Below are 72,089 nucleotides of genomic sequence, written 5' to 3' on the forward strand. Positions count from 1 at the left end.
CGTATTTAATCGTAAATCTGAGGTTGCTGTCACACAGATTTAGCCAACTGTAAAATTCTAGTAGTTGGTCTTCACTGCCTTTCCAAATGAAGAAAACATCATCAATAAATCTACTCCAGGCCTGCACATTCTCATAGAAAGGGGCCATTTCGTTGTAGATTAACTTGTCCTCGAATGCTCCCACATATAGGTTCGCCACACTAGGTGCACAGGCAGCACCCATACTGACTCCTTTGATTTGATGATACATTTTGCCATTAAAATCAAAGTAGTTATTAAATAGTACAGTTTCCAAACATTTCAGAATGAAACTCAATGCTGGATCATCTCCCCGTCTGTTTAGATATAGTGCTACAACATCAATGGCTTCTTGCTGGGGTATATTCGTATATAAAGACTCAAGGTCCATGGTCACCAGATATTCCCCATCAGGTCTATATTGCAGGCCCTCGATCTTAGAAATGAAGTGGCCTGTGTCTCTGATGTAAGATGGTAAAAGGGCTACCATCGGTTTCAGAAAGGAATCAACGTACTTTGACAATGGCTCAATGGCCGAGCCTATGGTGGATACAATCGGACGCATAGGTGGATTACTGGCGTCCTTGAGAATCTTAGGTAGACCATAGATAATCGGGATTCTAGTATGGACTGGAGTCAAAAAATCTAATTCTTTCTTACAAATAACGCTCGCTTCTAATGCTTCTAGATTCGTAGTTTTGATTGATCTCTTCAATTTGATTTCAGGGTGGCCTGGTATAGATTTATAAAAGACCGGACACTGCAACATGTTTTCCATATTGTCCATATATAAATTGGTGTCTAGAATAGCTATACCACCCCCTTTATCACATGGTTTAACAGTGATAGTCCTGGTATTTTTAAGACTTTTTAGGGCCATGCTTTCATCTTTGCTAAGATTGTACCTGGATCTTGGGCAATGTAGAAGCATTTTCTTAATTTTACTAGTCACTGTCCTCTCAAATATAGCTATTTCGGGACCCAAAGCTTCTAACGGGGGAGTAAACGTAGATGGCAATTTGAGTCCTGATCTGCTAACAGTGGTAGTAGGGGGAGACGATGAAAAAAACTTTTTTAGTCTCACTCGTCTGAAGAATGCCTGAAGGTTTCTCATCAATTCAAATTTATTTATGTCTGAATTCGGTACAAAGGACAAGTCTTTCGATAACAAGCTGATGCAATGGTCATCCAAGGTAATTTTACTCAGATTAAACAACGGAATCTCCTTCAGTCCCTCCAATACTGATTGCGTCTTGTTTGTAATGTGTGGTGAGATTGTTCTGAGTTCGGGGGACGATTTCCCCGATTTTGTCTGAATCTTGATCTGTGATTGAATCTGCGGTGACCTAAAAAACGGGGATTCTGTTGGTACTGTTCCGAATGATTCAGTCTATTGCCATATTCATCAAATTGATATGAACTACCCTCCCCTTCAGATTCAGAAGTATCGGAAAACATCACCACTTTCTTAGGAACCCACTCCTGTCTTTCCTGTGGTATGGAGGATTGTTTGTAGTACTGGTCAGCAAGATAAGGATATGTCCTCTCCCGGGTGAAATACCTGATATATTTTTTCAATTTGTCTGATTTCCTCTTTATCAAATATATATTAAGTGATTCCAAATCCGTATTTATCTCCTCTAGCTTTCTTTTGGCTTCCTCCACAGATACTGCCTGCCTGAGCTTGCTTTCAAGTTCCTGAATCTCAGAAAACAGAGAAGAAGCTACTTCTCTGGCTGTTTCTATAATCAACAGCATGTGATCACGAGAGCATCTATTAGAAATAAGCGACCACTTTTCGAGGAATTGTTTGATCTCAACAAAGAGGCCTGGAATGTTTCTTATTCTTAGGCCGTTTGGGATAGTACCAGCCTTAAGATATTCTAAAAGAAATTCAGCGTGTGCTTCAGTCCTGCGGGCTTTCTTTCTTAAATTGAGTAAATTAAGCAAGTCATTGTTCAAGCTGTTGGAAAATAAGGACTCTGAACTCGAATTGGTACTGGTGCCCACTATTCTTGAAAAATCCTCCTCGGTGAACCCAAAGGTTTTAACACTCTCCATCGAAGGAAACAGATTAAACTAACTCTAAAGAACTTATTAAAAGAGAGAAAAGAATATAAAATAAAACAAAAAATTGGCCCAAAAACAATATAATCCCAAATGAAAAAAAGAAAGAAGGTCTGGTGCACAGAAAGACCCAAGATAAATAAAGTAATCAAACGAGCAAACCCTGACAGCAGAGCTGTAAGTAAGCAAATCCTCGTATCTAAACAGGGTCCCTGAGCTAGATACAGACAGTAACACACAGGGAAGCAATACTATGAGTATAACGTAGTTTACTCTCCATTAACATAGCAAACATATGAATGGAAATCTTAAATTCAAATATACAACATACAATATATTTCAATTTAGATATTTATTATAGCTAATTAAACATTCAGTTCGCACATAATATAATCAACATAGAATCAACCAAAAAAATATAATACAACCCCCTACCCTAAATGAAACATACATATATGAAAACATAAATAACATACCAGTAAATACGCAAAAATAAACAAATAACACAGAACCAACAAAATCACAAAATAGTATACATACAAATTTACAACCGCCTCATACATGAGAGGATATTTAAACCGCACAAAAAAGTTACTGTTTGATGCTACAATTATGCGTTGTAGTTTGGATTGTATAAAATTCAACATAATAACAGCCAATTCTAGGTTATAATTTCCTGATTCAAATTCTCGTGTTACAGGCCTGATGGTAGCCAATCCTGGTCAGGGCTTCAAATTTGCCAATTTCAAACACTTCATGCCAATGTTCAAGACATGCCAATTTACAAGCCGACGCGCGTTTCGGTGAGTGAAGAAAAATATAAATACACCTTTATCAGGACTTTATGATTCATTATAATTGGCATACGTACATCTTGTAATCTGCCTATCAAAGAAACATCAAAATTATTCATTACAATTCTTTGCATAGGGGGAAGGCTCGAATCATGTCAGATTTGCAACCAGACCAACTCAAGTGACTTAATTAAGAAAAAACACCGATAAAGTGCCCAAGATCAAAATCTATAAAACCAATGCTTAATAAAGGTAAATAAATCTAAGGATCCAAGGAAAGCACCATTAGTGTCCAGCAACATACTAGATAAAGTGCAGAAATAGAATCACCTATAGCCTAAAAGTGTTGGATTACCACCGAGAGAATCTAGTCAAGAATAGTAAAAGACTAGTTTGTTTATATTAAAATAAGAAAAAATACCTTAGATATGAAAGAACTTAGATATCCCTTACAGGCTGCATTAAACACTCTCCAGCTTCAAATTTGTAGTCCAAAATGAAGGACTAACACATGGATATAGCTAAATGAAGCTATGCTTTCTCACTCTAAAAGCAAACATAATGAAATCATTAGCTTGCACAGGGCAGGAAAGTCCACAGGATAGAAAAGAAAAAATCTGCTCAAATGTACAATCGCTAACTACAGACTTACCTACAAGTTCACATGGTTTAAAAAACGTAATCCACAGGGGAAACCCACAAGGATACCAAAGTGGTAGAGAACAACTTGCTAACTACAAGGGAACAGGGGGGAGTCATGAGCCAGATAGAAATGACACAATCCAGACGGTATAAAATAATTCAATCCACAAAGGTTCAGCAAAGCTAGCCTACCAGTATCAGCAGGATCCAGGACATATGACCAGCACTATGATCTCTCGAGGAGCAATAACCCGTACTTCCCCAGCTGCCTCCTATTTAAACCAAATCACCACAGGTGATGCGATGAACATAGAAACAGGCCCGTAGGGGATATCTAAGGAAATGGTCAAACATGCGCCATCTTGGAACCGTCAAAACAGCATGAAATATGCCAAAATCTACAGAGAATAAGAGGTACAATCAAACTGTAGAGTCATAGCCATATAGTAGTGGCAAAAGGAAATAACCCAAAAAAAATAATAATGGCCAATTCTAAATCAAACCAAAGAGTAGATATCACTTACCAGCACGCCCAAAACAGTGGGCGCCATCTTGGAACGTCAAAGTACAGGGTATTCAATGTCCCAAACGTAGGCACAAAATGGGTTAGTAAAATACAATACGTATCGTGTATATAATACAAATCGATAACATAAGGTTTTATAAGAAGGAACCGAAAACGGTTTTATCGTATAAAGTGAAGAATTCACTTCAAAGTAAGATAAAGGGCCACCACAGGAGAGCACAAAGCAACCCTGTGGTAGGCACCTGGAAAATTATTGACCCCTCAGGCAATCCTGTACATAAGAACTCAGATGGCATTGCTCCAAGGGAGATCTTCGTTCAGGCCATTCTCATATGTGTTTAAAGAAAAAATCCAAAACACTTCTTTCTTTTTCATTTGTTTTTCAGGGTCCACATCGTTTCTTGTCAGTACTTTCTCAAGAATAATCCACCTGATATCTACCTCCTTGTGGTTTAAAGATAACCAATGAGCAACTAGGGGGGCGTTGATCTTTTGTGTCCTAATCGCAGATTTATGTTCCGATAGCCTAGTTCTAAATTCCCTGGAGGTCTCACCTATATATCCCAGGTTGCAGGGGCAAATAATCAAGTAAATTACATTTTTAGATCTACAATTAGTAATGTCCATAAATGGGATAGTCTTGTCATTGAATGTAAACTCTTTGGCAACAATGGCTGAATCACAGGCGTGGCATTGGCCACATTTGTAATTGCTCGTAACTGGATTAGATCCTGTTAGTGACTTTTGGCCAAAAGTAGATACAAAATTGGTAGCTGATTTCACCAAATGGTTCCGTGGGTTTTTGTTCCTCCTGAAAGCGAACAATGGTTTTTCAAGTTTATCCGCTTCAGTATTGGAATTCAAAATGTGCCATTCTTTGTTAATAATACCCCTGATTTGATTATTCAGGGTAGAATGGTGAATCACACAGGCTAGCCGGTCACTGGTCTTGCATCGTTGTTTTGAAAACAGGGCCTCACGGTTGTAAAACTTGGCTCTTTTTAAGGAATCTTTGATGGTTCTAATCGGATAACCTCTCTGCTCAAATTTGCACGTAAGATCTGCGGCATGTTTCAAAAAGTCTGCCATGCTGGTGCAATTTCTCCTGAGTCTCAGGAATTGTGAAAAAGGAATAGACTGCTTCTGGTTACGGGGATGGAAACTATCAAAGTGAAGCAGCGTGTTCCTAGCCGTGGGTTTAGTGTATAGGGGCATAAGCAAGTGCCCTTGATAGTGTTTGATATACACATCCAGGAATTCAACCAAATGATGGTCGTATTTAATCGTAAATCTGAGGTTGCTGTCACACAGATTGAGCCAACTGTAAAATTCTAGTAGTTGGTCTTCACTGCCTTTCCAAATTAAGAAAACATCATCAATAAATCTACTCCAGGCCTGCACATTCTCATAGAAAGGGGCCATTTCGTTGTAGATGAACTTGTCCTCGAATGCTCCCACATATAGGTTCGCCACACTAGGTGCACAGGCAGCACCCATACTGACTCCTTTGATTTGATGATACATTTTGCCATTAAAATCAAAGTAGTTATTAAATAGTACAGTTTCCAAACATTTCAGAATGAAACTCAATGCTGGATCATCTCCCCGTCTGTTTAGATATAGTGCTACAACATCAATGGCTTCTTGCTGGGGTATATTCGTATATAAAGACTCAAGGTCCATGGTCACCAGATATTCCCCATCAGGTCTATATTGCAGGCCCTCGATATTAGAAATGAAGTGGCCTGTGTCTCTGATGTAAGATGGGAAAAGGGCTACCATCGGTTTCAGAAAGGAATCAACGTACTTTGACAATGGCTCAATGGCCGAGCCTATGGTGGATACAATCGGACGCATAGGTGGATTACTGGCGTCCTTGAGAATCTTAGGTAGACCATAGATAATCGGGATTCTAGTATGGACTGGAGTCAAAAAATCTAATTCTTTCTTACAAATAACGCTCGCTTCTAATGCTTCTAGATTCGTAGTTTTGATTGATCTCTTCAATTTGATTTCAGGGTGGCCTGGTATAGATTTATAAAAGACCGGACACTGCAACATGTTTTCCATATTGTCCATATACAAATTGGTGTCTAGAATAGCTTTACCACCCCCTTTATCACATGGTTTAACAGTGATAGTCCTGGTATTTTTAAGACTTTTTAGGGCCATGCTTTCATCTTTGCTAAGATTGTACCTGGATCTTGGGCAATGTAGAAGCATTTTCTTAATTTTACTAGTCACTGTCCTCTCAAATATAGCTATTTCGGGACCCAAAGCTTCTAACGGGGGAGTAAACGTAGATGGCAATTTGAGTCCTGATCTGCTAACAGTGGTAGTAGGGGGAGACGATGAAAAAAACCTTTTTAGTCTCACTCGTCTGAAGAATGCCTGAAGGTTTCTCATCAATTCAAATTTATTTATGTCTGAATTCGGTACAAAGGACAAGTCTTTCGATAACAAGCTGATGCAATGGTCATCCAAGGTAATTTTACTCAGATTAAACAACGGAATCTCCTTCAGTCCCTCCAATACTGATTGCGTCTTGTTTGTAATGTGTGGTGAGATTGTTCTGAGTTCGGGGGACGATTTCCCCGATTTTGTCTGAATCTTGATCTGTGATTGAATCTGCAGTGACCTAAAAAACGGGGACTCTGTTGGTACTGTTCCGAATGATTCAGTCTATTGCCATATTCATCAAATTGATATGAACTACCCTCCCCTTCAGATTCAGAAGTATCGGAAAACGTCACCACTTTCTTAGGAACCCACTCCTGTCTTTCCTGTGGTATGGAGGATTGTTTGTAGTACTGGTCAGCAAGATAAGGATATGTCCTCTCCCGGGTGAAATACCTGATATCTTTTTTCAATTTGTCTGATTTCCTCTTTATCAAATATATATTAAGTGATTCCAAATCCGTATTTATCTCCTCTAGCTTTCTTTTGGCTTCCTCCACAGATACTGCCTGCCTGAGCTTGCTTTCAAGTTCCTGAATCTCAGAAAACAGAGAAGAAGCTACTTCTCTGGCTGTTTCTATAATCAACAGCATGTGATCACAAGAGCATCTATTAGAAATAAGCGACCACTTTTCGAGGAATTGTTTGATCTCAACAAAGAGGCCTGGAATGTTTCTTATTCTTAGGCCGTTTGGGATAGTACCAGTCTTAAGATATTCTAAAAGAAATTCAGCGTGTGCTTCAGTCCTGCGGGCTTTCTTTTTTAAATTGAGTAAATTAAGCAAGTCATTGTTCAGGCTGTTGGAAAATAAGGACTCTGAACTCGAATTGGTACTGGTGCCCACTATTCTTGAAAAATCCTCCTTGGTGAACCCAAAGGTTTTAACACTCTCCATCGAAGGAAACAGATTAAACTAACTCTAAAGAACTTATTAAAAGAGAGAAAAGAATATAAAATAAAACAAAAAATTGGCCCAAAAACAATATAATCCCAAATGAAAAAAAGAAAGAAGGTCTGGTGCACAGAAAGACCCAAGATAAATAAAGTAATCAAACGAGCAAACCCTGACAGCAGAGCTGTAAGTAAGCAAATCCTCGTATCTAAACAGGGTCCCTGAGCTAGATACAGACAGTAACACACAGGGAAGCAATACTATGAGTATAACGTAGTTTACTCTCCATTAACATAGCAAACATATGAATGGAAATCTTAAATTCAAATATACAACATACAATATATTTCAATTTAGATATTTATTATAGCTAATTAAACATTCAGTTCGCACATAATATAATCAAAATAGAATCAACCAAAAAAATATAATACAACCCCCTACCCTAAATGAAACATTCATATATGAAAACATAAATAACATACCAGTAAATACGCAAAAATAAACAAATAACACAGAACCAACAAAATCACAAAATAGTATACATACAAATTTACAACCGCCTCATACATGAGAGGATATTTAAATCGCACAAAAAAGTTACTGCTTTGATGCTACAATTATGCGTTGTAGTTTGGATTGTATAAAATTCAACATAATAACACCCAATTCTAGGTTATAATTTCCTGATTCAAATTCTCGTGTTACAGGCCTGATGGTAGCCAATCCTGGTCAGGGCTTCAAATTTGCCAATTTCAAACACTTCATGCCAATGTTCAAGACATGCCAATTTACAAGCCGACGCGCGTTTCGGTGAGTGAAGAAAAATATAAATACACCTTTATCAGGACTTTATGATTCATTATAATTGGCATACGTACATCTTGTAATCTGCCTATCAAAGAAACATACAAATTATTCATTACAATTCTTTGCATAGGGGGAAGGCTCGAATCATATCAGATTTGCAACCAGACCAACTCAAGTGACTTAATTAAGAAAAAACACCGATAAAGTGCCCAAGATCAAAATCTATAAAACCAATGCTTAATAAAGGTAAATAAATCTAAGGATCCAAGGAAAGCACCATTAGTGTCCAGCAAAATACTAGATAAAGTGCAGAAATAGAATCACCTATAGCCTAAAAGTGTTGGATTACCACAGAGAGAATCTAGTCAAGAATAGTAAAAGACTAGTTTGTTTATATTAAAATAAGAAAAAATACCTTAGATATGAAAGAACTTAGATATCCCTTACAGGCTGGATTAAACACTCTCCAACTTCAAATTTGTAGTCCAAAATGAAGGACTAACACATGGATATAGCTAAATGAAGCTATGCTTTCTCACTCTAAAAGCAAACATAATGAAATCATTAGCTTGCACAGGGCAGGAAAGTCCACAGGATAGAAAAGAAAAAATCTGCTCATATGTACAATCGCTAACTACAGACTTACCTACAAGTTCACATGGTTTAAAAAACGTAATCCACAGGGGAAACCCACAAGGATACCAAAGTGGTAGAGAACAACTTGCTAACTACAAGGGAACAGGGGGGAGTCATGAGCCAGATAGAAATGACACAATCCAGACGGTATAAAATAATTCAATCCACAAAGGTTCAGCAAAGCTAGCCTACCAGTATCAGCAGGATCCAGGACATATGACCAGCACTATGGTCTCTCGAGGAGCAATAACCCGTACTTCCCCAGCTGCCTCCTATTTAAACCAAATCACCACAGGTGATGCGATGAACATAGAAACAGGCCCGTAGGGGATATCTAAGGAAATGGTCAAACATGCGCCATCTTGGAACCGTCAAAACAGCATGAAATATGCCAAAATCTACAGAGAATAAGAGGTACAATCAAACTGTAGAGTCATAGCCATATAGTAGTGGCAAAAGGAAATAACCAAAAATAAAAAATAATGGCCAATTCTAAATCAAACCACAGAGTAGATATTACTTACCAGCACGCCCAAACAGTGGGCGCCATCTTGGAACGTCAAAGTACAGGGTACTCAATGTCCCAAGGGTAGGCACAAAATGGGTTAGTAAAATACAATACGTATCGTGTATATAATACAAATCGATAACATAAGGTTTTATAAGAAGGAACCGAAAACGGTTTTATCGTATAAAGTGAAGAATTCACTTCAAAGTAAGATAAAGGGCCACCACAGGAGAGCACAAAGCAACCCTGTGGTAGGCACCTGGAAAATTATTGACCCCTCAGGCAATCCTGTACATAAGTACTCAGATGGCATTGCTCCAAGGGAGATCTTCGTTCAGGCCATTCTCATATGTGTTTAAAGAAAAAATCCAAAACACTTCTTTCTTTTTCCTTTGTTTTTCAGGGTCCACATCGTTTCTTGTCAGTACTTTCTCAAGAATAATCCACCTGATATCTACCTCCTTGTGGTTTAAAGATAACCAATGAGCAACTAGTGGGGGCGTTGATCTTTTGTGTCCTAATCGCAGATTTATGTTCCGATAGCCTAGTTCTAAATTCCCTGGAGGTCTCACCTACAGTATATATCCCAGGTTGCAGGGGCAAATAATCAAGTAAATTACATTTTTAGATCTACAATTAGTCATGTCCATAAATGGGATAGTCTTGTCATTGAATGTAAACTCTTTGGCAACAATGGCTGAGTCACAGGCGTGGCATTGGCCACATTTGTAATTGCCCATAACTGGATTAGATCCTGTTAGTGACTTTTGGCCAAAAGTAGATACAAAATTGGTAGCTGATTTCACCAAATGGTTCCGTAGGTTTTTGTTCCTCCTGAAAGCGAACAATGGTTTTTCAAGTTTATCCGCTTCAGTATTGGAATTCAAAATGTGCCATTCTTTGTTAATAATACCCCTGATTTGATTATTCAGGGTAGAATGGTGAATCACACAGGTTAGCCGGTCACTGGTCTTGCATCGTTGTTTTGAAAACAGGGCCTCACGGTTGTAAAACTTGGCTCTTTTGAAGGAATCTTTGATGCTTCTAATCGGATAACCTCTCTGCTCAAATTTGCACGTAAGATCTGCGGCATGTTTCAAAAAGTCTGCCATGCTGGTGCAATTTCTCCTGAGTCTCAGGAATTGTGAAAAAGGAATAGACTGCTTCTGGTTACGGGGATGGAAACTATCAAAGTGAAGCAGCGTGTTCCTAGCCGTGGGTTTAGTGTATAGGGGCATAAGCAAGTGCCCTTGATAGTGTTTGATATACACATCCAGGAATTCAACCAAATGATGGTCGTATTTAATCGTAATCTGAGGTTGCTGTCACACAGATTGAGCCAACTGTAAAATTCTAGTAGTTGGTCTTCACTGCCTTTCCAAATGAAGAAAACATCATCAATAAATCTACTCCAGGCCTGCACATTCTCATAGAAAGGGGCCATTTCGTTGTAGATGAACTTGTCCTCGAATGCTCCCACATATAGGTTCGCCACACTAGGTGCACAGGCAGCACCCATACTGACTCCTTTGATTTGATGATACATTTTGCCATTAAAATCAAAGTAGTTATTAAATAGTACAGTTTCCAAACATTTCAGAATGAACCTCAATGCTGGATCATCTCCCCGTCTGTTTAGATATAGTGCTACAACATCAATGGCTTCTTGCTGGGGTATATTCGTATATAAAGACTCAAGGTCCATGGTCACCAGATATTCCCCATCAGGTCTATATTGCAGGCCCTCGATCTTAGAAATGAAGTGGCCTGTGTCTCTGATGTAAGATGGTAAAAGGGCTACCATCGGTTTAAGAAAGGTATCAACGTACTTTGACAATGGCTCAATGGCCGAGCCTATGGTGGATACAATCGGACGCATAGGTGGATTACTGGCGTCCTTGTGAATCTTAGGTAGACCATAGATAATCGGGATTCTAGTATGGACTGAAGTCAAAAAATATAATTCTTTCTTACAAATAACGCCCGTTTCTAATGCTTCTAGATTCGTAGTTTTGATTGATCTCTTCAATTTGATTTCAGGGTGGCCTAGTATAGATTTATAAAAGACCAGACACTGCAACATGTTTTCCATATTGTCCATATACAAATTGGTGTCTAGAATAGCTATACCACCCCCTTTATCACATGGTTTAACAGTGATAGTCCTGGTATTTTTAAGACTTTTTAGGGCCATGCTTTCATCTTTGCTAAGATTGTACCTGGATCTTGGGGCATGTAGAATCATTTTCTTAATTTTACTAGTCACTGTCCTCTCAAATATAGCTATTTCGGGACCCAAAGCTTCTAACGGGGGAGTAAACGTAGATGGCAAATTGAGTCCTGATCTGCTAACAGTGGTAGTAGGGGGAGACGATGAAAAAAACCTTTTTAGTCTCACTCGTCTGAAGAATGCCTGAAGGTTTCTCATCAATTCAAATTTATTTATGTCTGAATTCGGTACAAAGGACAAGCCTTTCGATAACAAGCTGATGCAATGGTCATCCAAGGTAATTTGACTCAGATTAAACATCGGAATCTCCTTCAGTCCCTCCAATACTGATTGCTTCTTGTTTGTAATGTGTGGTGAGATTGTTCTGAGTTCGGGGGATGATTTCCCCGATTTTGTCTGAATCTTGATCTGTGATTGAATCTGCGGTGACCTAAAAAACGGGGATTCTGTTGGTACTGTTCCGAATGATTCAGTCTATTGCCATATTCATCGAATTGATATGAACTACCCTCCCCTTCAGATTCAGAAGTATCGGAAAACGTCACCACTTTCTTAGGAACCCACTCCTGTCTTTCCTGTGGTATGGAGGATTGTTTGTAGTACTGGTCAGCAAAATAAGGATATGTCCTCTCCCGGGTGAAATACCTGATATCTTTTTTCAATTTGTCTGATTTCCTCTTTATCAAATATATATTAAATGATTCCAAATCCGTATTTATCTCCTCTAGCTTTCTTTTGGCTTCCTCCACAGATACTGCCTGCCTGAGCTTGCTTTCAAGTTCCTGAATCTCAGAAAACAGAGAAGAAGCTACTTCTCTGGCTGTTTCTATAATCAACAGCATGTGATCACGAGAGCATCTATTAGAAATAAGCGACCACTTTTCGAGGAATTCTTTGATCTCAACAAAGAGGCCTGGAATGTTTCTTATTCTTAGGCCGTTTGGGATAGTACCAGCCTTAAGATATTCTAAAAGAAATTCAGCGTGTGCTTCAGTCCTGCAACCTTTCTTTTTTAAATTGAGTAAATTAAGCCAGTCATTGTTCAAGCTGTTGGAAAATAAGGACTCTGAACTCGAATTGGTACTGGTGCCCACTATTCTTGAAAAATCCTCCTTGGTGAACCCAAAGGTTTTAACACTCTCCATCGAAGGAAACAGATTAAACTAACTCTAAAGAACTTATTAAAAGAGAGAAAAGAATATAAAATAAAACAAAAAATTGGCCCAAAAACAATATAATCCCAAATGAAAAAAAGAAAGAAGGTCTGGTGCACAGAAAGACCCAAGATAAATAAAGTAATCAAACGAGCAAACCCTGACAGCAGAGCTGTAAGTAAGCAAATCCTCGTATCTAAACAGGGTCCCTGAGCTAGATACAGAGAGTAACACACAGGGAAGCAATACTATGAGTATAACGTAGTTTACTCTCCATTAACATAGCAAACATAGGAATGGAAATCTTAAATTCAAATATACAACATACAATATATTTCAATTTAGATATTTATTATAGCTAATTAAACATTCAGTTCGCACATAATATAATCAACATAGAATCAACCAAAAAAATATAATACAACCCCCTACCCTAAATGAAACATACATATATGAAAACATAAATAACATACCAGTAAATACGCAAAAATAAACAAATAACACAGAACCAACAAAATCACAAAATAGTATACATACAAATTTACAACCGCCTCATACATGAGAGGATATTTAAACCGCACAAAAAAGTGCTACAATTATGCGTTGTAGTTTGGATTGTATAAAATTCAACATAATAACAGCCAATTCTAGGTTATAATTTCCTGATTCAAATTCTCGTGTTACAGGCCTGATGGTAGCCAATCCTGGTCAGGGCTTCAAATTTGCCAATTTCAAACACTTCATGCCAGTGTTCAAGACATGCTAATTTACAAGCCGACGCGCGTTTCGGTGAGTGAAGAAAAATATAAATACACCTTCATCAGGACTTTATGATTCAGTATAATTGGCATATGTACATCTTGTAATCTGCCTATCAAAGAAACATCAAAATTATTCATTACAATTCTTTGCATAGGGGGAAGGCTCGAATCATGTCAAATTTGCAACCAGACCAACTCAAGTGACTTAATTAAGAAAAAACAACGATAAAGTGCCCAAGATCAAAATCTATAAAACCAATGCTTAATAAAGGTAAATAAATCTAAGGATCCAAGGAAAGCACCATTAGTGTCCAGCAAAATACTAGATAAAGTGCAGAAATAGAATCACCTATAGCCTAAAAGTGTTGGATTACCACCGAGAGAATCTAGTCAAGAATAGTAAAAGACTAGTTTGTTTATATTAAAATAAGATAAAATACCTTAGATATGAAAGAACTTAGATATCCCTCACAGGCTAGATTAAACACTCTCCAACTTCAAATTTGTAGCCAAAATGAAGGACTAACACATGGATATAGCTAAATGAAGCTATGCTTTCTCACTCTAAAAGCAAACATAATGAAATCATTAGCTTGCACAGGGCAGGAAAGTCCACAGGATAGAAAAGAAAAAAATCTGCTCATATGTACAATCGCTAACTACAGACTTACCTACAAGTTCACATGGTTTAAAAAACGTAATCCACAGGGGAAACCCACAAGGATACCAAACTGGTAGGGCCAACTTGCTAACTACAAGGGAACAGGGGGGAGTCATGAGCCAGATAGAAATGACACAATCCAGACGGTATAAAATAATTCAATCCACAAAGGTTCAGCAAAGCTAGCCTACCAGTATCAGCAGGATCCAGGACATATGACCAGCACGATGATCTCTCGAGGAGCAATAACCCGTACTTCCTCAGCTGCCTCCTATTTAAACCAAATCACCACAGGTGATGCGATGAACATAGAAACAGGCCCGTAGGGGCCATCTAAGGAAATGGTCAAACATGCGCCATCTTGGAACGGTCAAAACAGCATGAAATATGCCAAAATCTACAGAGAATAAGAGGTACAACCAAACTGTAGAGTCATAGCCATATAGTAGTGGCAAAAGGAAATAACCAAAAATAAAAAATATAAAAAATAATGGCCAATTCTAAATCAAACCAAAGAGTAGATATCACTTACCAGCACGCCCAAAACAGTGGGCGCCATCTTGGAACGTCAAAGTACAAGGTATTCAATGTCCCAAGGGTAGGCACAAAATGGGTTAGTAAAATACAATACGTATCGTGTATATAATACAAATCGATAACATAAGGTTTTATAAGAAGGAACCGAAAACGGTTTTATCGTATAAAGTGAAGAATTCACTTCAAAGTAAGATAAAGGGCCACCACAGGAGAGCACAAAGCAACCCTGTGGTAGGCACCTGGAAAATTATTGACCCCTCAGGCAATCCTGTACATGAGTACTCAGATGGCATTGCTCCAAGGGAGATCTTCGTTCAGGCCATTCTCATATGTGTTTAAAGAAAAAATCCAAAAAACTTCTTTCTTTTTCCTTTGTTTTTCAGGGTCCACATCGTTTCTTGTCAGTACTTTCTCAAGAATAATCCACCTGATATCTACCTCCTTGTGGTTTAAAGATAACCAATGAGCAACCAGGGGGGCGTTGATCTTTTGTGTCCTAATTGCAGATTTATGTTCCGATAGCCTAGTTCTATATTCCCTGAAGGTCTCACCTATATATCCCAGGTTGCAGGGGCAAATAATCAAGTAAATTACATTTTTAGATCTACAATTAGTCATGTCCATAAATGGGATAGTCTTGTCATTGAATGTAAACTCTTTTGCAACAATGGCTGAGTCACAGGCGTGGCATTGGCCACATTTGTAATTGCTCGTAACTGGATTAGATCCTGTTAGTGACTTTTGGCCAAAAGTAGATACAAAATTGGTAGCTGATTTCACCAAATGGTTCCGTAGGTTTTTGTTCCTCTTGAAAGCGAGCAATGTTTTTTCATGTTTATCCGCTTCAGTATTGGAATTCAAAATGTGCCATTCTTTGTTAATAATACCCCTGATTTGATTATTCAGGGTAGAATGGTGAATCACACAGGCTAGCCGGTCACTGGTCTTGCATAGTTGTTTTGAAAACAGGGCCTCACGGTTGTAAAACTTAGCTCTTTTCAAGGAATCTTTGATGGTTCTAATCGGATAACCTCTCTGCTCAAATTTGCATGTAAGATCTGCGGCATGTTTCAAAAAGTCTGCCATGCTGGTGCAATTTCTCCAGAGTCTCAGGAATTGTGAAAAAGGAATAGACTGCTTCTGGTTACGGGGAAGGAAACTATCAGAGTGAAGCAGCGTGTTCGTAGCCGTGGGTTTAGTGTATAGGGTCATAAGCAAGTGCCCTTGATAGTGTTTGATATACACATCCAGGAATTCAACCAAATGATGGTCGTATTTAATCGTAAATCTGAGGTTGCTGTCACACAGATTGAGCCAACTGTAAAATTCTAGTAGTTGGTCTTCACTGCCTTTCCAAATGAAGAAAACATCATCAATAAATCTACTCCAGGCCTGCACATTCTCATAGAAAGGGGCCATTTCGTTGTAGATGAACTTGTCCTCGAATGCTCCCACATATAGGTTCACCACACTAGGTGCACAGGCAGCACCCATACTGACTCCTTTGATTTGATGATACATTTTGCCATTAAAATCAAAGTAGTTATTAAATAGTACAGTTTCCAAACATTTCAGAATGAAACTCAATGCTGGATCATCTCCCCGTCTGTTTAGATATAGTGCTACAACATCAATGGCTTCTTGCTGGGGTATATTCGTATATAAAGACTCAAGGTCCATGGTCACCAGATATTCCCCATCAGGTCTATATTGCAGGCCCTCGATCTTAGAAATGAAGTGGCCTGTGTCTCTGATGTAAGATGGTAAAAGGGCTACCATCGGTTTCAGAAAGGAATCAACGTACTTTGACAATGGCTCAATGGCCGAGCCTATGGTGGATACAATCGGACGCATAGGTGGATTACTGGCGTCCTTGTGAATCTTAGGCAGATCATAGATAATCGGGATTCTAGTATGGACTGGAGTCAAAAAATCTAATTCTTTCTTACAAATAACGCCCGCTTCTAATGCTTCTAGATTCGTAGTTTTGATTGATCTCTTCAATTTGATTTCAGGGTGGCCTGGTATAGATTTATAAAAGACCGGACACTGCAACATGTTTTCCATATTGTCCATATACAAATTGGTGTCTAGAATAGCTATACCACCCCCTTTATCACATGGTTTAACAGTGATAGTCCTGGTATTTTTAAGACTTTTTAGGGCCAGGCTTTCATCTTTGCTAAGATTGTACCTGGATCTTGGGGCATGTAGAAGCATTTTCTTAATTTTACTAGTCACTGTCCTCTCAAATATAGCTATTTCGGGACCCAAAGCTTCTAATGGGGAGTAAACGTAGATGGCAATTTGAGTCCTGATCTACTAACAGTGGTAGTAGGGGGAGACGATGAAAAAAACCTTTTTAGTCTCACTCGTCTGAAGAATGCCTGAAGGTTTCTCATCAATTCAAATTTATTTATGTCTGAATTCGGTACAAAGGACAAGCCTTTCGATAACAAGCTGATGCAATGGTCATCCAAGGTAATTTGACTGAGATTAAAGATCGGAATCTCCTTCAGTCCCTCCAATACTGATTGCGTCTTGTTTGTAATGTGTGGTGAGATTGTTCTGAGTTCGGGGGATGATTTCCCCGATTTTGTCTGAATCTTGATCTGTGATTGAATCTGCGGTGACCTAAAAAACGGGGATTCTGTTGGTACTGTTCCGAATGATTCAGTCTATTGCCATATTCATCGAATTGATATGAACTACCCTCCCCTTCAGATTCAGAAGTATCGGAAAACGTCACCACTTTCTTAGGAACCCACTCCTGTCTTTCCTGTGGTATGGAGGATTGTTTGTAGTACTGGTCAGCAAAATAAGGATATGTCCTCTCCCGGGTGAAATACCTGATATCTTTTTTCAATTTGTCTGATTTCCTCTTTATCAAATATATATTAAATGATTCCAAATCCGTATTTATCTCCTCTAGCTTTCTTTTGGCTTCCTCCACAGATACTGCCTGCCTGAGCTTGCTTTCAAGTTCCTGAATCTCAGAAAACAGAGAAGAAGCTACTTCTCTGGCTGTTTCTATAATCAACAGCATGTGATCACGAGAGCATCTATTAGAAATAAGCGACCACTTTTCGAGGAATTCTTTGATCTCAACAAAGAGGCCTGGAATGTTTCTTATTCTTAGGCCGTTTGGGATAGTACCAGCCTTAAGATATTCTAAAAGAAATTCAGCGTGTGCTTCAGTCCTGCAACCTTTCTTTTTTAAATTGAGTAAATTAAGCCAGTCATTGTTCAGGCTGTTGGAAAATAAGGACTCTGAACTCGAATTGGTACTGGTGCCCACTATTCTTGAAAAATCCTCCTTGGTGAACCCAAAGGTTTTAACACTCTCCATCGAAGGAAACAGATTAAACTAACTCTAAAGAACTTATTAAAAGAGAGAAAAGAATATAAAATAAAACAAAAAATTGGCCCAAAAACAATATAATCCCAAATGAAAAAAAGAAAGAAGGTCTGGTGCACAGAAAGACCCAAGATAAATAAAGTAATCAAACGAGCAAACCCTGACAGCAGAGCTGTAAGTAAGCAAATCCTCGTATCTAAACAGGGTCCCTGAGCTAGATACAGAGAGTAACACACAGGGAAGCAATACTATGAGTATAACGTAGTTTACTCTCCATTAACATAGCAAACATAGGAATGGAAATCTTAAATTCAAATATACAACATACAATATATTTCAATTTAGATATTTATTATAGCTAATTAAACATTCAGTTCGCACATAATATAATCAACATAGAATCAACCAAAAAAATATAATACAACCCCCTACCCTAAATGAAACATACATATATGAAAACATAAATAACATACCAGTAAATACGCAAAAATAAACAAATAACACAGAACCAACAAAATCACAAAATAGTATACATACAAATTTACAACCGCCTCATACATGAGAGGATATTTAAACCGCACAAAAAAGTGCTACAATTATGCGTTGTAGTTTGGATTGTATAAAATTCAACATAATAACAGCCAATTCTAGGTTATAATTTCCTGATTCAAATTCTCGTGTTACAGGCCTGATGGTAGCCAATCCTGGTCAGGGCTTCAAATTTGCCAATTTCAAACACTTCATGCCAGTGTTCAAGACATGCCAATTTACAAGCCGACGCGCGTTTCGGTGAGTGAAGAAAAATATAAATACACCTTCATCAGGACTTTATGATTCAGTATAATTGGCATATGTACATCTTGTAATCTGCCTATCAAAGAAACATCAAAATTATTCATTACAATTCTTTGCATAGGGGGAAGGCTCGAATCATGTCAAATTTGCAACCAGACCAACTCAAGTGACTTAATTAAGAAAAAACAACGATAAAGTGCCCAAGATCAAAATCTATAAAACCAATGCTTAATAAAGGTAAATAAATCTAAGGATCCAAGGAAAGCACCATTAGTGTCCAGCAAAATACTAGATAAAGTGCAGAAATAGAATCACCTATAGCCTAAAAGTGTTGGATTACCACCGAGAGAATCTAGTCAAGAATAGTAAAAGACTAGTTTGTTTATATTAAAATAAGATAAAATACCTTAGATATGAAAGAACTTAGATATCCCTCACAGGCTAGATTAAACACTCTCCAACTTCAAATTTGTAGCCAAAATGAAGGACTAACACATGGATATAGCTAAATGAAGCTATGCTTTCTCACTCTAAAAGCAAACATAATGAAATCATTAGCTTGCACAGGGCAGGAAAGTCCACAGGATAGAAAAGAAAAAAATCTGCTCATATGTACAATCGCTAACTACAGACTTACCTACAAGTTCACATGGTTTAAAAAACGTAATCCACAGGGGAAACCCACAAGGATACCAAACTGGTAGGGCCAACTTGCTAACTACAAGGGAACAGGGGGGAGTCATGAGCCAGATAGAAATGACACAATCCAGACGGTATAAAATAATTCAATCCACAAAGGTTCAGCAAAGCTAGCCTACCAGTATCAGCAGGATCCAGGACATATGACCAGCACGATGATCTCTCGAGGAGCAATAACCCGTACTTCCTCAGCTGCCTCCTATTTAAACCAAATCACCACAGGTGATGCGATGAACATAGAAACAGGCCCGTAGGGGCCATCTAAGGAAATGGTCAAACATGCGCCATCTTGGAACGGTCAAAACAGCATGAAATATGCCAAAATCTACAGAGAATAAGAGGTACAACCAAACTGTAGAGTCATAGCCATATAGTAGTGGCAAAAGGAAATAACCAAAAATAAAAAATATAAAAAATAATGGCCAATTCTAAATCAAACCAAAGAGTAGATATCACTTACCAGCACGCCCAAAACAGTGGGCGCCATCTTGGAACGTCAAAGTACAAGGTATTCAATGTCCCAAGGGTAGGCACAAAATGGGTTAGTAAAATACAATACGTATCGTGTATATAATACAAATCGATAACATAAGGTTTTATAAGAAGGAACCGAAAACGGTTTTATCGTATAAAGTGAAGAATTCACTTCAAAGTAAGATAAAGGGCCACCACAGGAGAGCACAAAGCAACCCTGTGGTAGGCACCTGGAAAATTATTGACCCCTCAGGCAATCCTGTACATGAGTACTCAGATGGCATTGCTCCAAGGGAGATCTTCGTTCAGGCCATTCTCATATGTGTTTAAAGAAAAAATCCAAAAAACTTCTTTCTTTTTCCTTTGTTTTTCAGGGTCCACATCGTTTCTTGTCAGTACTTTCTCAAGAATAATCCACCTGATATCTACCTCCTTGTGGTTTAAAGATAACCAATGAGCAACCAGGGGGGCGTTGATCTTTTGTGTCCTAATTGCAGATTTATGTTCCGATAGCCTAGTTCTATATTCCCTGAAGGTCTCACCTATATATCCCAGGTTGCAGGGGCAAATAATCAAGTAAATTACATTTTTAGATCTACAATTAGTCATGTCCATAAATGGGATAGTCTTGTCATTGAATGTAAACTCTTTTGCAACAATGGCTGAGTCACAGGCGTGGCATTGGCCACATTTGTAATTGCTCGTAACTGGATTCGATCCTGTTAGTGACTTTTGGCCAAAAGTAGATACAAAATTGGTAGCTGATTTCACCAAATGGTTCCGTAGGTTTTTGTTCCTCTTGAAAGCGAGCAATGTTTTTTCATGTTTATCCGCTTCAGTATTGGAATTCAAAATGTGCCATTCTTTGTTAATAATACCCCTGATTTGATTATTCAGGGTAGAATGGTGAATCACACAGGCTAGCCGGTCACTGGTCTTGCATAGTTGTTTTGAAAACAGGGCCTCACGGTTGTAAAACTTAGCTCTTTTCAAGGAATCTTTGATGGTTCTAATCGGATAACCTCTCTGCTCAAATTTGCATGTAAGATCTGCGGCATGTTTCAAAAAGTCTGCCATGCTGGTGCAATTTCTCCAGAGTCTCAGGAATTGTGAAAAAGGAATAGACTGCTTCTGGTTACGGGGAAGGAAACTATCAGAGTGAAGCAGCGTGTTCGTAGCCGTGGGTTTAGTGTATAGGGTCATAAGCAAGTGCCCTTGATAGTGTTTGATATACACATCCAGGAATTCAACCAAATGATGGTCGTATTTAATCGTAAATCTGAGGTTGCTGTCACACAGATTGAGCCAACTGTAAAATTCTAGTAGTTGGTCTTCACTGCCTTTCCAAATGAAGAAAACATCATCAATAAATCTACTCCAGGCCTGCACATTCTCATAGAAAGGGGCCATTTCGTTGTAGATGAACTTGTCCTCGAATGCTCCCACATATAGGTTCACCACACTAGGTGCACAGGCAGCACCCATACTGACTCCTTTGATTTGATGATACATTTTGCCATTAAAATCAAAGTAGTTATTAAATAGTACAGTTTCCAAACATTTCAGAATGAAACTCAATGCTGGATCATCTCCCCGTCTGTTTAGATATAGTGCTACAACATCAATGGCTTCTTGCTGGGGTATATTCGTATATAAAGACTCAAGGTCCATGGTCACCAGATATTCCCCATCAGGTCTATATTGCAGGCCCTCGATCTTAGAAATGAAGTGGCCTGTGTCTCTGATGTAAGATGGTAAAAGGGCTACCATCGGTTTCAGAAAGGAATCAACGTACTTTGACAATGGCTCAATGGCCGAGCCTATGGTGGATACAATCGGACGCATAGGTGGATTACTGGCGTCCTTGTGAATCTTAGGCAGATCATAGATAATCGGGATTCTAGTATGGACTGGAGTCAAAAAATCTAATTCTTTCTTACAAATAACGCCCGCTTCTAATGCTTCTAGATTCGTAGTTTTGATTGATCTCTTCAATTTGATTTCAGGGTGGCCTGGTATAGATTTATAAAAGACCGGACACTGCAACATGTTTTCCATATTGTCCATATACAAATTGGTGTCTAGAATAGCTATACCACCCCCTTTATCACATGGTTTAACAGTGATAGTCCTGGTATTTTTAAGACTTTTTAGGGCCAGGCTTTCATCTTTGCTAAGATTGTACCTGGATCTTGGGGCATGTAGAAGCATTTTCTTAATTTTACTAGTCACTGTCCTCTCAAATATAGCTATTTCGGGACCCAAAGCTTCTAATGGGGGAGTAAACGTAGATGGCAATTTGAGTCCTGATCTACTAACAGTGGTAGTAGGGGGAGACGATGAAAAAAACCTTTTTAGTCTCACTCGTCTGAAGAATGCCTGAAGGTTTCTCATCAATTCAAATTTATTTATGTCTGAATTCGGTACAAAGGACAAGCCTTTCGATAACAAGCTGATGCAATGGTCATCCAAGGTAATTTGACTGAGATTAAAGATCGGAATCTCCTTCAGTCCCTCCAATACTGATTGCGTCTTGTTTGTAATGTGTGGTGAGATTGTTCTGAGTTCGGGGGACGATTTCCCCGATTTTGTCTGAATCTTGATCTGTGATTGAATCTGCGGTGACCTAAAAAATGGGGATTCTGTTGGTACTGTTCCGAATGATTCAGTCTATTGCCATATTCATCGAATTGATATGAACTACCCTCCCCTTCAGATTCAGAAGTATCGGAAAACGTCACCACTTTCTTAGGAACCCACTCCTGTCTTTCCTGTGGTATGGAAGATTGTTTGTAGTACTGGTCAGCAAGATAAGGATATGTCCTCTCCCGGGTGAAATACCTGATATCTTTTTTCAATTTGTCTGATTTCCTCTTTATCAAATATATATTAAATGATTCCAAATCCGTATTTATCTCCTCTAGCTTTCTTTTGGCTTCCTCCACAGATACTGCCTGCCTGAGCTTGCTTTCAAGTTCCTGAATCTCAGAAAACAGAGAAGAAGCTACTTCTCTGGCTGTTTCTATAATCAACAGCATGTGATCACGAGAGCATCTATTAGAAATAAGCGACCACTTTTCGAGGAATTGTTTGATCTCAACAAAGAGGCCTGGAATGTTTCTTATTGTTAGGCTGTTTGGGATAGTACCAGCCTTAAGATATTCTAAAAGAAATTCAGCGTGTGCTTCAGTCCTGCGGGCTTTCTTTTTTAAATTGAGTAAATTAAGCCAGTCATTGTTCAGGCTGTTGGAAAATAAGGACTCTGAACTCGAATTGATACTGGTGCCCACTATTCTTGAAAAATCCTCCTCAGTGAACCCAAAGGTTTTAACACTCTCCATCGAAGGAAACAGATTAAACTAACTCTAAAGAACTTATTAAAAGAGAGAAAAGAATATAAAATAAAACAAAAAATTCGCCCAAAAACAATATAATCCCAAATGAAAAAAAGAAAGAAGGTCTGGTGCACAGAAAGACCCAAGATAAATAAAGTAATCAAACGAGTAAACCCTGACAGCAGAGCTGTAAGTAAGCAAATCCTCGTATCTAAACAGGGTCCCTGAGCTAGATACAGAGAGTAACACACAGGGAAGCAATACTATGAGTATAACGTAGTTTACTCTCCATTAACATAGCAAACATAGGAATGGAAATCTTAAATTCAAATATACAACATACAATATATTTCAATTTAGATATTTATTATAGCTAATTAAACATTCAGTTCGCACATAATATAATCAACATAGAATCAACCAAAAAATATAATACAACCCCCTACCCTAAATGAAACATACATATATGAAAACATAAATAACATACCAGTAAATACGCAAAAATAAACAAATAACACAGAACCAACAAAATCACAAAATAGTATACATACAAATTTACAACCGCCTCATACGTGAGAGGATATTTAAACCGCACAAAAAAGTTACTGCTTTGATGCTACAATTATGCGTTGTAGTTTGGATTGTATAAAATTCAACATAATAACAGCCAATTCTAGGTTATAATTTCCTGATTCAAATTCTCGTGTTACAGGCCTGATGGTAGCCAATCCTGGTCAGGGCTTCAAATTTGCCAATTTCAAACACTTCATGCCAGTGTTCAAGACATGGCAATTTACAAGCCGACGCGCGTTTCGGTGAGTGAAGAAAAATATAAATACACCTTCATCAGGACTTTATGATTCAGTATAATTGGCATACGTACATCTTGTAATATGCCCATCAAAGAAACATCAAAATTATTCATTACAATTCTTTGCATAGGGGGAAGGCTCGAATCATGTCAGATTTGCAACCAGACCAACTCAAGTGACTTAATTAAGAAAAAACACTGATAAAGTGCCCAAGATCAAAATCTATAAAACCAATGCTTAATAAAGGTAAATAAATCTAAGGATCCAAGGAAAGCACCATTAGTGTCCAGCAAAATACTAGATAAAGTGCAGAAATAGAATCACCTATAGCCTAAAAGTGTTGGATTACCACCGAGAGAATCTAGTGAAGAATAGTAAAAGACTAGTTTGTTTATATTAAAATAAGATAAAATACCTTAGATATGAAAGAACTTAGATATCCCTTACAGGCTGGATTAAACACTCTCCAACTTCAAATTTGTAGTCCAAAATGAAGGACTAACACATGGATATAGCTAAATGAAGCTATGCTTTCTCACTCTAAAAGCAAACATAATGAAATCATTAGCTTGCACAGGGCAGGAAAGTCCACAGAATAGAAAAGAAAAAATCTGCTCATATGTACAATCGCTAACTACAGACTTACGTACAAGTTCACATGGTTTAAAAAACGTAATCCACAGGGGAAACCCACAAGGATACCAAACTGGTAGGGAACAACTTGCTAACTACAAGGGAACAGGGGGGAGTCATGAGCCAGATAGAAATGACACAATCCAGACGGTATAAAATAATTCAATCCACAAAGGTTCAGCAAAGCTAGCCTACCAGTATCAGCAGGATTCAGGACATATGACCAGCACGATGATCTCTCGAGGAGTAATAACCCGTACTTCCCCAGCTGCCTCCTATTTAAACCAAATCACCACAGGTATAATAACAAAAAATATATGAACATTAAGGGGCAAATTTAAGAGCCCCTTGCTCCACATTAGCACCACTTTAGTGGCATTTTTGTTTTTACGTTAAGGCAATGCTATGGCCATGTCCCTGCATCATATTTACAAAGTGGCACAATGCATGCATTCCACCACTTTGTAACCCCTTGCGCCACATTATGCCTGAGTCAGGCATAATGTATGCAAGGAGGGCGTTCCCACCCTTGGGGGAGGGGGGGCAAGAAATGGCACAAAGAAATCAAAAAGATTTGTTTGCACAATTTTTTTGCCATTTTTAGCACCTGCTCAGAGCAGGCATTAAAAGGGGGCACGCTATTGGATACAATAGGCCCCTATGTACTGTTCAGGGTTAGCGTCAACATTTTGGCGCTAACCCTGAACAGTACATCAATAGCATAAAAAATTCTGACACTATTGCCCCCTACCCTGCACCATGGTGCGCTGTATTTTAAATGCAGTGCACACATAGTGTTGCACCGCGGCCGCAAGGGGAGTCTGCGGCGGCCCGCGGACGGGCTGCAGGAGAAGCCGTGGCTCAGTTCAAGGGTCGCGGCACCCGCCGCGGCCCTTTTCTCCAGCCGTGAGTTTCTTGGCAAGCGCGGCAGAGCCGGAGACCCCGATTCGGGTCATGGTCCTTGCCGCGCTCAGTGCGCTCACCACATTAAACACGCTTTGGATGCCTGGGACCCACCTCCTCATACCCACTTACCTGTCACACAGTCAAACGCTGTCTGCCTGCACATGACTAGTTTTTATGCATGCCTTTCTCCTTCCCAGCATGCTGTTCACTTCCTCTCTTCCCTGCATGCATTGTTTCTCTTTCCTCTGGAGCATGTTTTCTATTCTTAGTTATGACCTTTTCCCAAACCAAGATGGTGGTATTACTACTTCCTGTTTCCCACTTCCTGTCTAGGGGTATATAAGGGTAATCTATCTTCCTTCTCATTGCGTTGCAACACTCCAGCGGTGGTAGTCACGCTCTGGCTGGTTTCCTCTTGTGGCGCCAGTCGTTCTTGACCTGTCTTCAGTCTCCAGAATTCCAGAATTCCAGAATCTTTAGTCCTAATTCCTTGTGTCCTCCATCTGTTTCAGGGAGTTCCTGTTGGAGGTTTTTTTACCCTTTTGGGGTTTTTCCTCTGGGACTCCTTCTGGAGGGCACGGACTGTAGTGGCTTACTATTGTCAAACAGCACCGTGGCTACCGGAAGGGGTCGCCCCTACCTCGGCCAGAGCAGGACTTGCTGGAACCGGGGCCGCTCACCACCTCTCTCCAACATCGACGGTAAGCTCAGGGTGAATCGTGACACATAGAGGTGGTAGGGGGGTGCCAAGGGGCGGAAGGAAAGTGACACTGCACTGGGTGCAGCACCACTTTTTTAAATCTGACCCCAAGAGTTTGACCACCTGCCTCAAAATTTTGGAATAATGTACATATTGGTGACTGTAGACAACACCTATGACTGTTCTTAGACACCAGTCTCCAAACAAGAAGAAATTCCCTTTAGAAAGGCTTTTGCAGCGGTGGTAAAGAGGGCTATTCTTTGTGACTGCAATGAGTGATATTAAATGGGTTATTCTGAATTCTCAGAGCACACTAAGGGCATCCAATGGAAATGTAGAAGATCAGCACTGTAAAGGGACCATATTTTTTAAATTCAGAAGCACTGCCCGAAAGCAAAGATCTTGAGGAACATCTATGGATAAAGGAAACATAGTAGGGACATCCTGTTTTATGCTAACAACACAGTCTTGCTGGCCAGAATACCCAGAAGCCTAAAGAAATTCATGGTCAGGTTTGTTTCATTCCTGGGATCCCTGGGTCTAGACACTAAGGGCCATATTCATACTTTTTGACGCAAAATTGCGCTAACGCAATTTTGCGTCAAAAACATTTGCGCCGTCTAACGCCATTTGGATGTGCCATGCGGGCGTCAAATTTATACTTTGACGTACGGCGGCGCAACCAACAGGTGGGAGTCATTATTTCGTGACGCAGACAGCGTCGGTCTGTCGTAAAGGAAACCAACGTAAATGCGACGCACATCACTGTGGGTCGATTTACGACAGCGCAATCGTGAAAACGCCGTTTTTTTTCAAGCAATTGCGTCACATTTTTGCGCGAAAACTGCCCTTTCAGGAGAGGAGACCCAAAATGGATCCTAGATGCCCCAACAGACCCCAGGAGGATGAGAGCAGACCAGGAACCAGCCAGGAGGAAGCATACAGGAACCAGGACATTTAAAAAAAAAAAGAAAGTGTCGCTTCAGTGCAGAGGAGCAGGAAATCCTGGTGAAAGAGGTGACGGAACACCAGCACCAACTTTTCATCACCTCCAAATTGCCACTCAGTAGGAGAGAGGCCATCTGGAAACAAATTGTGGACAAGATTAACAGTGTGGCTGAAGAACGCCGGACAGTCACCGAGTGTAAGAAACGCTGGCATGACTGCAAACGTAGGACCAAAGAGAAAATGGCCAGGAACAGGAAGGCAGCAATGCAGACTGGAGGGGGGAGTCTAGCACAACAGGAGGCCCTGGACCACATGGAGGAGATGGTCGCAGCCGTCATCCCGGAGGAGATCGTCACAGGGATTCAAGGACTGGACAGCGCAGACTACCACGACACTACGCACATGCAGGGTAAGTCGCATGGGGAATCATGATACAATAATGGGGACTGTAAGCAGGGGGGGGATACCTACTACACAATGCATGTAAGTCAGCACATATATGAAGTGGCATGGGGAAAGGGGCACGGCAGGGGGGCATGCCCAGTACTGACCGAAGCTGGGGCACGACAAAATACAGCAACAACAACAGTCCCACGGGGACATCCTGTAATTACAACAAGAGAGCCAAGGGAAAGCAGTGACAGGTGGGAAGGACACTACCTCAAATCCACATCCAGGCACTTGTATTGCAAAATCTATTCTACATCAACTAGGTCCCTATCTGTAATGCAGTAGCAAATACAACAACTGTAACTTAACTGCAAACACAGTTGACAATAACACCTCTCATCTCTGTGCAGCTATAGTACCAAATGGCAGAAACCCCACCCTGGAACATACATACCTAAATTAGGGGGTGAGGGTGACATCTGCAATTACTCCTAGAAATAAGACAAAGGTACCAGTACACTCAAATGCCGAATGTCCATAACTGACACATACATAAGCCTAAGTAAACAGCAATAGGAGCCACACAGCACTAACGATACACACATGCTGCATACGTCAGGGTCCCTCACGTGCCTGGCTAACAAGGCTACATTACTAATGTCATACTGCTCAGACAACAACATTGAGGAGGGGACACAGGCAACTGGTCACTGAAACACACCTGCAAAGTCGGACAAACAAATAGGACCTTCATACGATAAACAGGCCAATCCAATTCAAAACACATCACCCAACATCATCTCAAAACATCAAGAATGTTTACATCCATACCACATCCTAACATTGACATGCATAGGTAATGCCACGTTACATGTACAGATCATGCAATGTGAATAAAAAGTGTATGGGGCAGGGCCTGAGATGCAAGTGTGCTGGCAGGGCAGTCACAACACCCACAGTCAGTCAAAGTGTAGTGTGGCAAGTGAAACGTATACTTTGCGCATTAGCCTCAGGCTGGAGGCCTTTGTGCATCTTACCCTGAATGTACTTATACTCATTTGCTCACATCTAAGTGCCTCAGAGCAATTTGCACTAAATGATTCTCATTGCCCTTCCTATCAGTTAATGTAGCAAATAGTCAGTCCTAAGGTGTTGTCAATTAGTCAAATCACACTGTTTTGCCTACTTCTGCACTGGAGTTTGCCAGAACATATTCACTCTGTGCCCCAGTCAAGGATACCATCTGGTACGTTGCTGATAGATGTGGTAGGGGTCAAGGTTTGGCATTCCTGCGTAGGGAAACTTTGTCATCACCATGACATATGTCTTTTACATTCACTCCCTTGTCCCAAGACACGCATGGGGGAGTTTCCAAACAGAAAATAACAACTAGATGCTGCCTGCCTTGCTGCTGATGCACAACCAGATCCTAGCCCATTCCTCTGATATGAGGGATGATGTCTCCCCTGTGATTCTGACAGGCAACCTCCAAACTTAACAAGCTGTGCTATACATAGAACATGCAGGGGGAGAGTAGAAACAGTTAGGCACCATGAAAGCTGTGTACTAATGTATTACTCTCCTGCGGACTATTTCAATTCTAACAGTGTGTATTGTTTGTGTAATTGGGGCTCACACCTAAATTCCTACAAGTCAGTTGTACAATGAAACTTCATATCAAACTAATACTGTCTTTGTCATTTGTGTATGGGAACATACCGGAAAAGATAGAAATGTGTAGGACCTGAGTGACCACCACTTCCCTGAGAAGTTCCAAAGATGTCATGCGCTCGGATGTCTAAACATTCCTTTGATGTGGGAGACCAGAGGCACTGCTAGTTAGTCTTAGCTAAATTTAATATCTGGGTGACAGAGTTATTTACAAGTGGGTCAAACTTAGTCCCCCACACCATTAGCTATCCTGCTGCCTAGAAAGCCAAGAATCACATGTTGGATAATGAGAGCCCACCCTACAAAATGTCCCTCCATAACAATAGTGAAACACCGAGTGAGGAGTAGGAGAAAAAAACGCCTATTCCTAAATAATTACAAAGCAACACCTAGAGGCGACCTGGCAGACATGTCTGAAAGATCCATATCAAACATGTGACACACAGGTGGGCCATAGGCCTACAACAATGCCCTATGACGGACAGCAGATACCTAGACAAACACAGAGTACAATGTTAAGGCATCCAAAGGCTTGTATCTTACTGCAAAATTGTCACAACACAGACACACTAATTGTACCCTGTTTCATTGCAGAGGAACACGGATCTCCTGCTGATCTGCCTTTCCATGAGTTCCCTGATGACATGGATGACGAGACCATCAACCTCCCACAAGAGACCATTGACATGGTCCTTGAAAGCCTCCAAACCCCACCTTCAGTCACAAGGAGGAGCACAGAAGAAGCAGCCACCACAGTAGAACCACCCGCCACCCCAATTGTAAGACCTGCCAGCTCCAACACAGCTGAGGACTCTGACGACACTGGCACCAGCTTCGAAAGAACTGTTGTTGGGGTCCAGCGGGAGCTGGCCAAGGAGGTGCGGGTGGGGATGCAAAATATGGCAGCCAGCCTTGAGGGGGTGCGTTCGTGCATGTTGTCAACTGCTGATCAGGCAGCTGCAATGCAAGCCAGAAATTTTCTCTTGGAGGACATTTCAAAAACACTGAAGGAAATTGGCACAGCTGTCATCCAGTTGACACAACAACTCAAACTGCAAGCCACTCAACGTGTGCACGAATGCAACATAGAACCCCTCAGGGCCGACCTGGCTGCCTACCATCGGGATGTGGCTGCCATTCTGAAAAACCAGCAGGCCCTCCTTGCTGCAGTACTGCCCTTCCTTACTCAACAGGGATCAGCCCCCGGGATGTCTGCCTCCATGTCTTCTAACACTGAGGTGTGTGTTGCCCCTTCACAACCAACAACAACAAGGACACACCAGGCAACACACACATCAGAAGAAGAAGACATGGAACAGATAACATTCACACGCAAGAGTACCCGGAAGCCCTAGTCCCTGCACCATGCCCTACTCTGACCAAGGTCCTACGTTTTGACACATGCCAGTCTCACTACAACTAACCTCAATGACTGTTCGGCAATCCACTGTCTGACTTGTCCACCTTGCCAGTGAATGTTTCTCTCCTACCATTTGGCATTTCATGTTCCTCTGCACTGTCTGTGACATCACCCCAGCATGTCAGGAGCATCATCCACACCCCTTCTGTAGGATCACCATGTAATAATGCACCAGAAAGGAGTCAGCAAACATGGTGAATGGACATTTTGCACAACACCACTTATAAATAAATATCACTTGCACACCTATTGTGTCTCTGTGTCATTTCAAAATTCAACTGTGCAGTAGATAACTCCAAAGTAGCTGTGTGGAAACCATGTCGATTCTCTATACTACTGTCCTGATTTCATGTATACTGAATCATCTGTGCAGTGGCCAGGATTGCATCATAGCTTTACTATACTGAGGAAAATAACTGATGAAGGGACTAAGCACACACAATCATGCTGTGTTGGACAGAATGATGCACCATCTATAGCTATTCTACACAACTAATGGTGGCTGAGAAATGTAGGCACCATGCAATACTAAAATTTGAAATTATGCTGTAGAATGAAAGGAATGATAAACAAATTACACTGCATCAATCACCCTTACGGCGTATACTTCCATGAAGGAAAGTCATGCTGAATCAGTACAGACATGATGTAGGTCAGCAATGATAGCAACAAGACAAGAGTGTGAACAAATCATCATCTATAAAGCTCTCCCTGAACTTCACAATGCTGTCCGACCTATCTATTTACCTACAATAACAAGTCTGGAAGCACTCTTTGTGAAGTAGGATACATACCAACCCCAAACCTTGATGATCAATGCACACTACCAATGGTGGCTCTCCAACATGGTGGATACTTACCAAGTTAGCACACGGGTAGCTGGCATGTTAAACCTCATAAGCCTGGGGATAGGGAGCATGGAACACAAATGTCATACTTAACATTTCTGCTACACTGATGTCAAGGCCATGAAAAGGTAGCACCTAACGCATCAGGTAAAGGGTTAACAAATTTTTTATTTAAAAGTAGTAATAAAAGAGGCAACTAAAGGAAAGGTAAACCTACACTAATCTAACCTGACTACTACTAACCCACAACTGTCCCTAACTAACCTAAGCTAAACTTACTCTACACATGTAACGAAACGATCTAAACATCAACCCCCCACCCACCATTAAGAGACAAGACACATGCAGGACAACACTTACTAACCTACACACATACTATACTATCCTAAACAAACATATATATATATATATTTTTTTTTTTATTAAACAGGAATCCCAACATTGCCCCCCACCCACGCACCCACCCACCCACACAAAAATATTAGATAGAAAGTATAAGGACCCCCCACCCTCTTACCTAACACTAACTAAGCTAATTACCTATACTTATCCTATAACTAACCCCCCAAACCCAACTAACAGTATGAAAAGAGGAAAGAGGGGAGAGGGGAGGGGTAAAAGTTCAGGAGGGCAAAATAACTAAAGATTTGCCCTCCGAAGTGTGCGCCGGATGGAGCGCACCTTCTTTTTAACCTCCGCCATGTCCTCCGTCAGGTTGTCCACCTTTCGAATTAACCTGTCCAGTTTCCTAGACAATGCCTGGAAGGCTGCAGGGTCAATTGGAGGGTCACTGCTGGTCTGCGTGCCGGTGGAGGTTGTCGCTGGAGTGGAGTGGCCACGGGACAGCCCTGCTCCCAACACACGGCTGGGTCCAGGTCTTGAGGAAGATGGCTGGTCCGTCTCTGGGTCCCCTTGGGCAGACCTGGTGGTTGTAGGTGGCACCGTTGGTGGAGCCTGTGGTGTGGCATACCACGCCCCGGAGGCCCGATCGGAATTGTATCTGCGGGCCATCCTCTGATACCCACACTGCACCTGCAGGATGTGCCTGTACCTCATTGCCCTGCGCTCAAAATGGTTGCGCTCTGCGGCACTCAGGTTTGCAGCTGTGAAGAGAAAAGGGAAATATTGAGCATTGAATTTACAGTGGGTTGAATCCCACAATGGCTCATTTGTCCATTACTAGAAATATATTGTATGCAGCAATTGTTACAACATAGTTCACGGAAATGCTCAGAGGAAGTACATGTGAATCATGCATCCCTAAGGTCATATCACACCTAGCATATCCATGTCTCTACATGATGGATGACATCACCCTAAACTACTCATCCAAATCATACCTAAGGCATTTGACATTATGGCACCAGCTCTTCCGCATACTGACTTCAGTACATATGTCATTCTATGTGATTACACTCACACTCCTCACTCAATAGCATTTTTAATTAGTTGTGTGCTAAGATTGAACCCCTGGCCCAGAATCATGTGTCCACACTAGGTGTCAGATGTAGGAATTTAGGAAAATCAACTAGCAAATTGCAAAGCAGAACGGTGTCTCTGACACCGTCTGCGAGTCGCTATGGGGTCCCTAAAACCCACATCAATGATGTGGGTTCCAAGTTGCCCCACCTTAGCAACATGGGCACTCACGGGGATGGTGGCCTGCTGGGACCAGCAGAACTCCATAGACGTGACTGTTTTTAAATTAAGCAAGTTATTTCTCCACAAGTGTAGGCCGTTTACTGGAAAGAAAAATGAGCTGCAATTATTTTTAAATCACAACAATTGTACTTGGAAATTTTCACGATAATTATTGGTCCCTTAGACCACTGGCTTTTTTGCGCAGGATTTTTTTAGTCCACTCACAAAGGCTGAAGCTTTACAATGAGGACCCCTTCCAGTCAGCAAGGTGGTTACCATCCACTTCAAGTGGATGATAACAGCTACTCACTTTGCAACCACGTACTCGGTTGCAAATGGGATTGCCTACCACTGTGATTTGCAAGTAGGTCTGGTAAAACCCTTCATTATATCAATTTTGAAAAGCATTTTACTCATATGTACATGACGACCAAATACATTTTGGATTAGGAAACAGACGTTTGCAAATCCCACACATATATTTATGCCATTTGCAACGTGTAGACATTTTTCTCACTGTGGCCCAAGGTACTAACTCAAGTCACAAAAGGTGTTAAGTACGTGTAACATACTGGTTGCTACAGTCCTAGGTACCCAGTTTCACAGTAACATCCCAGTCTTTGTGGGTGGTGTGGGAAGAATAACCAACAATCCCATGTTCAATGCACACCCAGGAGTGTACAGAAAGTTCAACAATTATGTGCCTTCACACACAACACCTATGAAGGGCTAGCAACACGTTGTACTCAGCCCAACCTTGTCACATCCCAGGTCCACACATGTCAAAATGTTATGACTTAGCCCAACATAACATACTATTAGTGAGGCATGTTTAACAACACACACAGGGGAGGTAGTACACCCATTCACATGATTCAACTGAACACCTAGGGCATTGCACTCAAGTCACACACACTTCGAGTTCACCTTGTGGAAGTACATGCCCACGGAAGATCCAACCTACAGTGTACACAGTCCATCCTCAACTAGGAAGAAGCACTTGTCATCAATGCCATGTGCCTAAGCTATCTGGGAGACTGTCAGTCTGATATGCAGACTCAGTTCATGGCAAGTCCCTGACCAAGTCTAACATTGACCAGTCTATTCCAAATGAGTCATACCATTCCCAATTGCCGCCATAATTGAATGGGCTACAGCCCCTCAATCTGAGAGATGACTACGTATTGCTTTGCAGAAACATTATTCAAATTTGAGATCACACTAAAAGAACAAAGCCAATGAACGGCCAGCACATCAAATCATGAATTCTCTTGAACACACAGTAATCCATCATGCGTCATTACCAAACAATGTAAATAGCACTCAGGCGACACTCACTGTAGGTATCGGGGTCGTCAAAATGGGCCACCTCTCCCACGGTGTACGGGGCTGGTCCACCTGTAAAGCATGAAACAAAGATTATACTCAGACTGGGTGAACGGACAAAAGATTTCTGTTACAATGACACTGTGTGAAAATGACATGGTAATGATAGACTTTCACACATGCTCATCCTGCATGGATCACTTTGTATTCAACATTAACATTGGATGAGTCTCCTGCTCCAGTGTCACACCCTACTACACTCATGCAGTGGTCAGGACAGTCATGTGTCGTCCAAGTTAATCCTCCATTAGTATGCCCCAACAATAATGTTATCCATACATCTCAGCATGTGCATCCCCGAGAGACATTCCAAAACTGGTTCCATGAGGACTGCATGACCACTCACAATTAAACAGGCTATTTGGACAGGGTCAACAGACAGCAAACAGACACACATGTGACATATGTGTGAACAACATGACTAACTTCATGTGACGTGACGGCAACACACATGTATAGCATCATCATGTGTTTCCAATTTTCTATCTAGCTATGGCGTCTGCATATGTAGGTATGTTGTTTCTACATGACGTACTCACGGGCCATTATGACCAGTGGAGTACAAATAGAGCAGTTCACGTGTTGCTTTTCTGACACAAATGCAACACTACATTACATGCAGCTACAGGCATCTGGTATGTGTTGCAAAAATGATCCATCGGACTGGTAGCATAGGTCTTCATACACATTCTGCAACAAATACACATTAGGACACATATGTATACCTTTGTAGCGCAGCATTTAAAATATTTTGGGACGCAGAGAGGGGGCGACTTAGCATAATACAAATAGATGTTGAATTTATAAAGCTGTCATTGCGTGTACATGTGTTGCAAGAATGGGGATTAATGTGTATAACCATGGGCCTAGGTTTCCCTGGCATTACACACACTCAGCTACTTATTTTGCAGATTCGCTAACAATCATCACATGTTCACACACCGATTTCTGTCATTCCCATGTAATTGTTTTTTACTCACCAACATGGCCACCAATCCGGAGTCCCAGGTGGTCCAGCAGGTCCTGTTCCCTGGTGATCACATCTGCCCAGCAGTGCTTGATTTGGTGTACATTGCTGAGACTCCCATAGAACCCGGACCAGGTGATGGCGCACCTTCTCCCACCGGATTTTCCTGGCCTCCGTGTGATACCCGTGTATCACACGGCCCCCAGCTTCCAGCATTAGTGGGAGGAAATGGCTTACGAGCCATATGAACCCCCCCAATTCGTCTTCCCCCATCCTGGACAGGCGAGGCCTACCTGACATATTGAGAGGGATAAGAATGTACCAACAAAATATAAAATATAAAGGGGGAAATGGGGAAAGGTAGAGGTGTGAAAGAAAAAGGAGAAGTAGAAAAATAGCCCAACTAACCCCCCAAACTATGCTACCCACAACAGACTCCCACAGACAATACAAACTATCACAGGTATAGACAAAATAACACTAAACAGACTGAGACAATGTGATACAACAATAATAGATTGACACTAAGACAAAATACAAGGCACACAGGACACAAAAGCAGTAAAACACAGGACAACACCTTTCACACAACCACACAGTCTAGAGAAATCTGAGACTGCAAAGTGAAAGTGAAAGTTACCTCCCAGTACAGATTTTGTAAACAGGATATCCTATTACATCACTTCCTGCATAAAATGGCCGCTGTTTTTATTTTCCCGTTATGCGTCATATTTTCACGCATACACAGTTGTGCGTCAATTTTTTATGACGCATTACAGTGCACATGATGCGGAGTGAAAAAATATGATATGAATATTAATAATTAATACTGTACATGAAATGACCAACATATTGTCCATGTAGCGTCAATTTCACCACGCATACATCATGGGCATCGGTTTTTTTACACGTACAGTGGTGCACATGATGCGGAGTGAAAAAATATGATATGAATATTAATAATTAATACTGTACATGAAATGACCAACATAATGTCCATGTAGCGTCAATTTCACCACGCATACATCATGGGCGTCGTTTTTTTTACACGTACAGTGGTGCACATGATGCGGAGTGAAAAAATATGATATGAATATTAATAATTAATACTGTACATGAAATGACCAACATATTGTCCATGTAGCATCAATTTCACCACGCATACATCGTGGGCGTCGTTTTTTTTACACGTACAGTGGTGCACATGATGCGGAGTGAAAAAATATGATATGAATATTAATAATTAATACTGTACATGAAATGACCAACATATTGTCCATGTAGCGTCAATTTCACCACGCATACATCATGGGCGTGTTTTTTTTTACACGTACAGTAGTGCACATGATGTAGAGTCAAAAATATTGTGGATGTAAATAATATTTTGAAGGCGAAATATCAAGACACTTTTGGATACATTTGTATCTGACTCTGCATTGTGTGCACTCATGTACGTGAACAAATTATGACGGCCATGCTGTATGCGTAGAATATGGAGCAAATTTATCCAAATGTCTTCATGTGTTTAGCTTTGGAAAGGTGATTTGTCATGGTCAAACGGTGCGATGTGAGACACATTTGTGTTTGTATATGACAAATGTCCGTACTTTTATGTATAGACGGCCTTCCCACTGTGATGTTTGGGATACGTTAACTAATGTATTGACCATATTTGACAACATATTTGGTGTAATTGCTGATGGCTATTTTGAAATTATGTTTTTGATACCATTATGTATTCCGTCTCCAAAATGTGCCCACCTTTATGATGGGGATGCTTTTATCTGTAGTCCTAACAGGGAGTGGGAGAGTCACTTTCAGTTTTTATGGGGCTGACCATGTCCCATTATGATTTTGTGTTTCATATTTGTGTAGGACTTGTGACATGGAGGCCACACATGTGCCTTATGCATGTGTTTAGTTCACAAGTACATGATTCTTGTATGTTTTGGGGGTGGTAGAGGTGGACTTAGGCCCCCAGCACCCTAGGATTTGACCATCCAGAATAGCTACTGTATCCATGGAGTATTTTTATCATATCATGGCAAACCTGCAGCAGCGTGCTAATGTAAGGCCATATGGTATGAATGACTGTTGACCATTCATTCATCTCATTAGCCCATTTGACGTTTGCAGTAATGATGATTTGGAGCTAAGTTGCATACCATTTTCATATGACTAAGTTTGCAAGACTCTCAGCGTTCACGATGTGATAATGCGAAGAATTTTTTGCTTGTCTGTGTCCCTTTCTGCATAAACTGGTTTAGTGTCATGTTACAATCTTCCTGCTAGGTTCAAACTGGGACACAACTGTGATGGTCTACTTTCAAATATTAGGTTGATTGTATGACATATGTGTACATGTGTGTGGGAATGTGGATCCAGTATGACCTGTCTGCGTGTATGTTGTCACTGTAACTTCAAGGTCTCCTCCTGAGTTAGTGGCAGCTGATGTTGTTGCAATTGTGTATTGCTCACATCATACACTTGAGAGAAGCCATTGATGACATGTTCACATACACATGGATGGTCCCACCCTGTCTCTGAACACGTGTGATGTGACTTTCAAATGATCTCCAATTTTGGGCTGGATGAGAGACTGTTTCAGTTGTTTGGATCCGGCATGTGTAATTGTCACATTTGTACTCTTGTTGGGCTCTGTGTATGGTAATGTAACATGTCACATCCTACCCTCTGTGCATACAGTTGTGATGTTTATTTTTGGTGTGATGAATTTTAATGGCATTCTTGATCAATGAGACGACATTCATCTTCAGCTATTTCAAACTAAAGGTGGTCAGAAATGAATAGGCCAAAGCATGATGTGGTGTTTGTTATCTGTGTTTATTTACAAGTGTGGAATACAAGTGATTATAATAACTTAAGTAAAAAAATTGTTCACAAGCTGTTGGCGCCTACGCACTCCTGCTGCTGTGTTAGGTGGTTCCCCCTCCTGTTGCAGGCCAGCATCCTCCTCATCATCATCCTCAGCCATGTCTGGGTCCGGTTCAAGGAGGGGAATGTTCCTTTTTACACAAATATTGTGTAATATGGCACAAGTGAGTATGATCTTGCAGACCATCTCTGGGGAGTATAGTAGGCTTCCGCCAGTGATGTCAAGGCAGCGGAACCTTGACTTTAGGATCCCAAAGGTCCTCTCCACAATGCTGCGTGTCCTCTTGTGGGCGTCATTGTATGCCCGCTCAGCAGCAGTATTTGGGTTCCCATATGGTGTCATTAGCCAAGGCTGGATGCCATACCCCTGATCAGCTGAAAGAGAAACACAGAATGGTATCAATTAGATGTAGGAGGCACTGTTGTACGTATCTTTGATGGCAGTAGTTGTGTTGTGTTGTCTGTGACTATTTTGTGTACTAATGTGACAACCTATGGTTGTTGGTGGAAACTTTGGCATTGTTTTTTTTCCTTGGCTGAGCAAGTGTTTGTTGTCTAACTGTTTGTCAGCAGGATGTATTGGTTTCTCAAGTACAGTGTGCCCTCCCTTGCATTGTGACTTGTGACACAGGTGTCCGTGTGTCCTCACTGGGGGTGTGATGATAGTTCCATGCAGAGTTAAAACATGAAAGGGTATTAGAAACGTTCATATGAACATACCCAGGCCATCCCATCCCTTAAAAGTTATGCATTGTATTAGTGTACAGGTTATTGTGAGACTTCCAATTTGCAAGGTGACATTTAGGCAACCACAGTCATGAATGTCTTCACACTAAGCTGTGGAGTAAATTCAAATGTGTGAGAGGTTCAATGGTGACTTGTGACACATGGCTAGTGATGTGAGTACCTCAGTGTGTTCCTGTCTAGGTGTTGCTATTGTGGTGTATGTGTTGTTTATCCTAGAGGGTTTCTGTGCAGTGAGTATATAAGTAGATTTTTGTCCTTACCAACAAGTAGTCCATTGCCATACCGTCCATCCTGGAAGTGTTGGTTGATGGTGCAGTGACGGAAGATGAATGCGTCATGTACACTCCCAGGATATTTAGCCACAATGTTGCTGATCAGTCCTTGGTGATCGACTATGGCCTGCACGTTGATGGAATGTGTGTGCTTCCTGTTGCGGTAGAGGTGTTCAGTCGCAGCAGGTGGCACAAGACGTACGTGTGTGCAGTCGATTGCACCAAGGACGTGCGGAAAGCCACTGATGGCGTAGAACCCCTGTTTTGTTTCCTGCTGCTTCTGCACTGTGTTAGGGAAGCAGATGTGGCGGGGTGTCAGTCCAATGATGGCATCCAGTACTTTAGGCAGGAATGCGGAGAAAGATGGTTGTGAGATTCCACCAACCAGGGCACCAGCTGTCTGAAAGGAGCCACTTGCCAGCATGTGAAGTACGGCAAGCAGCTTTGTTTCTGTTGGGATAGTGCGTGGAGTCACTAAAGTGGGGGCCAATTGCTGTTCAATATTTGTCAGCAGCTGCTGAACGGCCTGCCAGTTCAACCGGTACCTCTGGATGATGTCTCGTTCCCTGAGGCCATGCAGGGTTGTTCTTGGGCGGAATATCCTGTCCTGCCTTCTGCGCTGTCTTTGGGGTCCCTGCTGTTGTGGCTGCTGTTGTTGCTGCAGGGCTCTGCGTCTACGTGCACATTGAAGAAAAAGCACCTCCATGTCTCCCTGTTGCTGCTCTGCTGCTCTGCTGCTCTGTTGTTTGTTCTGTGTGTTCTGATTAAGTACAGGTGTGTTTGCCCCATTTTAACGCCTGCCCTGACCCATGCGTTAAAATTTCACGATATTCGTGCTTTGCGCCATTTTTTTGCGCCGCCTGCCGCGCGGGAGTGATTTTTGCCCTGGAGCATAAATACCACGCACCGCTATGTGCGTCTGTTTTTGGACAGGAACGCCTACCCTGCATGTCATTAACGCAGGGCGGGGTGCCGCTTCCAAAAACTGGCGCACATAGCGCCATTTTCCTGGTGCGCCGGATCGGGCGTCAGGGTTTAAATATGGGGCAACGTTTGCGCTGAAAGTGCGTCAAAATTTTTGACGCACATTCGGCGCAAACGGAGTATAAATATGCCCCTAACTGCTCCAAAACCTTCATGATGGCATGTAAATTAGGGCAAACAAGAATGAGGGGCCTCTTCATGATGAGCAAAGTAGAGTGTTAAGAAGACTCTTGGGGGTCCCACCAACATGCGCTACACATAGTACCCATTGTGAGCTTGGGTGGATTATGTAGAGGATGCCACTAAATTAGCTCCCTTGTCACTGTCATGTTCCGTTTGGACAAATCTGCATATCTCCTTCTAAAGTGAAATAGTGCGGCTTTGCTTGAAATGTGATCGGGCCATGTCTGTTTCCTGGCTGCAGTAGTGAAATCCAGGTTATGTGATCTGGGGGAATGCCATCTCTTCTTCCATCCTGAGAGGATGGTAAAACAAGACCTGGCCAAGATTAAGATACTGTTAAAACAAAATAGATATCATAGTAGAGAGGTGAGTAAACTCTCTAAAACCAAAGTTAGAGAACATACCATCCTCCAGTCGTCCACAGGCATAGGCCCACTATTTGGGTTTGATTGACTCCTCATGGGATAGAATGCTTCTGACACAATGTGGGCTAGGATTTGTAAGGTGGCATCTGTGTTTTTCCCTGGGGCAATATGATTCCGCCAGTGTGCAAACCTGTCCATGTGACGAAGTGTCAACTCAAAGCCTATTACACTTTCTTTTTTTGCAAATTCTACCAGGAACTTAGCAGGCTATAACTGCTCCCCATTATGAGAATTGGGGCTAAAGGACCTCTTTGGCCGCTCTAGAATATTTGCAAATGTTGGATTCCCCCTCTAATTGCATTATTGCTTGCTCTTTTTTTAAATGTGCCATCAACAGCAGAAACTTATTGTTGCTTTAGTAGGTTTTATCTTTGATGTCTTTTCTCTTTTTAACTAAATATGTACTATAATGGTTCACTTATTGTACTTTCATTGCCATGTTTGTGACCGAAATAAAGGAATTTTGAGTGGTTTGGTTTGATTAGTAGGAATATCACTGCCAGCATGCTGCATGTGTACAATCATGCTCACACAAGGTGATTACATACACCAACAATGGGCCTGATTTAGAGTTTGTTGGATGGAGTAAAGGCAGTCAGGATGGTGGATAAGTTTACATCCATCACCTACCCTTTCCTCAGCCTGACAAATATAGAATTTACTTCCAGCCCTGCAATGACTTATGTGGGTTTGTATGAACCACCATCACACTGGTTCATACAAAACCATTTAAAGTTTTGGTGCACATCCATCATTGTTGGTGGATGTTTACACAAACTTTTGACCATTTGTATTTTTAAATAAACAATCTCCCAAAGCAGGAGTTGATTTTTTTTTTTAGAACAGTAAAAAATAAAGGCCTTGACCCCTTTGCAATGTTCTTTCATGGTGTTGGGGGAGGAGGGTGGTTCTTTCTTTTTACTAGGAGTTTCCTTGAGGTGACGAACGGTCAAAAAAAGCTACCTCACAACCCACCTTAAATAGGATGGATGGTAGGTGGCTTACCTTCTTTAGGCCGTACTCCCTTAGTCTGCATGACTCAAAATTATGTGGATAGACTGACAGTTTAGCATAAAGGGTAATCCATCACCATTGAGATAGAGTGGCCTGCCCGCCAAACTCTGAATCGGGCCCCTAATTGTGAGAACTTAGATCAACAATAGTGTACTTTTTCTGTCATGATAAACTGTAAACACTTGTAGTTAACAAATAGTTGCTACAAAAGAACCCTAATTAAATGTAGGTCATTGAAGCAAAGGTGTACTGATAGACAGCAAGAAATGTCAGCATTATTTAAGTCTGTCAATACTTCCTATGCCTGCACATTCTTTTTTCAATCACTCCTACAATCCAAAAATGTCCCCTTTACAAAATGAACAAAATGCACTTTGAATGGTGGAAGCAAATAGTGGTTTTTACAGGACACATTGAAGCCAATGTCAATAAATGAGTTTAATTAAAACTGCACATTTCCTTTTGTCTGTAGATTCTTTCAAATATAGGGCCTGAATTACTATAAACTGGTGCATCGCTCACAATGTGCCAGTTTGCTTTTGCATCCCTGCGCCCCCCCTAATGACACCATGGCAGCACTGTATTTACAATACAGCGCACCATGGTGCTCGTTAGCACAGCTGCGTCAGACTTTCTGATGCAGTTGTGGTGGTTTGCTGGACTGGCATCAAAAGGATTGACGCTAGTCCAGCAAAGCGCAGGGAGGCCCACAGACTAAAGCACAGCGTCACTTTAATGCCTGCCCTGAGCAGGCATTAAAAGATTATGCTAGAATGACATAGTGAAATCTTGTAGATCTCATTGCACCATTGCTAAGCGTCTCATTGCAGGGAGACACCTCCCTTGCATACGTAGTACTTGGCGCAGGTATTGTGTGGCGCTAGGTTTTAGTTTGTAAATACGGTGCTGGGTGAGGGACAGTTCTGCGCCGCTATAGCATCAGAAAAAATTATGCTACTGTGCGCAAGGGGCTTGTAAATGAGCACCATAGATTCTTATATTAAGTGCATGACTCATGGACACAAGACCAAAAAGGAAAATTGCAGAAAATGTCACAGAGTAGGATGTTATCAATTACCAAGGACAATGCTTGAAAGGACTTTAGTGGTGACTATTCTGTGAAAATAACAACGAAAGTCCAAAGTCAAGATTGCTCTAAAACGTTCAAAATACTATAAATATTTTTGTGTGTATTCTAAGCTTCAGTACTGTCAGAACAAGTCACGTTTGTCAACACACTAATGTGCATATGGCATTGTTTAATTTTCCTGGGAGCGTTCATCGCACTCATGCAAATAAACTGCAACTCTGCTGTGGATTAATTGAAAGAATAGTTCACGATTTGTAACATTTGATCGACCTTGAGTTCACTCTGGGGGCACAAATCCTGCCAACAACATTCTTAGGAATTCAATTTCTTTTAGCATTGTTAATAAAGGATATGTGCGCCAAATATTTTTTTTCGAGAAAGTCGAATCATGTTTCAAGCTTTGCCACTGAGCAACGCAGAGCAAGCAGATAAAGAGGTGAATGTTGTAATAAGTAACTGCTAAAATGCATGCCCATGAAGTCAAACAGTTTTCGGTAGAAGGAAATTTGCAATGAAATTTATACACTTACACATTGGATTTCCGGTCAAAGGGAACAGCTGGAAATCCTTCTAATTAAAAGTTAGGATTTTTAACACTATGGAATACATGATAGCCAAGGGCTTGTTTGAGAATTTAGCGGATAAGATATCCTGTATGCCTTTTTTTACAAGTTCTGTAAGATATAATGCACTTATAATACGGTGAATGGGATATCCATCACATTTGTGACAGAGTTCCCATCCCCCAACATCTAAATCAGGGCCCCAAGCCTAAAACACTGAGGGGCAGATTTCAGAGCCCATAGCGCCACCTTGTGCCGCATTAGTGTCAATTTGTTTATGCTAATGTAGGCCAACGAGGACAAAATCGCCACGCCAAATCTACAAAGTGGTGCAATGCATGCATTGTGCCACTTTATAACCGTTTGCGCAACATTATGCCTGCACAGCTTAGGGGGGTGCGAAAAAATGACACAAAGAAATCTAAGAGATTTCTTTGCATCATTTTTTTCAGCACTTGTAATGCCTGCTCAGAGCATTAAAAGGAGGCACACCATTGTTTACAATAGGCCTCAATGGTGTCTAGCCAACTAGCATACAAAAATGTGATAGAGTGCACACATGGTGGCCTTGGGGGGGGAGCTAAAGTGCAGAAGAAAAGTGGCGCTGCACTGGGTGCAGTGCCAATTTTCTTAAATCTTAAATTTGGCCCTAAATTCCTACTTTCTTTCCACTTGCAGATGGCAACAATATTTGAACATGGGGTAAATCAGCATCAATTGACACCTACCATCACTTGGCATTTCTACAGGTTAGAGAAACAGGTAATTCAAGGGTGATGAGATTTGCACGGAATCCAACATGTTTTTTGTACCCAGAATGCCCTGCAAATTTCAAAGTATACATCAAAAAACACAATCTTCTACATACTTACGTAACCGAAACCTCAAGTGCATCTAGCCAATGACAAACACACTACCATCTTCATTTACACATATCTGCTGAGAAAATTGGTGCCCCTCATGTTTGGTAAGCCCAATGCATTTTGTCGGAACAGACCTAAGCTGTACCAGCATGAAGACACATTAACACAACCTTCACATGATTCCTGTTTTAACTGGTTCCTGTTTGGTATCTAAGCCCATCCTCAAATATGTGTTACAGATTTCATCAGAAAAAGTTAGTGAATGCAGGAAAGTAGGGCACTTGGTATTGGCTGCAAGTTCCGTAATTGTATGCCAAAATTTGCAAGGAAATTATGCTTTTTTGCCCATACTCAGTAAAACAAAGTGATGATATCTATGCAGGTCATGCCACCCTGCACTCCTCTTGGTGTCTTTTTTTCAACAATTATCGGAATCATAAGTGTTTGCTGGGTACCATGCCAGCCAGGCCCAATTTTGCAGGCATCCCCATGGAAAGTTGGATTTAAATTGCTTTTTTAGACATTGGTATGATATTTGCATGCCATTCTGGATAAGGAAAGGTTGTGGTGTGATCCTTGCAAGCTACACCACTATGTATCCCCCTGGCCCCCCCTTTTCTAGTAATGCACCGATTTGGAAGTGTTTCATGCATTCCTCCTGATCCTGAGCCAGCCTGACTTTTGCATCCATGACCTATGGCCAGTAGAAAATGTAGGGTTATTGTAGGCATATTTCTGGTTTTATGAGATCTAAGTTCTTGGTAAGACAATGTAAATACATCTATGCAATTCTCTCAACATTGGACTCTTCTGAGTGTGTACATTTCAGATATCTCTGGGGTTTATAATATGCCATGAGACACATGAAAACCCAGGCCCAAATATCACAGATACCTAACTCCCCAGAATAATTGAAATTCAAAGGAAAAAGATTTTGATGTTTTCCCGTTGAAATTTGGGACCAAATCTGACTTGGGTAATTGGCTGGTCCACAAATGTTCAGTAATGTTTTCATCAACAGAAGCATGCAAATGCTGGGTAGAAGAACGTTTGCAATCTCCACAGATTTAAGCACTTTCCTCACAAATGTAAGGAAATTTGATTGTTTTAGGCATTGTTTAACATTTGAAGGGCAATGTGAATATGAAAAAAGTAGTGGGATACAAAACACACAATCCTGGATTTCTCAGTTGTGTAGTATTCATAGATGTCTGGGTTTTGTTGGTTTCCGTGGTTGCCAGCTGATGCCATCCAAAATAATGCTGCTATCTACATCCCAAAAATAATGAAATTCAAAGTAAAAAAATGTTTTTTCCATATTGCCTTTACTGGGCAAGAAATGTGGGAACCGTGGATTGGATTGTAGGACTTTTGCTAATCCCATCAGATTTGGGAGTTTTCCTCACAAAAAGCTTAGTTGTTGTCATATCCCTCCATGACGTTTACAACAACCTCTACAGAGACCTACTAAATACGTTTTTGTCAAATACAAATAGTTCAAAATGCTGCTGATTTATTCCTACTTAGGCTAAAATGTGTGCAGACCTTCATTGTTTCATTGCAAGCTTTCAGACCATAACTGATCTCAAGTGAAAAACCTTTACTTGGTTCACATACCTTCATGAGTCCTCATGCCATCATTTTTCAAGTAAATATATTACCAAAAACAGACTGAAAAATTCCTAGGATCAGCCATCACACACCTACTTTTGTTTTTAATGTACAAGCCCAAAAGCGTTTGTGAAAGAAACAAGGTTCAACTATCTCAGATTCCTTAACTTCCTCTTTAAGATGCAAAAATAATTTATTAATGTTCAGAATAAAAAGAATTTATAACATATTCCTTCCGTTCAGCCCATAACCGCACACATATTAACTACACACTAAGGGCCTGTTTATGGGTTTAGATGTTATTCATCTCCCCTGAAAAATAATTATGCCATGTGGAATGTTTTTTTCTGGTGCATATACAGGGCCTCATTATGTGTCTGGTGGTCTTACGAATGCCAGACTCGTGATGGTGGTCAGATCGCCGCATGCCTGGTGGTCCTACCTCCAAATTACGGCCCTTGGGGTCCGACTGCCAGGGAACTGCTGCCACTGTCAGGAACATGGTTCTCCACAGAGTGGTGGTAGTCGGAGTCATGGTCAGCCACGTCGGCGCTGAGTTCAGCACCAATGTGCTGATCACAAATCCTCCTTCCTCCAGCCTTTTCATGGTGTGTACCCTATCAGGAAAATACTGGTGGAAAGCCAGTGCTGGGGGCCACAGGGAGGCCCCTGCACTATCATGTGATGGGCAGTTCAGGGCCTCCCCTGCCCAGTGCCGTTGGAATGCACACTGTTTGTCACGACGGACAGTGTATATTCTGAGAGTGCTGGGAGCACCCTCTGTGCGGCGGCATTGGACTCGGCTCCATGAGGATCTGAGACCAATGCCGCTGCACTGTTTCCACTGGGCTGAACAGCAGAAGCCTTCGATTTCTGAGGTTTCTGCCAGTCAGACCAGTGAAAACCTTGTAATCGGTCCGGGTGGTAGTCTATCCATGGGGCTGGCATGCCAACTTCGTAATGAGGCTCTTAATACATATTGTGAGTTACTGGGGAATAACATGCAGATTTTGGTGTTTAATGCACCAAAATCCACATGGTAAAATAAAAATACTGTGGATATTTCACCTGTTAAACTTTGGTAGGTTTGGCCTACCGAAATTTAACTGTTGGAAGTATTTAACACATTTGATAATTATCAGTGGCGTTCGGTATCATTTAATTTGTAATTTCCATGCAGCAACAAGTCGGAAAATAACGAAGAACATGCAGTCAGGCCCTAAGCCTTCTTTAAAGCTTCTAGATCATTGCCACATCCTCACCCTTATTCAAGTAGATGTCCAAAATAATCTGTCAAATGTTTTAGGTCAGTGTTTTCCTTCTTTGCTTCATATTAGGAACTTTCAATATTACGTTGAATCATAAGAATGCATTCCAAGAAATGTCGTCAAAATGTATTTCTCTTGTTTGTGGATCATTTGCATCGATTATCTGTGGACTAGCAGAATATTTTCATTTGCTCTCATGGATATCAATTTACTGTCATTTTCAAAGCATGGCTTTGTGGTAACAGCAATAGATTGCAGGTAATATGCTGTAAGCAAATAAATAAAAAATATTAATGCGTCTTCAAACTGTTGATCTGCACAAACTAATTAATGTAGTTGAGGGCCTAAGTAGGGGCATATGCATTTTTTTTATTGGATTGCATTTTTTATTTTTGCCTGTTTCTTTACTTAGGAGAAGATATGGACAATACTTGTCTCATTGTCTGCACGTAAAATCTCCTTAGCTCATTCCCTCTGCTAGTTAGTTGAAAAAAATAAGCAAAATCAGTTTGCTACATTTTTGATAAGATGGAAAATGTAAATAGATCTGGTCCACGGTTTATATTATGAACGGTGGAAACATAGAAGCAAGGAGCATTATTTTTATGGTGATTGAAAGTGTTCCACATTCCTGGATGGATGAGCCCTTCACAACTTACGACATAGCATCAATGACAAGAAAATAGATGTTCTATTATTTTAAAAAAAATCCAGGTATTGATTAAACATAGTTGAACACTATTCCCTAAAATGGATTTTACATACCCCTCACCACCAGCCTGCGTTGGGTGACTCTCATCCTAGGGATTGTTCACCTGCTCATTCACCAGCCTCTCCCTTTCTTGATCCTCTTTGCTACTGGGTGAAATTAGCGCTGATATTCTCTTGCACAGCTCATAAAGCATACAAATAACAGATATTATTATTTCCTACTCTATGGTGCTCCAGTTCCGAACGTTTCAAAGAGCGACGACTGAGTAGGCTTTGGTGGTATTTGAACACCCAGGCGGCCTGCTATTCGCCACTTTCCTCGGATGAAGGTTACATTTATTGCGATATTTCTCCGGCAATCTGCTTGTAGTTTCACAGCTGCGAGACGACGGAGAACAAGAATAACATTTAGACTATTCTATTACATTTAACATGCACTTTAATCCATGTTCATCTAAATATACAGTTCACAATACAGGTTGGCCAAGTAAAAAAATAACAAATTAAAAAATGGGAATCTCCCGCGAAGATTGAGAGTCAGACTCAAAATCTTACAAAAACTCGAAATAGATAGTACATATTAACTCAAAACTTTGGCGCAGAATCAATCTCAATATCTCCATGTATAGCTATTTTTGTAAGATGAAATACCTGGTAGTTTGTTAAATGCACTTTGCATTTTACAAAAATCACAAGCTCTCTTGCATACGCTAACCTACACGATTCCTCTGAGAGAGAAGAGCACATTATGTGTCGGCAATTAGGCCTTTCTGAGGTGTTATTTCAGTTGTTCATTCTAAAACGTGTACCTTCAAAACGTATTTCAAAACGGCTTGAAGCGACATCTTTCAACGAACTATACAGCAATTAAATTTAACTCTGCATCTAAAACGTCCTAATCGTGGAATATTTTCCAGCTGTTCATTTCTAGTGGGGGGATCGGAGGCACATATAAAAAAAAATGCAATTACTTTGATGTTCAATTGTCCTTTTCGGGCTCTTCATAGTTCTTAACAAGTGGGTAACAGTATCTGAATTACTCGTCAATGCCAATGTTCTAAGGCATGTGACTCCAAGGATCGCGGACAATGTTAAAGATATGTGAACATGTAACAAGGTCCTTTATCTTAAGCATATGCAACGTGAAATCTGAGACATTGTTTCAACCCTACTCTTGCAGAGCTCAAACAGTCCTTGGCGTCCTTGAGATCAGCGTGACACAATGCAATCGGAAAGGACTGTACATTAACATAAAAGATGCTCAGGGGAATGCTTTTAACACAGGAATAATTGAAGGCTCGAGAGATACTGTGGCTAGAGCTCTCAGTCACCCTTGACCAGAAATAATGGATAGAAGGTGACAATGATGAAAGTAATCTGTGATCAAAGCCTGATCGTGGGACCCTTGAAATGACTCAAGGTTATTTAATGAAATAGATGAACAATCAGGATTCAAAGGCGGGTTCTCTTTATGGCTCCTATTCAGGGAAGTGTAATTGACACAGTAAAACTTACACTGAATGCTTGTCTTTCATATGTGGAATCAGTGACTGAAAAGAGGATTTTGAATATGATAGAGAGACATGTAATGACGCACTGCATTCTTTTTGAGAAAAAAATGCAATGCATTATTTTAAATCTATGATTTAAATTCCACAGCTGCTCCTAAAAAGAAGCAAGTCAATTACTTTTATAAAAGAGTGTAAGTCATGGATGTTACTACGTCCAAACAAAATGCGAGGCTGCTGATGGGGGAAAGGAACATTTTAAAGGGGTAGCAGCATGTCACCAAATAGACTTTGCAGCTGGTTTCGCCACCTGACTCCCCAGAGTTTTAGCTCCTATGGATCCCCAACATTTCAGAATTTATGCAGATCCCTAAGATTCAATTCTATTTGGTCAAGCTGATAGAAGCCATACCCTAACAGGTGCAAATATTATTTGGGCAGGGCTGCTAGTGGCAGTTGCATAACCCAAAATAATGGGGAACTTCTGCAGAATGGGTTGAGAGAGCTCCTGGGTCTCCCATATTTTACTTATGTTCATTGGCCTTGGGATGAATATGGTCCAGATGAAGGCTCAACTTTCCCTTGCCACAGAGGATGCAGGTGCCTGAGTCATACCCCTGACTGTTTTTTTTTTGTTTATCGGATTTATTACCTTTAATAAATGCAGGCCGGAAATTGTGCCTTTTTTGTGCTTTCATATTAGGCTTTGATTATGAGTTGCCTAGATTACGGTAATGCATTTTTTGCTTCAATGAATGAGTCGTTACTGACCAAGTTAAAGGTAGTGCAAAATACGGTAGCCCGCCTTATATACTGTATAATGCTCCAGCAAGGACATCAGCCACTTCTCTACTACGTGCCCTTCATTGACTTCCAGTCTGGAAAAAATTACCTTTAATATATGTTGTATTACACATAAGGCTCTTAGTGGCAAGAGACCTCATTATTTATCTCCTAGGTTCGACCCTACTCTCCCAACAGAAATCTGTGCTCTTGTGCGAAAAGTTTCCTGACTGTTCCTGGAATGAATAAGACCAGGATGGGCGGTAGATCCTTCTCTTATGTGGCCGCCTTATGCTGGAATGCTCTCCCAATTTCTCTCCATCACTGCTCCAGTCACCTTAGATTCAGGAAACTATTGAATACATTTCCTTTTTGACGGTACTGCTTCTTCTGCCATCCTTAGCTATTAAGCTTACGCGCTGAGATATCTCCATGGGGGTGAGTCATGTGCAAAAGAAGTAACTTTAACACAGCGTAACACATTGCCGTTTGTGCACTGGTGTCCACTAGTGTCCATGGGTATTGTTACAAATTGGGTCTCTAGTTGGCAGAAGTATGCACCCTGTTCAAGTTGAGACCAAAATCCTAGTCAGGGTCAGTCAGTTACACACAATAAGTAGAAGCCGAGTTATGAATTTTTAAAGATTAAAATGCAATATATTGCATGAAAGCATAAAGCACCAACTGGGGCTATCGGGTAGTGCTAAACAGGTTTAAATTTGAAAAGTCAGGCTGACCGTGAAGGAGGGTGGGTCAGATACAGAGCTCAACCTTGTCCTGCTGAAAATGTACCTGGTTGTGCATTCAATGTTGCCACATGAATGTAGCAAAGGAGGTGATGCGTCTGCATTGTTCCAGCAGGATGTAGGCAATGAGTCAATGGCGAACTGAACAATCTGAGATTCCTTGGCAGTGGTTCCTTGGCGATGTAGGCAATGCGTCATTGTCGAGCCATGTATTTGGAGATGCAATGTCTCTGTCCTCAGCGGCAGCAGCAATAGGCAGACGTTGAGGCGAGATGCATCGATTCTGACTGGCACATCAACAAAAATACATGGATTTTGCAGTTGCAGCACTTTATACCCACTTCCAAGGATCCAGGACTGGATTGGCACCACTTGGCAGGCCAGGACTTGCGGCAAGCAAAGTCCAGGTGCCACTGCAGTGTGAAGTGAAGTATTTGATGTCCCTGAGACTTCAGAGTAGGAGGCATGCCAGAAAGACCTTGAGGTCACTTTGGTTCTGGGGATGTAGAGATGCAGGACCAGTCTTTCTCACTCCCAGGCAAGAAGGGTAAAAGGCAGCAGAGTGGGCACAGCAGAGCAGATATCCAGCAAAGTCCAGCAGGGCCAAGCAGAGTGGCAGTCCTTTCAGCAGCACAGCAGTCTTTCTTCCTGACAGAATGTCCTCATGTTCAGAAGTGTATAGACTGGGTGGGGTCAGAGGTCCAGCACTTATACCCGGTCGGGTCTATGAAAAAGGAAGACTTCAAAAAGATATCTTTGAAGTGCACAAGACCCTGTAATTCCAGCCCTGGCTCCAGACTCACTACGGGTGGGTATGCAACCCTTTGTGTTGGGACACAACACAGTCCTTTCAGGTGTAAAGTGACAGCTTCTCCCTCCCAACCTGCTCAGGATGGTTCATCAACATGCAGATGGCCACTCAGTCACACATATCCTTCCTTCCTGTGGCTGTCTAGAGGGAATGCAGGAAGCCAGCTGTCACCCACCCCAGATGTGTATTAGAGACAAGCAGACAGCACCAAATGGTTTAAATAACAAAAAACCAACTGTCTAAAAGTTGCATTTTCAAAATTGCAATTTAAAATCCCACTTTACCATAAGCTGTGATTTTAAATTGCAATTCCAGGGACACCAAACTTGGGGGACCCATCTCCACATATTTGGAAATTATACTTATGAAATGTAATAAGGCAATCTCAATGTTATCTTATGAAAGAGATAAGCCTTGCAGTAGAGAAAAACAAATGTAAGACTTTTCCACTATCTGGACATGTAAAACTTAAAAAGCACACATCCAACCATTTAAATACAATGCACCCTGCCCTTGGGGCTTCTAGGGCCTCTCTGCGGTGATTTATATGTATTAAAAAGGAAAGTTTGGGCGTGGAAAGAGGGTTAACTTGCCAGGTTGACATAGTATTTTTAAACTGCACACAGACGCTGCAATGGCAGGCATGAATCAAGTTTAAAGGGCTACTGAAGTGAGTGATATAGGAGGGTGGCCTGGTTTGTAGTGGGTGCCTAAGGTCCAGTTATCCCTTATAAGGGAAATGTAGTCAGCGTCTAGAAGCCAGGCTGTCTAGAGGTATCTGTAGGCAGAGCCACTAAGGATGAACTAGGAGACATGGAAAGCTCTTGCAATACCACTGTAGTCACACAGTACTTACACACATGAAAAACAATACTCAGTGTTACAAAAATAAAGGTACTTTATTTTAGTCACACAATGAAAAAAATACTTTGTAGGCTGTACTCGCTTAGGAGGTAAGTCAAACACACAATATATACGCTAGAAACCAGAAACAGATAAGTACACAGTAAGAAAACAGTGCAAATAGTGAAAATCACAATAGGTTGCAAAGGGCCTGGGAAACACAAACCAGATACTAAAATAGTGGAATGCGAAGGTCAGTTTCCCACCAAGCAAGTGTAGTGTGTAGAGGAGTGCTGGGAGTGTAAGAAAACACCAAAGGTAAGTAAAGTACCCCACCCCAGAGACCAGGAAAGCAGGAGTAAAGAATAGCAAGTTTCCTAAAACACACTAGAAGTTGTGATAGAGGATAATGCAAGAACTAAAAGAGACTGCAAGGCACCAATGATGGATTCCTGGACCTGAAGAACAGTGGAAGAAGGGGACCAACTCCAAGAATCACTGAAGAGTCCAGGGAGAACAGGAGCCCCTGCTAACCCGGATGAAGGTGCAAAAGTGGAACCAGCTGAGAAGACAATGGGGGTCATTACAACATTGGCGGGCGGCAACTGCCGCCTGCCAAGTTGTAACCGCCGTGCGGCCACCAATGCGGCCGCACTCATGTGGTGCCCATTATGACATCCCCGCTGGCCGGCGGGGATGTGGGCTGCAACATGGGAGCCGGCTCCAAATGGAGCCGGCGGTGTTGCGGGCGTGCGATGGGTGCAGTTGCACCCGTCGTGCTTTTCCGCATGGGGCCCTGTCAGGGGGCCCCTGCACTGCCCATGCCAGTGGCATGGGCAGTGCAGGGGCCACCAGGGGCCCGCGACTCCCCGTACCGCCAGCCTTTTCCTGGCGGTTCAAACCGCCAGGAAAAGGCTGACTTTAGGGGGACTCGTAATCCCCTGGGCAGCGCTGCTAGCAGCCTTGCCCTGGCGGATTACTACTGCCAGGGCCATTGCGGTGGGAAACCGACGGCCCCGGCGGTGCGACCGCAGCGGAAGGACCAGGGGAGCACCACCAGCCTGTTGGCGGTGCTTTTGTCATTTCAGCCCTGGCGGTCCTGTACCGCCAGGGTTGTAATGACCCCCAAAGTCAGTATTGCATCAAAGAAGACAGATGTGGGTTCCAGGTTAGTGCAGAAGATGTCCCACGCCGGATGGATGAAAGCAATCTGGTTTGCGTCGCTGGATTCCGCCAACAAGCCTTGGTCAATGCAAGGTTAGCAGAAAATGGCACTGCCTGGCACTAAGAGGGACCTGGTGGCCTCTACTCAGGAGGGTGAGACTGAGGGGTCTCTCAGCAACTCAGAGAGCCCTCAGAAGACCAGGTAGCGTGCACAGGAGTTCCACAGCATGGGGACAAAGAAGGTGCAAATGGAAGTCCATGCATCATGAGACAAACGATTCCCACCCCGCTGAAAAAAACACTCAGGAAGCTGTGCGTCACAGGATAGTGTGTTGGGGGCCTAAGCTGTGCTGTGCATGAAGAACTTCTTGGAAGGTCACACACAAGCCTTAGCAACTGCAAGTCACGCTGTGCACGGGGGATGTCTTGCTTGGTGAGGCAAGCTGTTACCTCCACCAAAGTTGGACAGTTGGACAATGGGCCTGCCAGAGTCACTTTAGTCCATCACCTGTGTTGCTGGATCCACGCCTGTTTTCTGTAGAGGGGATCCAAGCCACTGGTCGTAGCTGCAGAGAGGTGAATGTTGAAGCACAGAAGTGACTCCGTCACTCCACAGGAGATTCCTTCGGATCTTTTGGTGCAGACTGAAGACAGGCAGTACTTGGAGGATGCACGGCCTGGAAACTGTTGCAGTTGCTGGCAGGAGCTGAAGATACAACGTTGCAGAAGTCGTCTTAGCTTCTTTGTTGCAGTTTTGTAGAGTTCCTTGAGCAGTCAGCGGTTGATCCGCCGGTAGAAGATTAAGTAAAGGATGCAGAGGATTCCTGCTGCAGTCTTGCAATCTGAATCTGAAAAAACACCCAGACGAGAGATCCTATATAGCCCTGAGAGGGGGATAGGTCACCTAACCAGGTAAGCACCTATCAGGAGGGGTCTCTGATGTCACCTGCTGGCACTGGCCACTCAGATGCTCCCAGAGTTCCCTGACCATCCTGAAAACAAGATGGCAGAACCCAGGGACACTCTGGAGGAGCTCTGGGCACCACTCATGGGGTGGTGATGGACAGGGGAGTGGTCACTCCCCTTTCCTTTGTCCATTTTCATGCCAGAGTAGGGACTGCAGGTCCCTGAACCGGTGTACACTGGATTATGCAAGGATGGTGCCACCTGTGCCCTTCAAAGCATTTCCAGATGCTCTGGGAGGATACCCCTCCCATGCCTGTGACACCTATTTCCAAAGTGAGAAAGTGTAACACCCCTCTCCTAAAGGAAATACATCGTTCTGCCTTCCTGGGATTGAGCTGCTCAACCCCCAGGAGGGCAGAAGCCTGTCTGTGAGGTGGCAGTAGCTGCAACTGCAGTGAAAACCTCAGAAGGCTGGAATGGTAGTACTGGGGGTCCACTGTGGAGCCCCAGAGTGCATGGAATTGTGCAAACAATACTGAAATCAGTATTATTGTACAATTCCCAGGTGTGAAACACCTTACTTGGCTATATTCCGAGTTACCATTGTGAAGCTGTACAAAGGTATTTACCTATGTGCAGTGCACACTTAAAATGGTGTCCCCGCACTCACAAAGTGTGGAAAAATGGTCTGGGCAATGTGGGGGCACCTCTGCTTGTGCAGGAGTGCACTCACAGCCTGAAGGCCTGACATATAGGTGACTTTTAAGTGACCTGGTGCAGTGAAAATGGCTGTGAAAAAGTGCATGCACTATTTCACACAGGCTGCAATGGCAGTCCAATAGAAGCCTTTGTATGGCTCCTTATGGGTGGCAAGAGAAATGCTGCAGCCCATAAGGATCCCCTGGAACCCCCTTGCCTTGGGTACGTAGGTACCAAATACTTGGGACTTATAAGGGGGGTCCAGTATGCCATTTTGGAGTGAAATACTGGGTTACCAGTATGTAAGTACAAATTTGGAACCAGAGAGAACATAAGCCCTGGAGTTCTGGTTAGCAGGACTCCAGCGATACAGTTAAGCATACTGACAAAAACAGTGAAACAGACTGATAAATAGGCCACAAACCATGAATACTGGGGTCTTGGCTAGCAGGATCCTAGTGACACAGTTAAAACACACTGACAAACACTGACAAACAGGCCAAAAATAGGGGTAACCATGCTAGAAAGAGGCTACTTTCTCACAAGTAGCACAAACAGGACATTTAATTTACAAGCCCTGGGCACTGGTAGTGCACTTTAGTAGTGACCTACAAGTAAATTAAGTCTGCCAATTGTGGCTAAGCCAATGATACTGTGAGAAGGTAGCGTCTTTCTAGCATTGTTACCTCCACTTTTGGCATGTTTGTGAGTACATGTCAGTGTGTTTTTACTGTCTCACTGGGATCGTGCTAGCCAGGACGCCAGTGCTCGTAGTGAAAACCCTATTTGTCAGTGAGTTGTGCCTGTCTCACTGGGATCCTGCTAGCCAGGACCCCAGTGCTCATAGTTTGTGGCCTGAATGTGTATACCTGTGTAGTGACTAACTGTGTCACTGAGGCTCTGCTAACCAGTACCTCAGTGCTTATGCTCTCTCTGCCTATAAATTTGTCACTATAGGCTAGTGACCACTTTTACCAATTTTACACTGGAACACCCTCATAATTCCCTAGTATATGGTACCTAGGTACCCAGGGTATTGGGGATCCAGGAGATCCCTATGGGCTGCAGCATTTATTTTGCCACCCATAGGGAGCTCAGACAAACCTTTACACCGGACTGCTACTGGAGCCTGAGTGAAAGAACACACACGTTATTTCACAGCCATTTTCACTGCACTTAAGTAACTTATAAGTCACCTATATGTCTAACCTTCACTTGCTGAAGGTTAGGTGCAAAGTTACTAAGTGTGAGGGCACCCTTGCACTAGCAAAGTTTCCCCCACATAGTTCAGGTCCATTTCCCCAGACTTTGTGAGTGCGGGGACACCATTACACGTGTGCACTACATATAGGTCAGTACCTATATTTAGCTTCACAATGGTAACTCCAAATATGGCTATGTAACATGTCTAAGATCATAGAATTGTCCCCATTCCAAATTTGGTATTGGGGAGCCAATTCCATGCATCCTGGGGGCTCCACCATGGACCCCAGTAGTGCCAAACCAGCTCTCTGAGGCTTGCACTGCAGCTACAGCTGCTGCCACCTCACAGACAGGGTTCTGCCCTCCTGGGGTCTGGGCAGCCTAGTCCCAGGAAGGCAGAATAAAGAATTTCCTCTGAAAGAGTTTGTTACACCTTCTCCCTTTGAAAGTAGGTGTTGAATGCTTGGGAGGGGTAGCCTCCTCCAGCCTCTGGAAATGCTTTGAAGGGCACAGATGGTGCCCTCCTTGCATAGGCCAGTCTACATCGGTTCAGGGAACCCCCAGTCCCTGCTCTGGTGCAAAACTGGACAAAGGAAAGGGGAGTGACCACTCCCCTGTCCATCACCACCCCAGGGGTGGTGCCCAGAGCTCCTCCAGTGTGTCCCAGACCTCTGCCAGCTTGGATCCAGAGGTGTGAGGGCACTCAGGAGACCTCTGAGTGGCCAGTGCCAGCAGGTGACATCAGAGGCCCCTCCTGATAGGTGCTTACCTGACTAGGTGGCCAATCCTCCTCTGAGGGCTATTTAGGGTCTCTCCAGTGGCCTTTTCCTCAGGTAACGACTTGCAAGAATTCACCAGAGTTACTCTGCACCTCTCTCTTCGACTTCTGCCAAGAATCGGCCGATGACTGCTCCAGGACGCCTGCAAAACTGCAACAAAGTAGCAAGAAGACTACCAGTGACATTGTAGCTCCTAATCCTGCCTGCTTTCTCAACTGTTTCCTGGTGGTGTATGCTTTGGTGGCTGCCTGCCTTCAACCTGTACTGGAAATCTCCTGTGGGTTGAAAAAATCTTCTCCCTGCTCCAGCAGGCACCAAACTTTAGCATCACTGGTACCCTGGGACCACTCTCATCCTGACGAGTGTGGCCCCTGGAACACAGGTGGGGGACCCAAGAGACCCAGACTGTCCAGTGGTCCAACTGTCCAAATTTGGAGGAGGTAATTCCTTGCCTCCCCTCTCCAGACAGTAATCCTGTGCACTGCATGAACTGCAGATGCTAGGGCTTCTGTGCACATTTCCAAGAAATCCTTTATGCACAGCCAAGCTCAGGTCCACAGCACTCTATCCTGCAATGCTCAGCTCCCTGAGTTGATCTCCGGCTTTGTGGGACTCTCTTTTGCAGTGTTGAGATGACAGCTGTGTTCAGATTTCTTGAACCCATGTTCAAGCGCTTCAGTGGGTGCTAGCTTCTTGTGCATGGGCTCTCTATGCTGCCGAGGGCCCCCTCTGTCTCCTCTCCCAAGTGGCGACATCCTGGTCCTTCCAGGGCCCAGGCAGCACCCTGCTTTTTTCAACATTGACACTTGCAGCTAGCAAGGCTTGTTTGTGGTTTTTCGCCAAAGAAACAACTCTGCATCCTCCACCACTCCGTGGGACATCTTGTGCACAAAGTAGAAGTTCCTAGCACTTTTCGGTGTTGCAGAATCTTCAGCTTCTTCTATCCAGAGGCAGCCATTTTGCACCTTCATCCGGGGTTTAGTGGGCTCCTGCACCCCCCGGACACTTTCACGACTCTTGGACTTGGTCCCCTTCCTTCGTAGATCCTCAGGTCCAGGAATGTGTCTTCAGTGCTGTGCAGTCTCTTGTGGTCTTTGCAAAATCGTCTATTACAAGTTTAGTGTGTTTCTGGGGAAATAGTAGTACTTTACTCCTACTTTTCAGGGTCTTAGGGTAGAGTATCTTGGACACCCTTAGTCTTTTCTTACACTCCCAGTGACTCTCCACACACTACACTAGCCTAGGGGTCCATTCGTGGTTCGCATTCCACTTTCTTAGTATATGGTTTGTGTTGCCCCTAGGCCTATTGCATCCTATTGTATTCTACAGTGTTTGCACTACTTTCTGACTGTTTTACTTACCTGATTTTGGTTTGTGTGTATATTTTGTGTATTTTACTTACCTCCTAAGGGAGTATATCCTCTGAGGTATTTTTTGCACAGTGTCACTAAAATAAAGTACCTTTATTTTTAGTAACCCTGAGTATTGTGTTTCTTACGATATAGTACCTATATGATAAAAGTGGTATAGTAGGAGCTTTGCATGTCTCCTAGCTCACCCTAAGCTGCTCTGCTATAGCTAGCTCTATCAGCCTAAGCTGCTAGAACACTACCAATCTACTAATAAGGGATAACTGGACCTGGCACAAGGTGTAAGTACCATCAGGTACCCACTATAAGCCAGGCCAGCCTCCTACAGTTACCATGTTTTAAGGAGAGAACACATGCATGTTAGCACAGGTTAGCAGTGGTAAAGTGCCCATGTCCTAAAATCAAGAAAAATGATTTAAGAAAAAAAGGAATGAGGAAGACAAAAAGTTTGGGGATGACCCTGAGAAAGGGCCAGGTCTAACAGAGTTGCCCCATGTATAGCATAAGTGACTAAGGGGGTCATTCTGACCCTGGCAGTCATGGACCGCCAGGGCCAACGACCGCGGGAGCACCGCCAACAGGCTGGCGGTGCTCCCATGGCATTCTGACCGCGGCGGTACAGCCGCGGTCAGATACGGGAAACCGGCGGTGTACCGCCGGTTTCCCGCTGCCCAAGGGAATCCTCCATGGGGGATTCCGACCCCCTTACCGCCAGCCTTGTTCTGGCGGTTTTGACCGCCAGAACCTGGCTGGCGGTAACGGGTGTCATGGGGCCCCTGGGGGCCCCTGCAGTGCCCATGCCAATGGCATGGGCACTGCAGGGGCCCCCTAACAGGGCCCCACCAAGATTTTCAGTGTCTGCCACGCAGACACTGAAAATCGCGACGGGTGCAACTGCACCCGTCGCTCCCCTTCCACTCCGCCGGCTCCATTCGGAGCCGGCATCCTCATGGAAGGGGGTTTCCCGCTGGGCTGGCGGGCGCCCTTCTGGCGGTCGCCCGCCAGCCCAGCGGGAAACTCAGAATTACTGCGGCAGTCTTTTGACCGCGCAGCGGTATTCTGCCGGCGGGACTTTGGCGGGCGGCCTCCGCCGCTCGCCAAAGTCAGAATGACCCCCTAAGTGAATTAGGGGAGTGCACAATCATTGCTTATCATCTAAAACCAGTAGAGTACATATGTGTGCAAGCTGAGCTTTTATGCCACATGCCGTACTGCTAGAATTCACATTCAAACATGCTGCATTTTGAAGCTAAAACTCATATTATCGAACTCGAAAGGATGTAATTCTCAGTAGACTTGTTAGGATTTGAAATTGTGACCACTAGAATATATATATTCCTTTTATGGAAGAATTGGTCCACTAGACCACCAGACCACCCTAGAAATAGTACATACAAGATTGTACTCTTTCGCATAGCTTTCTTTCACTTTAAGTGCCAGATTTATTGTTCTTTCATGCAACCCATTGAAGCAAGGCAACTTCCTGCACTGCATTGTGTGAAAGGAAGAAAGTAGATGGGGTTAACTTCTGATCTTCCCCTCCCTGTGTGTGTGTTTCCTAGGGCTTGTGTGCATGTTTAATGGGAAGTATTATTTCTATGCAGAGGGGGCACCTTCCTGAACACAAAAATCCTCAGTTCCATTTTCCTGTGTGCTGCAGAATGCAGCACTTATAGAAAGAGGATGTAACAAGGAAAAATAAGGATATTTCTCCTTGCTATGCCTCTGTCAGGTAGGAGCACGATTTTGGCACAAATCCAGCTTAACAAGTCTTTGTACATCTGATATGCAGAAAAATACATAGAAGGATGCAGAGGAACTCTCATGCTCCTCCCATGTAAGGCCTACCTTCCAAAAAGTATGGCAAGGCAGAGCTATGTGCTTTGTTGCATTATTTTGTATTTATTAAACCTCTCAAAGCAACTCAAAGTGGTTTTGCTTAACTTAGTAAATACCAAAAGGATTTTGCATCTGGGCTGTGCCAAAAAAGTGACACAACCCCAATGCAAAATGTGACAGCATTGTCCAGTAACATTTGATCTTGGCTGTGTCAAAGCCAGATTCCAAAGTAAATCTGTTCATTTTGACAATATTTGCCTACTTTCTGTCTGAAAAACACATTTATTCTTTTCAGCATCTCCATCATTCTCTCTTTCTCTTCTGAGGCTTCTACCCATAGAATGGTATTTACCACTCCATTTTAACTGACTGATGATGTGGATTAAGGCAGCATCTTGTAGGTCAAACATGTTGCAAGGTTAGTAACGCTTATTTCCCTTGTCATTTACAATTCCTCAGAGTGAGTTTTCTTTTCAAGAAAATAGGTTGCATTTAGGGGAAGCTTTGATAATACAAACATAAATAAGGATCACATTTTTACAACAGCTGTGCTGCATTATTAATGTCAGATTTCCTCTTGGACTTTTCCATTCTGGATTCAGGCACATCATGGTCAAGGATAATTCAAACATTAAAATGTTTCGATACCAAGAAGATGTTGAACCGTTATTATGCTTTCAACTGTCTTTTTTAATAGTATAAATATGTTCCAAATTCTCAATGTCCAAATATACCTTACACCAAGAGACATGTAGCAAAAACATACTTGCAATTGATTTCACGGATAGTGCTAGTTTTTTTTTAAGCTGGAACTCATTACAGGTTCTGTGTAACCCTTTTGGTAGGGTGGACTAAGAGAATCTCCTTAAAAAATTAGGAATCATCCAGATATTCTGTCATTCAGGTCTGATTCCCGTGGTTATTCTTCAATTGCCACATAGTATTTCATGCATAAACTCCATCTTCTGTTAGAAAGTGAGATCGCAGATACTGGACCGGCTGTATTCAGGTGAGACTCATAATATGGAGTAACTCCTGTTCCTGGCCACAACGGATTACAAGAAGACTCAAAAACACAAATGCCACTTTATCAAAACCACCACAACTAAAATATTACCCTTCAGTGTTATCATCTGTGCCATTTTGTGTGGTATACTACATGGTGAAGATCTGTGGTATACCTAACTTGTCCAACATAACAGCAGTCACAATAAGCTATCTTAGGTACCTAATTGTTTCCCTTCCTTCCCCTGAAGGGACTGCATTGTAGTGCATTGATCTCTGTTTTTTCTGTACTTTCAGAATTATAGGACTGATTTTTACCCTTTCTTCTTTATAGTGACAAATCCTAGTGTTGGTCTAAATTAGTACTGTGCAAACTCACATAAAACTCAGCGGGAGTAAAGTCAACAATGAAGCAATGATGAAGCATTCCACCAAGGGTTAACCCTGGCGGGTGAGGGTTTTTAAAGTAAAATCTTCTGTTTCCCTGGTTTTTCCAGTGGAGACTTCCCTCCTGCTGGGTTTTATGTGAGGTTACATAGCTAATTAGGAGGACAGGCCCAGATTTTCATCCTCCTTTTCCCTCTTTTTTTTTTGACTAAAGCTGTACTGGAAAATTACAACAATATGTAACTAGTTTTCTTGCCAACTTTAGGTGAAAGTAGGGTGATTTCACAAGGTATTTTGCTTTGTTAGGCAGTGTTAATTTGCAATTTTACAGTGATTTTTCTCAGAAGTGGCTATGGTTATGGTGTGCAGTTTTTAGATTTAGAAATCCCTATCATTTATAATATGGTTTAGGCAGGAAAAACTCTGGCGGAAGAAGTTCAAGATTTCACACTCTGGAGGTCTCTGGAGTTGATTGGGTCTCCTTCACCGGTGGCACTGATGATACTGATGCTATACCGAGGAGGGATCTGTGTCAATAGATACCAGCGTCAAGAGAAGAACATAGCAGGAGCTACAGCGAAGTCAGGCCCACTGGCTACACACCCTCAGTGAATCAGCTGGGCATTGGTCCTGGGCTCCAGGTGGTTCTCCAGGTAAAACATTTAAAGAAAGTTTCACAGTCCCAGGCATTTAGGTTTAGTCAGAAGGAGCACACCCCAAAAAAGGGTTCTAGGACTCCAAGGACAGGAACTGGGGGTCATTTCAACAAAATACAACAGCATAGTTCAGGTCACGTTCAGTTGAAACTAGTCAGCAGAGCTCTTTAAGGATAGTAGCCTTCTTGCATCTTTTGTGTCCTGTGACTTAAAACAAAGTCCGCCAAGTGACCATTGGAGTTCCCCTTTTTGTCCTGAGTAGAAGTCAGAGTAGGTCCAGCCATTATTTTCCTACAGGTCTCCACAGCAGGTGATGTCTTTTTTTCTGTCCTCCAGAGGTCCAGTAGTGTTCTAAAAAGGGTGTTTGGGGGTGTCACATTTATGCATGGCACTATCTTATGGTAAAGGTGACTCCTAGCCATTCACTAACCAAAACGAAAAAAGTTCCCAGGGGTATCCCTACCCTCTTTTTTAGTGATTCATGTTTGGCAGTAGCTTATGGTAAAGGTGACTCCTAGCCCCTCCCTAATCAGAAGGAAAAAAAGTTCCCAGGGGTATCCCTACCCTCTTTTACAGTGATTCCTATTTGCCCTGCCATAAACAATCTCGCCATGCTCCTCTCTGCCTAAATCACTCATGGTATAACCTTTCTTCCCCTGTGCAGTGGTCCTGTGCCCATCCAAGAGGTTTTGCCAAGGAAATTAACATCCCCTCCTTTGTGGTCATTCAAATGTCGTTCTGGGGGCAGCTCCAACTGAAATTGTTGCTTCACTGACTAGAGGAATAAAGGAGGGTTCAGGCCCAGGTATTACCTAAATCCACCTGTGACAGAGCCCAGTTGAAGTTAATTAAGTTCCTAGGTACTGCCCGATTGTCATCCTGTGAGAGGAACAAAACACGGCCCCACACAAAGGCACTGTCTCAGCTCTGGAGCAAGTTCATGCCTCATCAAGTTGCTATTCAGCTTCTTGGCAATATAAACTTTGGGTAGGTAAAAGTTGACTACCTTTTGTGAGCAATTTAATACAGATTTGACTTTACCAATGAACTGGGCTTGCCTTATAATAAATATTTTGAAAAGTCTAAAAATAAACTTTGTAGCTGGTTCCTAAGCAGAAATGTAATTCTTTCATTTTAATATTGAATCCCAGTGCTTCCCTTGCACATCTAACCTTGCTACAGTGAAAATGACTTTGGGGGCCTTGTCACAGTAAGTATATATTTTACATTAAACCTTGCATGTCTTACTTTTGAATACTAAGCACCATACCAAATTGGGCATTGAGGCCCATTAAAGGGGGACTTAATAATATTTAAAATGAGGGTTTAAGCTTGTCAAAGGGGGGTATTTTGACAGGTCGGAATTGAAGTTTTGAAGCTGCACAGAGAGACATTAGATGCCTGCTGTAATGTTATGTAGTGTGGCACAATTTGTGCTGCAATCCAATAGGAACGGTTGTATGAGTGAGATGCTCGGGTGTAATCAGGCACAGTGGAGGAGGCACAGAGCAACCATGAGGCTGAGTGTTGGTCACGAGCTGGACTTGGCCTCTGATGTGGGAGGAACGCAGCAGTAAGAATCCCCTTCTGGGGAAAGGGAGGAAGAGAATGCACAAGCAGCAGTGGCGGCTATGGGAGGAATTAAGAAGAGTAGGTGTGTTGTGCAGAAAGACCCGCTGAGCCTCGATACGGACACTCTGGTGAAGCTTCTGTAGAACTGCTCGCGAGGAGGAGAGAGGTCCAATTTCAGGGGTAAGGAGATCAGGGGACAGAAGCTTGGTGAGAGCTGTCAGGAGGAGGAAGCAGGGAGAGGCAGTGGGGCTGAGTAAGCAGGACAGGAGCCCAGCATACGCTTTGAGAAGCAAGGCTAACGAGTCTAGAGAGACTAAAAAGCTCAAAGTCTATAGAAAGGCTCCTGTTAAGCATTTTCTTTTGGCCCCCATGAATATGGTCTGTGAGGTGGCAGTAAGCCTTGGAGAGAAGGGTGAGGGTCAAGGTTATCCAGCTATACGTGTATATAATAGTCCTCAGGTTGGTAAGGACGACAGACAAATGCATTAAATGAGAGACTCAGGATTACCCCTCACTACAGGCCTATTTTAGGGTCCTACCTAGAATGCTAATATTAAGTGAAAAAGTGAGAAAGACCTCCCTGGATTCATAACAGGAGGCACAAAGGTCTGAAGAGGTCAGGATGGAATTTGGAGGAAATCAGATTGCAATCTGCCAAAATAGATATTAGGTGTTCGAGTCACTGGGAAATGAAGATGATGGTGAAGTTGGAGGTAGTGGCAGTGGAGGGGAATCCAGGCAGGTGGGCTTGATGTTGAACAAGTCAGGAGAACGTATGCTTCTGAACAAGGTACCCCACAAGCTCCAACTTGAGCGATCTAACCCTCCTTGGGGGAGGTTGAACATTGCAGGCTCAGTGAGGTTGAGTTTAGAGTCATCCCAGAATAGGAGGGAAATGGGAGGGTGCAAGCCCTGAAGAGGATCTATCATGCTAATCTATCGCAGATATGTTACGGTGCCTGACCATGGAAGTTAGGAGAGGATCTGAGATCTCTAAAGTAAATCAAAAAGAGATACAAGGTCTGTGTGAAAACCTAGGCAAGCAGTTCACTGATCTTGCAAGTAGGACAGCCATTCTAGAAGAAATGGTGGGGGACCTAAATGTGGCAGAGGAAGCAAATACGGAAGAAATCCAACAGCTGAAGTTTATGAAGAGTGGGGCCTAGCCAATTTGGAATCTCTAGAATTAGTCAGAGGTGAAATAATTTGAGTCCTAAAAAAACCTGAGGGAATGTAGGGAGCAGACCTGAAAGCTCTGGTGTTATGATCGATTAAAGTAGGGGCACAGGTGGAGGAATCCAAGGAGATTATTGTGAACAACATTTAAAGAGTTAATCATGATCCCTTTGGGAGGATCTCTAATAGAGATAAACCAAGAAAGATTTGGGTATATCTCCACACATACTCTATTAAAGAAATTATGCTCTGGGCTGCTCTGAAGAATAAAGTATTAACTGTGGAACGGTGTCTTTCGAGATCAGGTCGGACATTTCCAATATAACTCTCAACAGACAATGGGATTTGGGGAAGATAATTGATTTGTGAGGAAGACTAGGTGCCAAAACTCAGTTGAAGTTCCCCTCTACCTTGAGCATTAATCTTAGACATTGCAAAGGGGTGGATGACTTAATCAAGGAGTTGGAGAGGGGTAATCAAGAAAACTGTCCTCTGCTGGTGATTTGGTTAAGGGTTGATGCTCTGGAAACAGTTTTTTCCTTTTGGTAAATTCTCCCTGGAATTTGTTTGTTGCTATAGTGTTCAGATGAAGTGGTGATTGCACTCAGTTGGGGGTCCACAACAACAGAATGCCATGAGGAAGGCTGGGAGGCTTATCCTAGGGGGTGGAGGTGGGTTGGATGTGGGTGGAGGGTGTGGGGGCACAGGGTGGGGGAGCATGTGGGAAAAATTGAGAAAACAAAGTCCTCAGGAACTGATGAGATCTTGTGGGTGTGATGAATGCTAGGATCTCTAACAGGTATTTGAACTTCAGCGGAGTTACTCAAGGGGCATGATACAGGACTAATTGGGAGGTTAAATATATTAGGAATTCTGTCTGGGAATCTCAATGGCTATGGGTGAAAAGCAGGCAGGGGAAGCTATTGCAGTATTTAACCTGTTCTGTGCCTTGGACGAGGTCACCTCGTCCAAGGCTACAGTTCCCCTGTGCCTTGGACGAGGTCACCTCGTCCAAGACACAGGGGAATTTGGGGGAGCGCTAGCGCGCCCCCCCTTGCGCCCCCCTTCCCCCCAAGGCGGGGATAGAAGCGGAAGACCTTCCACCCCCGACCCCCCCCCCGGCAATCCGATGACGTCAGCGCACGCACAGCCCAAGGAGGGCAGAAACCAACAATACGCCAGGGATTTTTTTTGTTTGTTTTGTTTTGTACTGGGGGTGCCCCCTTTGGGAAGGGTCGCCCCCTAAAGGGGGCACAGAGGTGTTGCCCATTTCTGCCCCCCTTGGGGGCAGATTGGCCAATTTTTTTACGCCCATCTACCCCCGAGGGGGGCAGGATCCACTTAGGTACCAGGGACAACTTCTAAGTTCTTGGTGGTGGGGTGTATGTCAACTGGCGAAGTATTTGTATTTGTGATTATAACAATTTATTTCTTCTTTTTCTTCTAGTTCAACGCTTTTGCTTCCTTTGCTGTGGATCCTTGCGGTTTTGGCAGTAGTTGTCCTGCGGTTTGCATAGCTGCATGTTTTAGGTAAGTGAAAGCAATTTACTCCAAAGGAGTATTGTTGACATGCATGAATGACATGTTTGTAGGTGGTATACTAAATGCAGTATTGTGTGTTTGACATTGTCCTTAGATTTGAGCACAGTGATGTTTGTGTTGTCATATGTCTAATTTGCTTTTTTCTTTTTTCTTTTTAGTGGGATATCATTGGTGATTGCTGTGTCTGTGCAGAGTAGTTGCTTGGTGAGTAGCTTTTTCAGGCAAGTGAGTGGTATAGTTTTTTGTAGTACATAACTCTTTGTGATAAAGCTACACTTTGTTTATTACTTATTTTAGTGCTAGTTGTTGTTGGCAATCCATTTGTTGTTAGTGAGGATCATGGCTAGCCGCAAAGTGACCGCTCAGCAGGTTGTTCGCATGCTCTTTGAGTCGTCTTCAGACCATGATTATGACACTGACTCTGCAGCTGAGGCAGAGGAGGAAGCAGGAGATTCTGGAAGTGAGTTTTCTGTCCGAGAGTATTCTTCTGATGAGGAAGCTACTCTCAGTGAAGATGAAGGGCCTGTGTTAGAGGAGAACATTGATGTGCCAAGAGTGCAGCAGCCTGGGGCTGAAGGGTTTCCCATTAGAAGACCTGACACCTGGATTGCCCCAAACATGGAGCAGCCACAGTTACCTGCATTTACTGGTCTCCCAGGGTGTAGAGCTAATACGGAAAACTTTTTGCCTTTCTTTCACTTGTTTATGGACGATGTATTTTTGGAAGAGATTGTGGAGCAGACAAATGTGTATGCAGAGCAATATTTGCGGGACAACGCTGCCAGACTTAAGCCTCAGTCTAGAGCTACTCAGTAGGTTCCCACATATCTGGAAGAGATGAAAAGGTTTTTAGGTTTGTCTTTTTTGATGGGGTTGATCAGGAAGCCGTCACTGGCTTCTTATTGGTCTACTAGTCCCTTGATGGCAACTGCTATATTTCCTGCAACTATGACACGTAATCGGTATTTGCTTCTTCTTCGTATGCTGTATTTTGTAGACAATGCTTTAGCCTTGCCACGAGATCACCCTGATTGTGACCGTCTTTTTAAGATTAGGCCTGTCCTTGATCATTTTGTGAATCGGTTTTCAGAGGTCTATGCTCAAGGCAAAGAGATATGTGTGGACGAGTCTTTGGTCCTTTTCAAGGGGCGTTTAGTTTTTAAGCAGTACATTTCTAGTAAGAGGGCACGGTATGGGATTAAATTGTATCTGCTGTCAGAAAGCAGTACAGGATATGTGTATAATTTCCGGGTCTACACTGGTAGGGATTCCAGTATTGACCCTCCTGGTTGTCCGGCCACTTTTGGAGTTAGCGAAAAAATTGTGTGGGAACTTGCTAGATGGCTGTTTAACAAAGGTCACCATTTGTACATAGAAAATTTCTACACTAGAGTGCAGTTGTTCAAGGAGTTGTTTAGAGTGGACACTGTTGCTTGTGGAACAATCCGTTCTAACCGGAAAAGCTATCCAAGGAGCTTGTCTGTAAGAAACTTGTGAGGGGACAGTGCAGTGCCTTGCGGAATAATGAGCTGCTAGCTATGAAATTTTCAGACAGGAGGGATGTGTACATGCTATCGACCATCCATGATGAGAGTACTTCCCCTGTGGCTGTTTGGGGTCAGGTTGCGGAAGTGCGCAAACCTGCGTGCATTTTGGACTACAATAGACACATGTTGATAGAGTAGATCAGAGGTTGGAACCTTACACTGCTCTTCGTAAGTCTTATGTGTGGTATAAAAAGTTGGCCCTACATTTATTTCATTTGGCAACTTTTAATGCCTTTATTGTATACAAGGATTGTTCACCTGAGTCAAGAATGACATTTGTTACATTTCAGGAGTCGGTGATAGAAAGCCTTATTGTGGTGGAACCGGCAAGAGTTCCTAGAGTAGAAGTGGTGGAGGATGTGGCTAGATTGAAAGATCGGCACTTTCCAGATCACATTCCTCCCACTCCCAAAAAAGACTTGCCCACAAAGAAATGTAGAGTATGTGCCCGGAGCTTAATCCGGAGGGAGAGCCGGATGTACTGCCCTGAATGCCCTTCAAAGCCTGGGCTCTGTGTGCCCAGCTGTTATAGAAGTTACCATACCCAAAACAAAATCTGGGAAATACCGTGAGCGTAAGCTGTCTGTTCTATATTTTCATATGTTTCACGGTTGGCATCTCTGTCGTATTTAGTTAGAGCTTTTGTGTTTGTAGTTTTGTGCTTATTTTATAATTAGTGGTTTCTTTGTTGTTTATAAACAAAAAAGTGATGGCGGTGTGCGTGGGGTGGCGCTTGGCTGGCGGTGTGCGTGGGGTGGGGCTTGGCTGGCGGTGTGCTTGGGGTGGCGCTTGGCTGGAGGTGTGCTTGGGGTGGCGCTTGGCTGGCGGTGTGCGTGGGGTGGCGCTTGGCTGGCAGTGTGTGTGGGGTGGCGCTTGGCTGGCGGTGTGCGTGGGGTGGCGCTTGGAAGGCGGTGTGCGTGGGGTGGGGCTTGGCTGGTGGTGTGCTTGGAGTGGCGCTTGGCTGGCAGTGTGCTTGGGGTGGCACTTGGCTGGCGGTGTGCGTGGGGTGGCGCTTGGCTGGCGGTGTGCGTGGGGTGGCGCTTGGCTGGCGGTGTGCGTGGGGTGGGGCTTGGCTAGTGGTGTGCTTGGGGTGGCGCTTGGCTGGCGGTGTGCTTGGGGTGGCGCTTGGCTGGCGGTGTGCTTGGGGTGGCGCTTGGCTGGCGGTGCCAGCCAAACGGCAGTCCACACTCCCATCAGCTGGTGTGATTCTTGTATCAGGCATGTGGGCATATGTAAGTGATGGGCCCTTGAGTGGCGCGGTCTGTCGATGTGAGTGTTGTAATGTGCTGGGCCCGTGGCTGGCGGTGTGAATGGTCTTGTGCGTGTCATGTATGAAAAGTTTGTGAATGGACTGTAAAGCGGTTGGTTCCTTGTCGCGGCTTTATAGCTCACGAGCTGTGAGTCATTGGTTCAGTTTTTTGCCTTTCAGTTATTAGCAGTGCATTTCATTTTTGTGAAATCTCTTGTTAATAAAATTTGATCCACTGAACCATCACTCACCCTCGTGCCAAATCCAACCAGTATGTGTGGTAAAAATGACAAAACCTGCTCCGCTGTAATCAGGCGTCGCAGCACACCTGTGACATGCTAAGTGCCTCGGGTGGGACCCCGATGATGAAGCATGCCACCAACTTGGTTGGTGGGTGAGGGGTCTTCTTCACATAACCTAAGTGTGTTTCTTTTCACAATTTTAGTGTTTGGCACATCACGGATGTATGTGCACACATCAAAATGATATATTACAAAAATACCTGTGTTTGGGGGGGAGGGCCCACCTATGTTTTTGGTCCTGGGTGCGGCCTTCATCTAGGGAAACCTACAAAACCCAGACTTTTTTTAAAACTAGACACCCCAAGGAGTCCAGGGAGGTGTGGCTTGCGTGGCTCCCTCAACATTTTCTTACCCAGACTCCTCTGTAAACCTCAAAATTTTCATAAAAAAGCATATTTTTCTGACTTTTCTTAGTAGGATCACCGCTCCAGCACAAAATTCCTACTCCCCAGTTTTCCCCTCAGTCTCCCAAGTAAAATGACACCTCACTTATGTGGGTCCCCAAAGCAGAGTCCGTCTAAAGATGTATGAAAGATTATGCCCTTATAAACTCGCTGTGCTATCCCCTCTATCTCTTCAAGTTTTGGGTCTTATTCTGTTGCAGGCACCTGGCCCACCCACACAAGTGAGGTATCATTTTTATCGGGAGACTTGGGGGAACGCTGGGTGGAAGGAAATTTGTGGCTCCTCTCAGATTCCAGAACTTTCTGCCACAGAAATGTGAGGAACATGTGTTTTTTTAGCCAAATTTTGAGGTTTGCAAAGGATTCTGGGTAACAGAACCTGGTCCGAGCCCCACAAGTCAGCCCATCTTGAATTCCCCTAGGTCTCTAGTTTTCAAAAATGCACAGGTTTGGTAGGTTTCCCTAGGTGCCGGCTGAGCTAGAGGCCAAAATCTACAGGTAGGCACTTCGCAAATAACACCTCTATTTCTTTCAAAAAATTGGATGTGTGCACGTTGCGCTTTTGGGGCGTTTCCTGACGCGGGTGCTAGGCCTACCCACACAAGTGAGGTATCATTTTTATCGGGAGACTTGGGGGAACGCTGGGTGGAAGGAAATTAGTGGCTCCTCTCAGATTCCAGAACTTTCTGCCACAGAAATGTGAGGAACATGTGTTTTTTTAGCCACATTTTGAGGTTTGCAAAGGATTCTGGGTAACAGAACCTGGTCCGAGCCCCACAAGTCACCCCATCTTGGATTCCCATAGGTCTCTAGTTTTCAGAAATGCACAGGTTTGGTAGGTTTCCCTAGATGCCGGCTGAGCTAGAGGCCAAAATCTACAGGTAGGCACTTTGCAAAAAACACCTCTGTTTTCTTTCAAAAATTTGGATGTGTCCACGTTGCGCTTTGGGGCGTTTCCTGTCACGGGCGCTAGGCCTACCCACACAAGTGAGGTATCATTTTTATCGAGAGACTTGGGGGAACGCTGGGTGGAAGGAAATTTGTGGCTCCTCTCAGATTCTAGAACTTTCTGCCACAGAAATGTGAGGAACATGTGTTTTTTTAGCCAAATTTTGAGGTTTGCAAAGGATTCTGGGTAACAGATCCTGGTCCGAGCCCCATAAGTCACCCCATCTTGGATTCCCCTAGGTCTCTAGTTTTCATAAATGCACAGATGTGGTAGGTTTCCCTAGGTGCCAGCTGAGCTAGAGGCCAAAACCTACAGGTAGGCACTTTGAAAAAAACACCTCTGTTTT

The sequence above is a fragment of the Pleurodeles waltl genome, chromosome 12 (genome assembly GCF_031143425.1).
Source record: "Pleurodeles waltl isolate 20211129_DDA chromosome 12, aPleWal1.hap1.20221129, whole genome shotgun sequence".
Classification (NCBI taxonomy): Eukaryota; Metazoa; Chordata; class Amphibia; order Caudata; family Salamandridae; genus Pleurodeles; species Pleurodeles waltl.